Source organism: Rasamsonia emersonii, assembly GCF_000968595.1.
Source record: "Rasamsonia emersonii CBS 393.64 chromosome Unknown ctg1118621760019, whole genome shotgun sequence".
In the NCBI taxonomy this organism is placed as follows: Eukaryota; Fungi; Ascomycota; class Eurotiomycetes; order Eurotiales; family Trichocomaceae; genus Rasamsonia; species Rasamsonia emersonii.
Genome location: NW_013563268.1, coordinates 1 through 66,613, shown reverse-complemented (window position 1 = coordinate 66,613; position 66,613 = coordinate 1). Strand labels below are relative to the sequence as shown.

The window sequence follows — 66,613 nt, the reverse complement described above, 5'->3', positions numbered from 1 at the left end:
CTCTGCTTTCTCGGCTGAGCCCTCTGGAAGACACTCGTTCACGATAGAACCTGCAAGCTTCGCCGCTGCTGAGACACACAATCCGGACGTGATAGGCAGCGCCTTGTGCGGCTGGCCGGTGGAGATGGCACGGACGACGACGTCCACGGAATCTGGGTCGAGCGTTTCCCCAGACAGAAGCCTGTGTGACGAGGGCTTGGAGACAAAACAGATCTTGGGTATGGAGGGAGGAACATCTTCTGCTGTCTGGGCCATTCCCATGGCAATGGTGGCTTTCTTGCGGAGGGACTCTAGCGATCCCAGCAGGTCAGGACGGGCATCCGTGTCATGAGGCAGTATCGTCCCATCTACTCCAAGATCCTCCGCCTTCACAAAGACACAGGGATTGCCGGCGTCGATGCATGTCACTCTGATCCCATCGATGACATCCACCACGTTGCCAGTTGGCAAAAGCTTCCCTGTCTTGGACCCTGCCGGGTCGATGAAGTCGAGCTGGATCTTGGCCCCTGTGCCGGCTACGCCATCAATAGCAAAATCCCCGTCAGCGACAGCCTCCTTACCGTCTTCGGAAACAGGAAAGGTGGCATGGATGATCTTGTCCGTGTTGGTATTGTACAAGCGCACGGTCACAGATGAAGAACCTTCTCCAGGGTCGATCAGTCCGGAGTCAACAGCAAACGGCCCGATGGCACTCGACATGTTGCCGCAATTGCCCGAGTAGTCGATCCGGCTATCCTTGACGCCAACCTGGACAAAAGTGAAGTCGATCTGGGCGTCATCGCGTTGAGATGGCGCCACGACACAGATCTTGGACAGGCTGGAGATGCCGCCGCCCATGCCATCGAGCTGTCTGCCATTGGGGTCGGGCGAGCCGATGGTCCCAAGGAAGATGGGGGCCCAATCTGCGCGGTTGGGAGGGAGGTCTCTGGCATGGAAGATCAAGGCGCGAGACGTTCCGCCGCGGTAGTAGGCCGCAGGGATACTGTGTTGCTTAGTTGTGTAGCGTGCCATGGTGGAAAATGCTCTCGAGCAGGCGTGCTTGAACTAGGCATTAGCGGGTCTATCCATGCAGAGATAATTATTGGTATGACACTTACATAGGAAGACATTTCGGCAATATATACTATATCAAATTCTACCCCTAAGTGTCATCAGGTCTTGCATTTATGTGCGTGACATTGAATTCAATGTCCAGTACAATGATTCTCTTCTGTCATACAAAATCAGAAATGGATTATGTACCCAGCTGGCTCTTCGTCGTTGTTTATGCGCGAGTGAACCTCCGGTCTGTCTTGTCTGGTTGTTGGACTTCCTTTCCCCGGCGAGAATTCCGGAGTAAATGGATCCGGAGAGTTTAAGTATTACCCCGCGGGGATATCACGTGATGATTTGTGGAATAAGACTATAAAAATAGGAGATTCTTATAAATTATAATCTTAAGTAGAACTTAATATGGTGTGTTTATGTCGAATTTCAATCTATCTATATAAATACTTTTCTATGAAGGAAGGCGTGAATACAGTATCTGTTTCGTGTTCTCTGGTTTCTTTGTTCAATCAATAGGCATATACAATCCGGAGTCTGAAGACTTAATTAAAGACAAAGACCATTATCAAGTATCAATTTCTTTTTCTTTCTTCTTCCCTTTTCCTAAAAAAAAAGGAGAGAGAGAGAGAGAAACGGGAAATTTCCATATCCGGAGTCCCTGACTAATAATGACTTTCCCAGTAGGTATATATATTCTTACATTAGAATTTGTGCTCTGTCCTTTTTCTTTCATCGAGCATAGGTCTTAACGTTCAGGAAGACTACATTCTGTGTGTATGTACATATCCAGTGCTTTTAAGATACAGATTTTTATGTGTTTTGAACAATGCAAGAGAGAAGTGAAAGAGACAGAGAGACATTGTCTCTCTAAGTAATGTACATTTTTTTTTCTTTGTTTTGTTTTTATCTTCTCTGCACGACGGTATCAGTATTTCCTCAGTGAAGATAACAAGATAATAATGAGACAAATTAGAAAGTTTGTATTCATTAACCCATATAAATATATATGTCTCCCCAGAATGACAACCATGCTTCATACTCCTTACTCATCCTACTGACTCCTCTTTATCTATCTTCCGTCATATTCGACATTCCTTTCGCGGAACCCTGGCTAGATACACTACCATATCGACTTCTCGTCCAGCTATCTTCATCAGAATAGTATCGTATCATATCACATCAAATCACACCATGCCACAGCGCTGCTCCACACCCTCTGCACACTACACAGCTTCCTCCTCGGACATTGGTCTCGGACTGGCCCGCCATACCCGACTCGGTGTGTGTCTCGTCCCGAAGGAACTACACCTGCAGAATCAATCAGACGAAGAGCATTGGGATGATGGCGACGACTCAGAGGAAGAAATCATACTGAAGATCACGCGACTTCCGTACGGAGCACGGAATATGGGTTTGACAGACGAAGAGGACGAGGACGAGGAATGGGAATGGCAATGCCAGGGCCCATCCCTTGGTAAATGCGAGAGGATATACCCAGGAGAGTATTCGGAGGGATATCAAGATGAAGAGGATGGCTCAGAAGAAGACACTGATTTCTGGAATGCCGAACCCCCATCGTTCAGAACGGATATTTTCGACAATGTCAAGACCAACGTCATCGAGAGCAAGTCCAATACAAGCTTGATATCAAGCCCTATCAGTCCCAAGACGATACCAAAACACGCATACCTCGACAGCGAGGATTTAATCTGTCTTAGTCCCGTGGAAGAAAATGACAACAGTATCGACATGAACATTAACACGATGCCTGGACTCCAACGAAAACGAAAATACGAACATTTCTCAGCAGAGACAGCAACAGGGAAGGAAACACAGACACAGACACAGACACAGGAGAATGCGGGTCAGCCGTGCTTCTATCCTAAGTATCCTCCGAATCCTTATTCCTGTTCTCGTAATCACTATTACTATCCCTATCCCTATCGCGACAACGGTATGATTCAGGACGAAGAAGGCTACGAAGCCGATAATGAGGATTCTTATTTCGATGACGATTCTGACTCTGACCCTGATTATGACGATTACGATGACGATGATAACGACCCCATACCGGAAGAATATCGGTGTTGCTGTTGTTAGCATTGTTAGTTAAGGCACTATATTCTACAGGTACATATCATACATCATGAAGAGAGAATGTCAGATAGAGAGATAGATAGGCGTTCGAATATTCGAATACTAGAATTATATATGCACGACATAACACAACAATATAATACACAAATACAAAATCAGTATTTCCCGTAAGGACCCTATTCACGATTCTTCTTTCTGAGCGGAATGAGCTCTCACAGTGTTAAAAAGCATGTAGTTACACACTTATGCTAGGTTTTTTTCTTTTTTTATTTTTGTCTAGATGCATTACATTTCAGCGGCATATTATATGATATGTTCTGATCTCTCTTTCCGGCTCTACCCAAAAGGAAAATAAAAATGAGAGAGCATCCTGCCATATAATCCTCCCCCCCTCGACATATCTAGCATGTACGACCATAGGGTGTGGAAAACAGGGCTTCCGGTTCGCTCAGCCGTACTTCAGCCACACGCCAGCTGGTTAGTACCTAGCTAGTTGGTTGGGTGACCACCAGCAAATCCCAGCTGTTGCATGTTGCTGCTCAGAAGCCAAAAGGCGAGTCAACCCGATTACAGCAAGCCGGAACGGGTCTGTATTGCCGATGCGAACGCATTGCTCAGCCGCACTCCTGTTTCGTCGCCTTGCATTTCGAGGCTTTCTTCGAGCTATGACAGAGGCTGGCTGAGTGCCACGTTGTCCGGCGCCATTATTTAAGTACGTGCCTGCCGTAGGTAGTTCGATGGCCTCCTTTCGCTGCTGACGTGCCTGCCTTACTTAGTATATACCTATGGATCCGTTTACCGCGATCGGTCTCGCATCGGCTATCGTCCTGTTCGTTGACTTTGGCACAAAACTCCTTGGTGGCGCCCGGGAGATCTATTTTTCTACGACTGGATCCACAGCCCAGAATGCAACTCTGGAAATCGTCGTCACTGAGATCAGGGCCTGGGCTTCCAGACTCACACTGCCAGGTCTTCCTTGCGTCCAGAGCGACGAGGAGAGGGCGATTTGCAGTCTTGCGAAGGAATGCCAGAGATTATCGAAGCGGATACTAGAACTGATTGAAAAAAACGAAACCAAAGAAGCAGAAATCTAAGACGGAAGCCTTTTTCACCGCAGTCAGGGACAAGTGGCATGAAAACGATAAGCTTCGCCTGCAGGAAGGACTAGAGAATTGCCGGCGGCAATTAACCATACAACTGGAGACTCTGGATAGGTTTATATCCCTCAAGCTTTACTTCAGTTTACCTTCATCAGGTGAAGACTGACGATTGGCGACAGATCGAAGATAAAAAACAGTCTCCAAGAGCTGATCAACTTGGCGAAATCTAATGCCGCTGAATTGACTTCGCTTCAGACGAAGATCAAGGAGCTCAAAGCAGGACTCAATTTTTCATCCATCGGCCTAGATTGTCAACAATTGCTTCGAAACCTCCTGGATGTCCCTGACCGGACGATTTCAGAACTCCTTATCCTGCAGAGTCTGGCCTTTGAAAACATGCATTGGAGATTTGACCAAATCAATGATGCCCATTTTGATACTTTTCAATGGATTTTCGAAGACAAGTCTTTTCAATGGAATATCGAAGACGGGTCGCAAGTTATTGCATACAGTGACCAACCGAATAGAGTCCTGTTCGTTACCTGGCTGGCAAATGGAACTGGAATTTTTCACATTGCTGGCAAACTGGGATCGGGAAAGTCTACCTTGATGAAATACCTGTGCGAGCACGATCGCACAACCGAGCTGTTGCAAAAGTGGGCAGGGAACAAGGAGCTTGTATTTGCACAATTTTTCTTCTGGAGGGCTGGTGGGGATTATGAAAAATCGCTGAGCGGTCTGCTTCGTTCTCTCCTCCATGATACTCTAGAACAATGTCCGGATCTGATCCCTTCTGTGCTTCCACGGCAGTGGCAGAAGATGATGTCGCTGGACTGGCGAGCTAGGTCGAAGCTGCACCTCTCCAAAAAGGAGATCCGAGATGCGTTTGAACGACTCATCCAAATCAACAGTTGTACGAGAAACACAGACTATGCATTTCCATGGACGGATTGGACGAATACGAAGAGACTTGTCAGGAAGATTATAGGGATCTGGTTGAGCTGCTTTTCAGTTGGACCAGGGCCGCACCGGCAGACGTGAAGCTCTGCGTTTCAAGCAGGGAATATGAAGTCTTTCGCAACGCTTTCAGTGACGACAAGAGACTCCGGCTACAGGATCTCACTCGCAAGGATATCGAAAGTGTCGTCCGACACCGATTGAACGGCTTCGAGATATCCGAAACGAATGGCGTGAGTGCAGACAATAATAAAGAACCCTTGGTGACAGAAATAATCGACAGAGCCGACGGGGTCTTCCTGTGGGTCGCTTTGGTCCTCAAGTCAGTCAGGGAAGGGTTGCAGTACGATAATCGACTTTCTAGCCTCATTCAAAAGGTTCGACACATGCCTCAGGATATGGAACCCCTGTTTCACCATCTTCTCGACTCGATTAGCCCATCCGACCGGAGAGCAGCCTATCGCACGTTTGCCGTTGTCCTGGAGCTGCAAAAGTCCGAGTGTCTGGAGATGTCTCTACTGCGATACAGTTTCCTTGAAGACTACGATACCGACGGTAATTTTGCTATGGATAGGGATTTCAAGGATTCTAGTTCGAACAACGATGAAATAACTTCCAGAATGGAACGGGCGCAACGCAGACTCAATGGTCAATGCAAGGGCCTTCTTGAAGTACGACATGACGAAGTCGAATGGAGAAAGCCTGTTTGCTCACAGTCTGTCACTTTCACCCACCGCTCTGTCTTCGACTTTGTGTCCGGAAACAGCATTCAGGCCCGCATGGCATATTATTGTAAGGGATATGATGTTGTCGACGCAATCTGTCAGACATTCCTCGCAGAATTGAAGTTTTCTTCTGGCCAGGAATCCGATCCAGATTATGGACCGTGGCTAGCCTTTGAAGTTCAACAAATTCTTCGCCTTCGACAACTACACGCAAAGGATGTAGACCCTTTCCTTTTTCTTGAATGTCTCCAAACCTAGCTTCTTCATTTCCAAGGGATTTCGTCGGACGAGATCGAGAAGGTGAACTTGATTTTGATTGTCAAGAGAGATGAGCTCCAGGATGAATTTGGAGTGGCGTTTGTATGTGTTTTGTACACAGCGGCATGTCTACAACATGTGGACTACATCTCGTGGAAGATTACCGAAGATCCCACCCTTCTTAGCGATGAAGTCAAATTTGGTAGACTTTTTAGCTCCATCATGAGAGGTGTTTATGACTCAGGCAATCTTACAGCATTACGATTCCTGATATCACGTTTGAGGGACGGTCTTCCCCTGAACCCCCGTCTCCTCGGCCATTGGAAAAACAGTGTGTCTCCGCTTACTATCTGGGAATGGACTATCATTACAGCAGTGACTCGTCTCTCTGACTATGAGCAGGCAGATAGGCGGATGTTTGGCGAACTTCTGGAGATGTTTTTGAAATCCGGTGCGGATCAGAGTTTGCAACTATACTATACTGATTACGATGGCCGTGAATTTTCGTTCATGACTTCGCGCGAATTTTGGACCATGACTTCGGAAGAATGGACTGATGAAATAATGCTTGCTATCACTAACAAAAAAATGAATACATTTCTCAGAAAATATGGAGGAGCCACGCTTCATGAGCTCGTCGATTTCTGGCAGCTGGAAAACGCGGCAGAACTGAAGGAACTCCTCAGTCCTAAACCAAAAAGAAGGCTAGAGAAGGCGTTGGATCGGAAGATAAATCCAATTGATGTGATGATGAGGCGGAGGAGGAAGAAGCAGAAGCAATCGCAGGCGAAGCTGAAACTTCAAAAGTTCCATTGACTACGCCTGCAATACCCGAATCGTCGTCAAAGGAAGAGACCGAATCGCAAGTAATGACCGAAGTCAGAATAGCAGATACTTTTCGCCAGAGGCTTGACTCGATTACAAGAAGCCCGCTGGCTACATTCTTTGTTGGTCAGTATTGCTGCTCGATACATAATCCAGCTGTTGTAGTTTTCTGACTTTACTACTGCCTAGGCATTTTCTTTGCTCTGATTTTAACACGACTGGGGGGGTATAATTCTTGATCGAGTAGTGTGAGAACTGTACATACAAGTGATAACGTGCTTGGACCCGGTTGCGAAGGCTCAGTATGTAGCTATGCTGGTTGCCAGTCAAAAAGTTTCTACTGTATATCTGATTAATTTAGGTTATCAATCTGGCGCCTGGTCTCTTTATATTAAATATGCTACTGCAACTCATAAACCGTTTTCTTGCTGCTGTCTGGCACGTACGACCATAGGGTGTGGAAAACAGGGCTTCCCGTCCGCTCAGCCGTACTTAAGCCACACGCCGGCTGGTTAGTAGTTGGGTGGGTGACCACCAGCGAATCCCAGCTGTTGTACGTTTTTATTTTTAGTTAAATTCACTCCTATTTTCTTGATTCTTTGTGTGGTAGAATTTCACTACTTTCTCTCTTTCATAATGAAATTGGGTAGTACAGTACTCTCTTTATATGTATGTACTCTATTTTATTTACATCGCGTGATGACTGAGACTGAGGGCCCGAGGTATAGTACAGCATTATGGTGTTACGAACCAACAGAACGGAGCGCTGTCCAACACAGCAACACAGGATGAAACACTACCCCGCAAGATTGACAGGATTAGGCATACAAGGTCACGTGATTTAGGAAGGTCCATTGATAAGATAAGCAGAGGAGTCCAACAAGGACCGTGGAAGGGAGGTCCAGTATGGACCATGAGAAGAAGGTCCAACAAGGACCGACAGAAGGAAGGAGATGGAGGACCAAAACAGAAGTTAAAAAAGGGGGCTCAATCTCATGTATCTAGTCTTTCCTTACTCGCGCTCAATTCAATCCATTCAACCTGAGTTACTAAGATACTTGCTTTGGGGTCAGTAAGACTTCTTACTACTAGTGGTATACTTCGGTATAGCTCTAGTAGGCGTTGCCTCTGACCTAGTCGTTGTCATCTGTCCATCTGAAGAACCCTTATCGTGCACCTTTGCGAGACCCCTTTGCTTGTGAGAGGTCGTTCGAGGAAGAGCCCTTCGCCAGGTAGGCCGTTGTCTCGAAGAAGGAGACCCGGATCGGTTAGATCGTCGCGTGCTCGTGAACGACATAGAGTCAGGAAGACTCCTTGATCCTTCCCTAACCACCATCGTTAAGTATCGACGACTACGGTTGGACCCAGCGCGTAACATATGGACACACAAATCTAATTAATTCTAGTCAGCTATTACAACACCAGTAAAATCAGTTGATCTGGATCATTGCCCAAGGGCTCAGTTACGAAGAAGCACAGGAAAAGTCCCCTTGGTAGATACAATGTTTACCAATAAAGGAATGAACATTGATTAAAAAAAACAAAAAAAAGGCAGTATACCCAAGGCAAATAGAGTCAAAATCATGGCAAATTGCACTGCTGCCAATAGTGGCAGAGTAGAGTACCTAAGGTTTCTATGAGCTCTATTGTCAATGACATATATGACTATATACTATACTACGCTTAACTAAGGTCACATATGTTAGCTGGAAAAACGACTGCTTTAGAAGTCACATAACCCATTTTAAGTTGCTACATTGGTAGCATATCTCTAGACAAAGCTTAGATTTCATATTCCCTTGTCTCAATTAATTAATTGAGAGGTCTTTTGGTATCCAGGATGGACCATTTTTATCCCCTTTTCTGAAGTCTGGGTTCACCATCGTTAAACCGCAGAAGCGCCTTTTCTTTCATTCATACTCCTAGAACCCCAGCACCAGGAGAGATCGAGAAATTAGCATCGTCTCCTTCTAGCACAGTAGTACCATCACCATGCTCTGTGGCTACACAAACGGACTATCCATTGCCTATCTTGGTGGTTCCGTGGACAACTTGCGAGGTAACACCGCAGGACCTTGCATTGGATACTCAATTCTTCACGGTAGTGCCAATATATATATTAGCTTCCACCAGTCCCTCTCAACCACAATTCAGGAGTGTTACCCTCTTCTCCTCACTCACACCAATGGACCATCACCAGCAGTACAGTAGCCTATTGACTCTTATTCCCATTCCCATTCTCATTCTTCCTGTTAACCCTCCTTGACGATTTAACAACCTTACTCCCCACTACCACTCTCACAACCACCATCACTACCACCACGATGAGAGGAGAGGATCATACTCTATGTCTAATCTCAGTTCTTAAATAGAGCTGTGGACAAACCAGTGAGTGAGTACTTTGCACTAAATTGAAGCACATTTCTCCAGTGCCTCAAAAAAAAAAACATACCACCAAGTAGGTAGAAAGTACTGTATGTAAGGAGGATTGTTTCCCCTTCCTCTAGCATATTATGATTTCCCCCCCTTTCCCTCATTTTGAATCTAACTTGAAACAGAAATAACTATGAATGTGCCATACCAGACGAGGGGAGTTAAAAAAAATAACAGTTAGTTGACAGTTTCTTGACATTTTTTTATAAAGAAGATTAATGTTATATAAAAGCCCTACATACCTGCCAGTTATTAACAAAATAATGTTAACAAAAAATAATTAACCATTAGCAAGAAAAAAAATTAACACGTTCCTATTTTACATTTCTAACCTCCTTTATGACTCAGAAGGCTTTATTTATTTTTTTTACTATCGAGTGTATAACTTGAACTACTGTACATACAGTACAGTACAATCATGATCTACTAAGCTAAGCTATATCATGTGATTATATTTTACGAAGAAGATGAGGCTTTCAATTTCTATCTAATCTAATCTAACCACAAGACTATCTAAATTCCAAACCATCTAAATCTTGAGGTTGTAGAAAGGAGCTACAGCTTACATATACGAAGTAATGGCAATATATTTTTTTTAAAAAAACCATTCCTAAAAATTAAATGTTCCCTCTAAGTAATATCTCTTCAAAAGAAAAAAAGATTACTTAAGTACTAACAGTATAATAACCATTCTAACTATAAAAAAATAACTGTCGCAGTAAATACAAGGACCTATGTACAGTACCTTGACGGACCAAGACAGAGTGTTCCAGGACGGTCGGTCCAACTCAACCTCGTCACATGGATGATGTGACCCTTTCCTATCTCTCCATCTATCACATGTAAGGATTTGTCCATCATGATTCATGTATGTATGTAAGGTACCTACCTAGTTGGAGGACAGAAGGGACCCTGAAATTTCATGTGTTTCCTCCACCAAGCTTAGGATAGGACCCTTAGGACCTAGGTAAACTCAATTCAATGGGATCCAATTCTCTCCATTTAGCCTCCCCTCTTCCTCCCCTCTTCCTCCTGATCTGATCTGATATGATCTGTTGCGGTGAACCCCCAAATATCATTATCATTATTATGCCAGCTTGAAATTCAAGCTTGCAAGTTGCAATCAAAATCAAGGGCATGCATAAAAATCACAAAAAAAAGAGATACAAAAAAAAAGAAAAAAAGAAATAAATAAATAAATAAAAGAAAAGAAAAAGAAAAAAGAAAAAGAAAAAGAAAAAGAAAAGCAGTACTCCCTCCCTCCCTGAGCACTCACTCACTCACCAAAGTGGAAAAAAGTGGAAAAAAGAGAAAAAAAAGGGAAAGATCCCAAATAAACCCAATGGAGGGCACAAATACCTACCTAAGTTGCTATCTGTATATGTATTTATTTTTATTTATTTATTTTATTTACAGGGTAACATACCATACCATACATCATTGCTGATGGATAGAGAGTCCATATGGTGGTATCCCTAATTTCTGTCAGCCTCTCCACCGGTTCACTTCAAAAGAGAAGAAAAGAGAAGAGCAGAGAAGCGAAGCAAAAAAAAAATTGTTTTCATATTTCGTAACACTTTCCATTCATTCATTCATGCAATACAATAAGACAATAAGACAAGAAATTAATAAAACCAAAAAATAAAACCAACAGGACCCGGAATCAAAAAAAAAGCAAAAACGCCATGCAAGTCAGACAGTCGGTCATACACAACATACAAACATCAAAACAGAATACAACGTAATACACGCATGCCTCGCCACGCCAAGCGATAGCTTATGATATGATCATAACCCGAGAAGGAAAGCAAAGCATTGCTCTTTTGGTAGAACGGGGATAGTTCTACGCCGAAAAGAAACGATTCGTTTTATTGTTTGTTCGTCATCATGCACATTTCCTCTTTCTTATTTTTCTTTCTGTCATTCGATCCTCGGCGGACTACTCGTAGATTGCTTCTCTGACGGACTCGTGCTAGACCTATCAGTTAGTACAAAGTCATGTCACAGCAAGAGTGTCTGACGTACGATCTTCGTCTGGCACCCTCTTTCCTGAACCCCTCAATAATCTTGAGGATTTCTTTCCGCCCGGCGCTCGCATCAACCTTCCGCCCGCCCAGACTCATGCTGATCTTCTCGTTCGAGTTGGCCATCAGCAGCCGCTTCAGCAGCAGATGTCGCATGTTCAGACACACAAACACCCCGCAGTCGTTGCTGTTCTCCTGCACGGGGGCGTCGTCCAGATGCACGAACCGGATTGGCCGGTTGAGCAGCGCGCCCAGCTTCATCGTCACCTGGTACGCCTCCATGCGGTTGCCTGGCGGGAGCGAGTCGTAGTGGAACGCAACCCGGTCGATGATGGAGACCAGAAGCAACGACCAGTGCGTGCCGCCTTCGGCTTCGGCGACGTTCCGGCAGTCGTTGATGGGGAGGAACACGTGTGTGGTGCCGGTGAAGTTGGGCAGGGCGTCGCGGACGGTGCGCGGGTCGGGGGTTTGTAGGAGCATGAAAGACATGCTGGGGCGGAGGAGGACGATATTCGAGTGTTTGAATTTCGACAGAAACTCGCGTTCGAGGTATCTAGACGAGTCAGCTGGGTTATACCCGATGCTGGAACGGCACTGCACTCACTCTTCCCAGAAGGAAATGATCTGTCAAGTCAGCAAACAATCCCGACAATGGCGACAGACGACAACACACTCACATTATCCGTAATCCAGTCATTCTTCAACGTCTGGACATCGCCTCGCGTTACTGTCGCGATCAGCTGGAGAACGGACAGACGTGCACGGTAGAAACCTACATCGGATATCATAATCTAAAACCAGTTCGAATCAGTCGCTGAGCAGAGAAAAACCCACGAACTTCAAAGGAATGGACTCACAGCTGAGATATGCATCGTCAGGATGCAACTGCAAGGTAGCCCGTCACGTCAGCTTGAGCATCGACGTCGGCCAGACAGCTAGCAACCTACCGATTCCCCCAGTTTCCCCATCATCCTTCGCTGCAGCCTTCCAAAGCTGCTCCCTTCACGCATGCTTATCCGAGCTTCCACTTGCAGTGCTGACTGATGACTTCAACTCCGTGTCTGAAACGCGACTGTCGCTGGTCAAGGTCAACACGATGAGCGGAGATTATGACTGTCGACGTGACTCCCTTGTGACTCGTCTGACTCGTCTCGGTGCGCGCAACGATTCACAATACAATATGGAAAAAGCGCAGGGGCGGTAGAATGGAAGTGCAGACGTACTGTACAAAAAAAAAAGTCTGCTAGAATATCACTGATCAAACAATGCAATCAATCCTGTTTTTTTTCCCAAGGGTTAACTAGACAACTGCCCCGCGTCTGCGCTCCCTGCGTTCGTTTGTCGCGGCCGTCTTGTCTTCCGCGCAGGATTGAGGAATGTGACAAAACAACCTTCCGGATCCAAAGGAGTCCAAGAATAGATGAAAGACGAAGACCAGACTCAGCTTCGGTTTAGGTCTGCTATCACCAGCAAAGCAGCTGGTCACCGGGTTTTGATTTGATTCTGCACGCCACGTCCACGTCCACGTCGTCTCGATGTCTGTCTTGTCTGTCTGTCTGGTGGTGCCAATCAATCCACGCGCGCCACTCACTCACTGATTCACTGCGAACGGAAGAGCAGTCGCTTGTGATGTTGTCAAGGGAGGAAGAGGCAGGATTAAATTAAGCAGGCCAGGCCAGCCCAACCCAAAGCGTCAAGTTAACCAAGTCGGGGCCGCGGAAGTGTGCGGGAAGCAGGGAGTGACGATGGCAAATAATGGACGTGTCTTTCGTCTCGAGTTGCGGGGCACGAAACGCCGAGAGAAGGAGCAGGTAGAACTCCGTACGAGATGAGACGATAACAACCCCAGGCCAGGCTAAGTAAGAACTGCCCCACGATACGATACGATCGCAGGACAGATTTACACTAGGTAATTAGCTAGCTAGCTACAACTGCCTTGCGGCAAATGCGTTTCGCATCGCTTGCCCGCCGACGTCACCAGTGGCGGCGCTGCGGCGCAGCTGGCCCACCGCCCGCTGTGGCTGGTGCGTCACGTGGGCAGACAGTAGATATGGACTCAAATCGCAAATAATGATTCTATATACTTTTCGAACTACTCGAGCAGGTCCATCTTAATGAAACAGTTCCACAAGCTTCATTGACTTCTTCGGGCGTAGATGATATGGGTATCTACAGGACATACATACATCCCAGGTCGATCGCGGAACTGGGTAGAACAAACGATAATCGTCAAATCAACCTTGCCTGGCCAGATATATAGGCTGGGCAAGATGTCGAAGAAGAAGAAAGAAGAAAAGAACAAAAAAAAGAAAAGAAAAGAAAAGAAAGACTGACGTGGATAACGATCCACATAACAGTGAAGATTGATCGACAGAAAGGGATAAAAAAAACAATAACACCGCAACCCTCGATCGTCAGACACCTTCCATAATCACATGGGGAGTTAATCACATAGGGTAAGTCATCAAAGAAGAAAAAAACAAATAGTCCATCAAGGTACGAATAAATAACAAACAAACAAACAATGGAAATGTGAACAGAGGAAATCAACTCATAAAACACTCAGTAACCGGGTCATTAGTTGCGCTCATCATAATCCGTGTCATGCGCCTATAAATGCTGAAAGAAAAAAAAAGAAAAATCACAAACGCTCGTGTTGTTGTCGCTGTTGTACAGCAAACTGGAAACGTCAGTATTCACGGTAATCAATAACGCCGCTGTCGGTTGCCCGTCGCAATGTGAACGGAAAAAATCAATCGTTTACGAGGACAGTTTGGCGAAATGCTTCGTCCAGATCCATCCAACCTGCCGGTTCGGATCGTCCTGGTTCCGAGCAAGCCACAGTTCGCCCTTTTCGCCAATGACATCGAAGATCTCCCCCGCCGCATAGGTGAGATATGGGTATCCGGCCTCTTGTCGCGGTCGGTCAATGTTGAACTCGTACAGGCTGGCGGCCAGGAACAACACTTTGGGGTCCTTCGATTGTTCTGGCTCGGGAGGGGTTTCTTGACGCGGAGAGTCAGACATGGGCATGGCAGATGAGAAGAATCCAGAATAGCGGCCGTTCGGAGATGCCGTAGTCTCGTCCATAGTCGCTTCAAAGTGCTCAGGATCATTCAGCAGTGGGTCGTTCATGAACGGCATGTCGAGGCTCAGTCTGGGGAGAGACGGGAAGGGCTCCGTGCGAGTGGTATCCGTACTTGGCCGAGCAGATGCTACCTGTGACGTTGTCCCCGAATTCACCTGTCCGTTCGCCATCTCGGAGGCCGCGCGAGCGACGGCAGACATGGACGAGTTAGTCCGGCGCCGCCCATGCTGAGACTGCCCATCGGTTTGACTCGAGCTACCAGCGTTACTGAAATCGTAGGACACTTTCGGGGAGTTTTCCATGGTTCCGGATCCAGTACGCACACTCGAATTCGTGACAGTCGACGGTCGTCGTGGAGAAGAAGCCCCTGCCTCAGTCGAAGGAGTGTTGAAATTGACCAGATTGACCGCATCAGACAGAAGCGCGCCGTTGCAGAGGCTGAGTGACAGGATCTGCGCATCAGCAAAGGCAAAGTCGGCCGACCAGTCGCTGACGATGCTCTCAATATCGCTCGGAAATTGGTCGATCAGGAAGGACAGCTTCTTCTGGAACATGCTGAACCACCGGACCTGGATTTCCACGAAGTTGTTCAGGCAGGCCTCCATCAATTTGGCTGTGAGGGAGAAGAGCTTGGGCAGCTCATCCTTCAGCGCGTCGTTCAGGATCGTGAACTGCTCTCCCTGCTCGGCCGTTTTCTTGTCTGGCTTGTCACCGCGATCCTTGATGGCTTTGAACCGCGCGTAATCGATCAAACGCTTATTACGCTTGTGCATCACTTTCTGCGGCCCATCATAGAGCTTGAGGAGCGTGATCATCGGGTCGATGACGCTCTTGCGGACAGTTGCGATCTGCGTCTCGTTAGAATGCGGCCAACGGTTGGGGCAAAATTGCTACTTACATGCTCCGGCAAGGCAACGGTGACGATATCGCGTACTGCCATTCTCAACCGGTGCCACTTGCTCTCAACTTCCGTGTAGTTGGACTGGGCCACGTCAATGCACCCTTCGATCGCAGTGACGTACTCGTGAAACCGATCCATGCCCGACTGGATTTCTCGGGTGTACATCTCCACGTCGCGCATGACGACCTGAAGCTGGAAGAAGCTGTCGTTGAACTGCTGCGAGAGCGCATCGTACTGCTTGTCCTCAAACATCTCCGACAGACCAACCTGCTGCTTGAGTTTCTCCGTGCGCCGCCCAAACGCCTTGGACAGACCGGCGCGGACATCCGACTCCTTGCGCTTCCGGCTGCTGACCACTTGGCCAACAAGATCGGCGCGCTTCTTCAACTCGTTGATCCGCACAGAAATATTAGTGACCCCTTCGAGAGCGCTGACTAGCGCCGCGCGATCAGGATGGTCATTGGGGGTCGCCTCAATGAGTTGCGTCAAGAGGAGAGGATATTTCAGGATGCGCTGGACAGGCTTGACGAGCAGAGAGTCGAGATCCCACGCCGTTGTCAAATCCGAGGCCCAGTCGCGGCACTCCTTGAGCCAGATCGCAACCTTTGGGTTCCGCTGGAGCACCTGGAGTTTCTTGTTGGCGGCATCGTGGTTCTTCAAGTAGTCCGTGTAGACCTTCTCCATCTGAGCCATGTTCTCCATGAAGACTTGGCCGATAAATGTCTGGTTGTCTTGCTCCACACTCGGCGTGTCTGCGTTGGTCGTCGAGGACTGCGCATCGGGCTGCGGGCTGGCCTGGTCGCTTCTAGTGCCACGCTTACTTCTCCAGCGTTGAGACTTGGGCATCACGTAGACACTCCTTGCCGCCTGCTTAAGTGCATCTTGGAAATTCATCGAGAATTGCACCACTTGATCCGAGTTTCCAAACAGGGTCCTCACATCCTCCGCCGAGAGGTCCAGGCACGAACTCGAAGTGCCCTTGTAGATGTCGTCGACCACCTTCATGTCTTGACCAAAAGTATACTCCGTATCCACCAACTCCTTGATAACATTCCGGCGCTTCTTCAGCCGTGCTTGTTCGGCAGTAGATAAACTCTCCTGGACTTCAGCGCTGGATGCAGCGGCACTGGCTTGATGTTGGGACGTGGCAGAAGACGCCGCCGTCTCAGGAGATGGGGTGAACCCCGCTTGGGCGAAGGATGACTCCTCACTGCTTCTCACTGGCTGATCGTCCTCAGCGGACCCGAAAGGAGCACTCGGAGGGATGCTAGATGGAGGTTCGCTTGCATAGATGCTGGGCGAGACCATGTGCGGCGGAGGTGGTTGAGACGAGGCATCTTCGACCTTGTCCGGGATAGGAGGCGGTGGAGGACTATGATCAGGGACCGGAGGCGTGGGCGCGATTCGCACCGGCTCTGCAGGAGGCTGCACATGAATCGCGAGACCAAGACCATCCCAAGATTCCTCTGGTTTCGAAGGTGCTGGATCAGAAGTCGGTGCCACCGGAGTGGGTGCCTCGTCCCGAGCGACCGAATCGCCCTCCTCGTCCTTGGGTGGTGGCGGGGGCGGAGGCAAGTCCCCCGCAGCTACCTGCATCCAGTCCGCGATGGATGGAGAGGCACTTTCCCAGTCGTCTCGTAAGCTCAGACTCGGCCGGTGGGAAACCGTCAAGTCGTCCGCGCGCGGGACGAGGACAGGATCATCCGTCAGACTATCCGCCTTAGACGCTACCTCTGCTTCTCCATCTGGCTGAGCGAGCTCCCATGATCTCTCCGTCAATCTAAAGGACAGGGATCCTCGAGATCTCCCCCGCGTAAGTTCTTCCAGATACAGCTGTGTTACCCGCTTCGAGTCCCAGCCGCCTTGGCGGATCAGATTCGGCGGGACATCGTCGCGGTGGGAGCGCTGGTTCCGGTCACCGCTGGAGTCCATGGTGGGCCTGTCATGCAGAGAGTCATTAGATGACGGATACCGATCCAACGTCGACCAGTGTTGTGTGAACTGATTGCTGTCTCGACCGGAAACGAACAGCTCCGGGCTGCTCTGATCGGCCGAAGGTAGAGCGTCCTCGTTCTGGTCGGCGTGACTCTCGGGCAAAGATTGCTGGTCTCGGAAAGAAGAAGACGGCCAGGAGGCCATGCTCCATCTCTTCAGCTGCTCGTCAGCTACACGCTCGTGTTCGTCATTTAGCTCTCCGTTATGGCTATCGCCACTATCTACGGAATCAAAGTAGAAGGTAGACGAAGCAGACGGTTCCAACATAATCTGAATGGACTCCTTGTCGTCGTCATTTGAATCCTCATCGCATTCACTGCTGGAGCTCGATTCTCGTAATTGCATGATGCGACTGAGGATGGTCCGGTGCGAGGCCCCTGGCAGCGGCATGTCCACCTGGGGCTCCGGGTCGAAGTGCGTAGTATCTGTATCATTGGTCTCTGCAGTCACGGCAGAAGACGGCGGTAGAGCTGAATCATCAGCATCTGATCGTGACGTATTCCGGACACCATCTGTTTGGGCATGTTGGCCCAAGGTGGGAGAATCACCGAGGTCCAGGCGAGACTGCTCCTGAACCGCATCCGGCTCCCTCTCCACTGAGGGAGCGGTCGTATCGATGGTCAGGTGTGGCGTTGTTGGAGTGACCTGCTCGTCCGGCGAGATGGGGGTGTCGAGCTCCTTATTATTCTCCGCCGCGGAGTCATCGCGGGGACCATCTGCATTGTTGTCCGATGTCGCCTTCTCAGGGGATGATGCACTGGATGACTCCATCTTGTCACTCTCCTTGGCTGGCTCCGTCTTATTGAGCTCCTTGGCCGACTCCATCTTACGGAGCGACCTGGCTGACTCCATTTTCCGAAGCTCCCCTTCGCGCAGAAGCCTTGATCTCATCTCCTCATCTCTCCTGAACCTGGCCAATCGTCGGCGTTCGGCCGCTTCCTCCTGCTTTTTGGCGTTCTCCTCGAGAGACTTGTTGAACGCTTGCTGGATCTTCTGCCGGCGGGCTGCGAAATCAACATTCCCCAGCTCGGGAAGCCGTCGGGTCGTTGGTCGAGAACTCCGGCTATCGCTGTCGTTATGGCTCGAAGATTGGAAATGAGACACCCGGTCCACCACTTTTGCGCGAGATGCTGTGGTTGTCGCTGAGGACACCGGTTGACGAGGTCTGGAACTGCGCAAGGGCGGCGATTTCTTGGGCGGTGGTGCCGTGATGTATGCTTTAAGGGATCCCTTCTCAGAGAGGTGACCGGGAGTGCCATGGCCACGGCCCGTTTCCCGTCGCGTTGGCGACTTCACAGCGGGAGGGACACGTAGACTTTGGCTAGGACTCGTGGGTGACTTGGGCTTGGGGAGCCGGCTACTGCCTTTTGGGGCAAGAGGTACCTGATTGGCGTTTGCATTGCAGTAGAGGCCCGTGGCCGAATTGGCCCGGGTAGACGGCGAGGAATTCCCCGAATCGGAGGAGGCAGTGCTGAGGCGCTGGGATGAGACTGGAATGCGAGATTTGGAATGTGAGCCGCCCGGGCTGACGGTGGACGAAGGGGCCGGAGGCGAAGCCACTGTCATGTGGGTATTTAAGTCGCTCGTCACGGCGGGCTTACAGGTGGTCCACGAGGCGTCACTCCTTGACCTTCGATGGCTGCGACCGGTATTGATGGCTTCTAGCGACGGCGTATAGCCCAAATACCACGCAGTCGGAGAGGACGGTGACACGGCCGGGTCTCCGTCGGCTCGCGCCTCGAGGAAGAAGGGGTTCGGGCTGGGAACGCTGCTGTCAGAACCTCTACGGCGGACGTGGGACGGTATCCCATATCCCGGGTTGTTCACTGTGGTGTCGATCGTGAGGAGCTCTCCGAACAGCGGCCGCCGTGACTCACTCCCGCCGTCCTTTGCCTGTGCGACCGAGTGACTCGGAGGATCTGGACTCTGATGGGACGCTGAGTCGGCTTGCGACGTCCGGCTCGGGGACGGCTTTCGAGAGGCAGAGGAAGGATCTCGCTCCGATCGACGACTTCCACTTAGGCTTCTGGTTGGACTGACGGCTGTGCGAGGGGTTCGCAATGGCACGGGAGGAACCTCGTCGACCGTCTGGTTGAAACGATCCACCAGCTCCTTGAGCGAGGATTGCCGGATTCGTGCCCCGGTGGACAGAACCGGTTGTGTTCGCGGAGGGGTGTCACCAGAATAGATGCTGGATCCTCCGGAGGCAGAACGAAATTGATAGGGACGGCCCTGCGAACTGCGTGGCCACTGGGATGGATCTGACTGCACCGACGACAGCGTGTACACTCTCCGGGGAGAGGTCACCGTGGTCATCCCGTTCTCGATCTCTGGTGGCAGGATGCTACCTAGGCGCGGAGGAGTCTTGGACGCATCGTCAGCAGTATCTGCGGTATAAGAACGGTAAAAGTCGCGGGGATCGGGAGACGGGGGCTCGTCGGGATGAGTCTGGCGATGATTTGCGACTGAGCTGTCGACGGCGAGTGACTGTTGTGTTTGTTGTTGTTGTTGCTGGTGTAGATGTTGTTGCTGTTGTTGCGGTGACTGCGGGGCGTAAGTGGTTGCCGGGAGGAGGATGGCGGGGGAAGGAGGAGAAGAAGAGGGCACGGTCGAGGCGTGGTCGAGGGGGCTCTCAGCAGCAGCGAGGACGTTCTGGTGGGACTGCTGGGAAGAAGGTCGTTCAGAGAAGGGGTGAGACTGTTGTTGAACAGAGGAAACAGAGCAGCAATCGTCATCGACGTCAGGCATCTTGTCCAAGACAGAGACGGCCGGCCGAGCTCAGGTCGGCTCGCCAGGCCAGGGCGGGATGGCAGGTTCCACCACGGCAGAGGTCAGACGGGATGTCGATGCGTTGTTCAGCAGCCAGGGCCGCAAGAAACACTCCCCAGGGGGAGGCAAAAGGGAGAGCGAGGTGTCGCAGATTGGTCAAGTTTGGCTACCAGGCGGGCATGACGTTGGCGCCTGGGTTGACCGGCATATTCGAAGCTAGCTCGCCAGCTCCGAAGCACAGCAATCGGCCACCCACGCCTGACGTCGTACTGGTAGTCGACTAGGCTTTCGGGACGTCCGCAGAGACGCGCTATGCCTGACTATTCTCGTCAGAGTGTTTCTTCTGGGGGAGGCAGAGGGCGAGCCTGAGGAAACACCAGCAGCGGGCACGGCGGGCGATAGGGTTCTGGGGCTGGGGTCGATAGGCGATACGGCGATACGTCGACACGGCTAATAGACGTGGTGCTCTGGATTCCGTTTTGTCCCACGGCAAGCTTCTTTGTCGAGGCGGTTGGCAGGCGGTGGGCGAGAGCGGTTCTGGCTGTGGCCGGAACAGCAGCCCGTTGGACAGCGACGCAGCCTGGCAGCGAGCGAGCGACGTGGTAGGCGGGTTGATAGATCGCACGCTGTCGCTGCTGAGTTGGCGTGGCCAGCGACTAGCTAACTAGTGACGCAGCGACATTAGCCCATCGGGGATTTGGTAAATTGCGGATTCCTCACAGAGATAAGAGCGGTGGAGCAGCAACGGCCTGAGGCAGGAAGATTCTGGCCTTGCGGGCAGCAGCCAATCCGCGTTCGAGGCTGCCCCAGGTGAAGGAATCGAAGATTCTGCAGCGTGGACACTAATTAGCACCTGGCTATTTTTTATTGCTATTTTTTATTCTCTCAACGAGAAAAAAAATTCAGCAGAAAATTCGGTGTGGTGCGTAGTTCTGTCGAGAGAAGGCTGGGCACTCCTAGCGCGCCCACTGTCTAGAGATCGCCGTGCTGGGATAAAAATAACACATCACCCGCAGATTGCGATGAGATGGATGGCTATCGCAGCGACTCTTCAGTCTTCAAAGGCACAAGTGGGGATGCTAAGCTCGATCTGCGATGATCCTCTGACGGGAGGAGTTTCGCACCATTCTAAGCACTGACCATGATCCAGAGATGGTGCACCAGACAAGAGACTGGTCAAGAAAAAAGATCTTCAAGGAACCAGCTACTAACTAGTACAGAGGACGGACAGCAGATGGATGGCCCGTGGCTTACTCCGTAGATCTATGGACGAGATAGGTTTGTAGACCAAGATAGCGTTTCTGATATATACCAGAGTCCATCAGTTCTTTTCTCTGTAAAATCTTTTTTTTTATCGAGCCAGCATTCCGGAATGGATTCCGGGACGCTGTTTCAAATCACCGCTTCCGTATAGTCAATAGTTCACCATTGCTTTTTTCCCGTCTGATCCGTCAGCGACACGGCTGTCGCCACCATCCTATGTGTCAGCTGCATACAATCCTTTAGACGATGCTATTCCTCTGAGAAAATTAAAAATCTCTGACTCCAAACGTTAGCCCCTGCATCCGACGCCATTCTCCACCCAACAGTGATCCAGAATGGGGCCGGATGGCTCCAACAAGCCACATGGAGTGCGGTTCCTGGCGTAACTCAGATCATGTGTCATCATGACGTCCTCTGAACCCCCGTTCCTGGGAAGTTCCTGAATGTTCCCAGGAACTAACTCAAAGCCAAATGTGGCTGCCATGAGTCCATGACGCAGGGTCCCGCGGACGTCCCGCGCGGAAGGATTTCCCATTTGGACTCCTCGAGGCTGTGTGCATCAAGACTTGCGTTAATCTCTCGGTCTCTCGCTTTCGATGTAGACGCACAGGACCCGGACAGCTGGGACTGGACTTCACAGCAAAGTGAATAAGCATGGAGAATGAGATCTGAAGAGACGATGCGGAGGATGGAGTACGGAGTAGAGTACTTAGCTTCGGAACGCCTTCCCGTGTCTGTGCGCCGGAGTCGTCGCGTAAATTGGAATTGTAATTCGGCCATCACATTAATAATATGAATATAATAGTGATATTGTCATGATGACGTGAACCATTGGAAATGAACGGATGGCTGGATTGCGACCCTGGTGATGTGTTTGCTGAGCGTTGGTGTCTTTGATGGTTGCCATTGCCGACGCGTGCGCGACTCCAGACGCGTCCCGCAAGCACCACGCGAATCGAGATCCTTGTTGACTGCACTTCCCAGACAATTCAATTGCACTGTCCAGTCACTCTGGCAACTGCTGCAAGCTGGTCTGGCTACTTCTTTTCCTCCACGCCTAACCATGGCGTTTTTCACTCCACCCCAGGCTGACCCTTGACCAAGGTTCGCGATGGGGAAGAAACGAAAGCGTCCTGGCAAGGAGAACCGTGGTCTGCCGCAGTCTCCTGCCAAACGACCCAGGATTCACGGTGCTCCCTCAGCTCCAGGGTGCTACCAGCATCCAGTCTTGTCGCGATACTATCCACGCGTGGTGACCCTCCGGCAGTATCTGCTCGAGCAGCTGCCCTCTTCTTCCAGGGCCCGACGCCGGAGGATCGCGTCGCTGGGACGCCAGCAGACCAGCACCGTCAAGGCGCCATTCACTGACGAGGGTCTAGACAAGCAGGACCATGGCAGCGACGACAACAGCGCCCTCGTCGACCTGCTGGACTCGACCCTGGTAGGCGTCTTGAAGGAACCCAATCAGGATATTACCCAGGCCCGACAACGGGACTTTGCAGCATTCACGCAGTCTGAAGAACGATCCCTCCTCTGCACAGATACTGGACCAACCTCCCTGCAAGATGATGTAGGTATCTCTTGTTGTATCTAGAGATGTATCCTGGCAGATATGTAAAGATGAGATGATCGCTCCCACCAATGTCTAGCCAAATAATAGCTTTATCCATTCTCATTCTTGTTGCGAAACAACTAGCTGATCAGACCAGATAGTGGACTTTGTCATAGCAACCCTGTTCAACCGCACTGGTCTGTCCTATCAGAAGCCTCAACATCTCCTGGCTCATGGCTTTCAACGCGCGACGGCCCGACAGTTCATGGACCGCAATATCGGAGCCATGGCCTGCAGCATCCCCGGAGTAGTGTTCCAATACCCCAATCACCATGTCTCCACCCTCAAAAAGGCTCCGTGGACCGATGTTCTGGCTTTGCTGGGGAAGAGCAGAGATGAGATTATGATCAGGTTGCTGTTGGACTGTGGCATTTTCTGTTGTCTGGACCGTAATAAGGGCACGTACTATCAACTCAGCGGTACGTGTAGAATGAAGACCAAGGCAAACCACGTTATGCTGAGAAATCGTTCCAGGAATTCCTCTCTCAGAACTAGAGCCAGTGGATAAGTCACCGCCGACTCCTGAAAGCAACCAGAAGGTATCGACATCAGATGGCAAAGCCTCTACCAAACCCAAGTCCAATAAAGTCGATAAGTCTACAGATGTCCTGCATAAGCCAAATAGCATCATCTTCGTCAGGCGGCGTATGTTGTATGCTCGTCCAGTGTTGAATGCGCGAGGAGAGGTCCGTTTCGGATTGAGGCATATTCGTACGTAACTTCAGGGTTTTCTTCATCGCACCAACGAGTGCTTGTGGCTAACAGGAGCAGACGTGCTGAACCGCTTCCCGTCGTCGACGGATCTATCGCATTCAGTGCATGTCATGAAGTACATATTCCCGCGGCAATTTGGCTTGCATAATGTCTTCACGTCTGCAGTAGACAGTCGTGAAACGACCCAGCCATTCAAGGACTACACCCTGCGAGAGGATGAAATCGCTCGTAGGGAAAGTACCAAACTGCCGAAACGACTTCGCGGCAAGGCATTGGCACTGGTCCAGCAGCTGCAAAAACGTCACCAACGCTGTTCTTACACTGAGCTACTGAGGCATTACTGTCCGATCGAAGTGAGTTGCGTGATGACTGCGTTTGTTTTCTTTGACTAACCGCTGGTAGGAAATCGGACCTGCCAGACTAGGCCCTGAACCATCGCAAACAGAGCTATCGAGCTTGATGGGCTCTGATTCAGAGCAGTTTATTACCCAGCTCAGACTTTCTGGCCATTCAGGCCCTCAGGCACAATCTCAACAGACCGAGGCCACCGCGGTGCCATCTAGCATGAAGCCCTGCTTGACAGATTATGCCACCCCAGCTTCCTCCGTTTCTGCTTTTTGCCGCGCAGTCCTGCGAAGGCTGATCCCCCGCGCCTTTTTCGGCATTGGCGAGGGAGGGGAGTCGAATCAGCGGATCGTGATGAAGCATGTCGACCGATTTGTGCGGATGAGCAGATACGAGAGTCTCAGCCTGCACGAGGTCTGTAAGGGACTGAAGGTTCGCTCTCCAATCTGCCATTCATGAACGTGAATGGAGTGCTAAGCTAGCTAGGTTACCTGCATTCCGTGGCTGGAGTCTCCAAATGCACCATCCCAGGCTACCAGTCCAGACGGCCATAAGCTTTCGTTGTCTGACTTGCGCAAGCGCATCGAGCTTCTTCATGAGTTCATCTACTATATCTTTGACTCTCTCCTCATCCCGCTCATCCGCTCCAATTTTTACGTGACTGAGTCACAAGTCCACCGCAACCGCCTGTTCTACTTTCGACACGATGTGTGGCGTCAACTGACGGAAAAGCCGCTGGCCGACATCAAGTCGTCCCTCTTCGAAGAGATCAAACGCGACAAAGCCCACCGCATTTTGGCTCGGAGGTCTCTGGGCTACAGCCCTTTGAGGCTGCTGCCCAAAGCTTCTGGCGCACGCCCGATCATCAATCTCCGGAGACGGGTGATGAAAACCTCTGCGGGCAGCTTTCAGGGTTGCAAGAAAGCCTTCCTGGGTCCCAGCATCAATTCCTTGGTGACGCCCGTCTTTAATATGCTCAGCTACGAGAAGACGCGAAAGCCGGAGCTGCTGGGGTCATCCATGCAGTCAGTGAGCGACATGTATCCTCGGCTGAAGGCATTCAAGGAGAGGATTATTAATCGCGCGGGGGGAGGTAAACCGCAGCTGTACTTTGTCAAGTTGGATATTCAGTCCTGCTTCGACACGATTCCGCAGCCCAGGTTACTGGCGCTGATCGAGAAGGTCGTCTGTGAAGCCACTTACCACGTCACGAAGCATGTTGAGGTCCGGCCGCCAGATGGATACAATAACAGTCTGTGGCCAGGGGAGGAGAGTCGACATGGCAAACCGATCCGGAAGTTTGTGAGCAAGGCAGTGGCCGCAAACGACATCCTCAGCACGCCTGACGCGGCCAGCGGAAAGCGAAATACGGTGTTTGTCGACACGGCCGTAGCAAAGAGACACGACGCAGACGACCTGCTGGATCTGCTAGAGGAGCATGTGCGCAACAACCTGGTGAAGATTGGGAAGAAATATTTCCGACAGCGCAACGGGATTCCGCAGGGTTCAGTGCTGTCGGCGCTGCTGTGCAATTTCTTCTACGGGGAGCTGGAGCGAGAAGTGCTGGGGTTTCTGAGCTGCGACGATGCTCTGCTGCTGAGGCTGGTCGACGACTTTCTGCTGATCACGTCGCGGGCGGACCTGGCACGGCGGTTCCTGCAGGCGATGATGGACGGACAGCCGGCGTACGGGATCTCGGTCAACGCGAGCAAAAGCCTGGTCAACTTTGAAGTGACGGTGAACGGGACGAAGATCCCGCGCCTGCTGGGGTCATGGTTTCCGTACTGCGGGAATCTGATCGAGACGCACACTCTGGACATTCGCAAGGACCGCGAGCACGGCAACGGCGCGGCGCAGGTGTCTGACATGCTGACGGTGGAGGCGAACCGCGTGCCTGGACGGACATTCCACCGGAAGGTGCTTGCGTCGTTCCGACTGCAGACGCATGCCATGTTCCTGGACACGGAGCACAACGCGACGAGGGTGGTGTTGTCGGGGATCTATACGAACTTCGTCGAGACAGCAATCAAGATGTACCGATATATCAAGACGCTGCGGCCGCGGGCTCGTCCGTCGCCGGGGCTCGTGGTAAGCACGATCCGCGACCTGATCCAGTTCGCGACGAACCTGATCCAGTCGAAGCGGCGAGAGAAGTCGGCGGCAGAAATACGGTTCCAGTGCACGATCACTCCTCCGCAGATCCATTACCTCGGCGCGGGAGCGTTCTGCCACATCCTGGCACGGAAGCAGACGCAGTTTGGAGCAGTTTTGCGGTTTCTGGCGCAGCTGCAGAGGGCGAACAGGCCCAGGACGGACCGCGAGGCGCTGCTGTTGAAGAGGGTGATGCGCGAGGGGAATGCTGTTTTTGATGGGTGGAGGTACTAGCAGGGAAAATACAGGTCGAACATAAATATTCTGTAGGTAGGCAGTTGATATGTAGTCGAATTGACTGAAGTCTGCAATCAACACATGCATTTGCAATACTGATGAATACAGTAACACCGTCATCAGATATATTCAGACCTGTTTGCTACTTACGTATATACATCACACAATCAACATTCACAGTAGATACTGGCATCCTACTGCTCATCCATCATAAACTCCTGCAACCACTTATTCCTCCCGATCCAGCTACGGATCCTCTTCCCAAACACCCAGAGCGGGATGGTCAATGCACAGACAAACAGGAACAACGCGCCCAGAACACTAAACACAAGCAAAACGCCGTCGCGGGCGAGCCAGTCATTGACAAAATACGTCAGGCCGAAAGTGAGCAGATTGCGGGCATTGATAGCGACAAAGATCTCCTCGCTGAGGGCCGGGTAGCAATCAACGACATAGCCAAAGACGCAAGTGGAGACGAAAGCCATGGACATATTGGCCAGGCCGAAAGTGAGCACAGGGCCAGACCAATGCGTCTGGAAGTGCACCGAGGCGCCAAAGCCAAAGAACCCGATAGCGCCAAGCACAGCAACGAAGATCATGAGCGGCAGCCGGAACTCAGGCTCATAGATCCCCCTATTCCTTTTCGTCAAGCTCACGCAGATCCAGTCGTTCAGTGGCCCCGAGATCACCTCCCCGATTATGGTCAGGACGAACGGGCTCAGACTGATCAGCCCCGTCTGCGCGATGGAGAAGTTGTACGGCGGCGCGACGAAAATCACCCCGTTGACGACGGAGAAGACGACGATCCAGGTGATGGTTGTCCCGAAGCAGAGGAAGCCCCAGAAGACGGCCGGGTAGAAGAAGAGGACGAAAGGGCGAGCGAAGATTTTGAATGCTGAGGCGTTTGTGTACCGGCCGGTGAAGATGCGGAGGGTCGAGATATAGGACGGAGGAGATGTTGACTGGGCGTTTTCGACTTGGAAAGATTCTGGTTTCTCCGGGTCTGAATTCTGAGAATGTTTCTCGTCTTCTTCTTGCCTAGGGATGTACGGCGGCGCACGTCGATACGTCGTCTCCGGGACAAGAAAAACGATACCAAACAAGAAGACACCAAACAAGATCGCGCAGACCCAGAACGTCCAGCGAAACCCCAGATTCTGGATGATATATCCCGAGATAAACGACCCACCGGCGATACCGCACATGAGGAACAGATTCCAAGCCGCAATGCGAGTACCGCGTTCATGAACGAAATACAGATCCTTGATCGTCGCAAGGACGAGGATCTCATACGGCGCCATACCGATACCGCCGATGATACGACTAGCCAGGAAAGACGAGTAGGACCTCGACGCCGCAGCCCAGACGCTGCTCGCGAAAAGACACGCGATGGCGACGATATAGATGGGCCGTTTCCCGTAGAGTTTCGCCAGCGGATTGATGATGAACACGCACAGGCCCAGCGTCAGGATCAACCACGCCGTTGCCTGCGAGAGCGTGTTGACGCTGATGGCCAACTCGGCGGAGATCTGGACGAAGCCGGGCGAGAGCATGGGACCGAAAGCGCCGACGACGCCGGCCGAGAGGCCGATGATGAGTAGGACGAGGTCTTTCCTCCATTGCGGCCACTGCGTTGTCAACACAGTCAGCACACATACACAGTATTATACCCTGACAGGTCTGGTCTGGGTTTGTACATTCAGCGGATCACCCGGATCGTCCGATGGCTGCGGCACGAGCACGATATGTGCAAACTTCCCCCGGCCATGCTTGAGCAGCTCCCGGGGAATATGCGCGTATTCGGGCGGAAGGTCGATGCTGTCTTTGTCGGCCATGATGGCTGTTGAAGTCAGCATACATACTGTACTGTACAGTACATATAGAGTAGTTGTAGAGGGGAGGGTGGTACACACCCGTGCCCGGCACGAGCTCCATTTTCTTGTCGTCGAGGATGCCGAAGGGCATGGTGGAATATTATCATCAGTCGATGATCGAAGTGACTGGTCAGTCAGTCAGCAGTCAGTCAGTCAATCAGTCAATCTGTGTAGTAGGTGGAGGAGGAGTATTGATATGATTCGCCAGCCCCAATGAAGGAACATCAGGACTATGATTAGGTATTCTGCATATGCTGTGCAACCTCATGCGAAGGGACACGAGTCAGTCAGTCGTACTAACCAGTCGAGTAACCAAATATACGTCCTGACAATCGAGATCTGGGCGATAGTGGTAGGTAGGTAGATATATAGCTAGATATATACCTATTTTGAATTGGCCAGTCAACCAGAAGAATAACAACACAATGCTAGACCAGAGGAAGAGATAATAGGTAATAATTAATAATATGAGGCAGCGGTGCAGGGGATACAGCTCTAATAGCAGAACGGGGATCCGCTAGCTCCTAGCTGTTTCTGTATGTACAGTAAGTATAGAGTATCAGAGTATCGGCAGAGGAGGTACCTGTACGTATCAGAACCATCCACTTGGATAATGATAATTATTTATAATATATATCCCTGTTTAAAAAAAAAAGAAAGAAAAAAAAAGGAATAATTCTAGATACGCCCCATCCATGCCCCATAAGAGTGATTAATACAATACCTACTTTCCTCCATCCTAGATACCGCACTGTACTGTACTGTGCTGTACTGTACATACAGTACAGTCCATACTCCATATTCCGTGAAGAAACCGGGATAACCCCATCCCATCCCTGATGGACATCCATGGCATAGCTTCGAGGTAGTAAGAGAAGTAATACTGCGTATGCAGATATGCGATTATCGGAAATTGCCTGTAATACTGCTATGAGTAATCTCCATGCGGGGCCCCGGACTTAAGCAGGTGGAGTGGAGCCGTTCTGTTTCGCCGCGGGGAAACTGGGGAACGGAATTGGGGAATGGATTATGGGACTGGGGTTGACCTGCCTGTTTGGGTAGGGAGCTCCATCTGCGTATCATCCATACAGTAAGTGCGGAGTATTATTACTGTGGGATATGAATGCATGGAATATGGAGGACAGGTTAGTATAGGTGTGGTAACAGTGCTGCATTTTAGTTCTCTTTTATTGCTCTTTTATTGCTGGTTGATGTTCTTTCGTTTATTATTTTTGTTTTTTGTTGGTCTCTCTCTCTCTTTCTTTTTTTTTTTGAATTTGTGATTGCTGTTGGTTTTACATGGACTTTTCTCTGCCAGGTTATTGTTATTATTGCCGGTAATTTTATTGTGTTGATGGTTTTCTTTTGTTTCTGATTTTGTAGAGACTCTGATGACTACGTGTCTCTTCTATCTCTTCTATTGTAGATTGAGACTTGTTTACCAATTGCTTCGTAGAATGGATTCATATATTCTTCATCTTCTGTCTCATTATATTTATTGTATTGAATGGAGGAAATTATGGACGGAATGGGTTATATGTAGATGTGTATATTCTATAGAAGAACTATTCAATCAATCTAGAATGCTGGATACTGTCATAACTTGGCCTGCTTCTGTTTCTCCTGCTCCTGCTCCCTCCGCAGCTCCTCCACCACCTTATCATACACCTCATATGCATGCTTCTCCGAGTCGAAATCCAGCAGCCACCGCTCGCGCTTCAGCTTCAGCACTTCCGGATTGCGCTTGACCTCCTCCCAATCCGCCTTGTGCCATCGATCGCGCGTCGTCTCGCCCGTCTTCTGCGCCTTGAGCACGCGCTCGTATCGAATCCGCTCGTACGCCCGCAGCGCCTCCTGCACCTTCGCCCGGCCGCTCTTCTCCAGACACACGGCCAGCGTCACCCCGTCCTCCATCGACTGGCTCGCGCCCTGGATCGACGTCGGCAGGAACGGGTGCGCTGCGTCCCCGATCAGCGCGATCCGCTGCTTCGGACTGATCCACGTCGGCAGCGGGTCGCGGTAGACCAGCTTCCAGTCGACCAGATACTCTGGCGGTGTTGCTTTGACGATCTCCTGCACGACTGGGTCCCAGCCTTCGACCACCTTCAGGCAGTCTTCAATCCGGCCGGGCGTGGACCACGAGTCTTCGATGTCGGCTTCGTCCTGCCAGAGTCAGTATGGGAGTGCGAGATATTTGTATGATTCGACTACCTTATGCGTGCACACCCAGCTAAAGTCCTTGCCATTCTTCAGCGACGCAGCCAGAAAATGCACATCCGGCCCAATCCACGCCCAGTGCGAGTCGCCGTTCTTCCACAGATGGTCCGTCAGCGGACTCTTCAGCCGCGAGGAATCGAACCAGGTGCGATACACCGCGTAGCCGCTCGACTTGGGCTTGTCGTCGTAGCCCAGCACGATCTTGCGACCCGTGGACCGGACGCCCTCAGCTGCGAAGACCACGTCGGCGGTGAAGGTGACCCTCTCGCCATTCTCCTTCTGCGCGACAACGCCCGCCTCGGTGTCGGTCTCGAAGTAGTCGACGACGCGATGGCCGAGCCGGATATCGATGCCCCTCGCGCGCGCATGGTTGAAGACAATCTCGTGGATTTCGCCGCGGTGGCCGTTGAACTTCTTGCCCCAGGGCTCCTCGTCGTGCCAGTACTGCGTGAACAGGTACTCGCCGCGGTACGACACGAAGTGCACGCCGTCCGACTTGTGGCAAATGGGGTCCAGCTGCGCCTCGACGCCCTCCCATTTCTGGAAGATGCGCCCGCTGTTGGGGCCGAACGAGATGATGTCGCCCAGGATCTTCAGCTCGGGGAAGGCCTCCAGGAGCAGCACGTCGTGGCCCTTGCGATCGCATTCGATGGCGGCGGTCAGTCCGGCAAAGCCGGCGCCGACGATGAGCACTTTGATGCCAGTGGGTGGTTTGCGGAAGAATTCTGGCATGGCAACAGCAGGGAATTGTATGGACAGTCTCTATAGAAAGGAGAAGTCTGCCGGAAGTATCGCCAGGCCCAGCCATTTGTACTCCCGCAGCTGCTAGCTAATCCATACAGCTAATTAACTTATTCCGGGGAAATAGTGCATCAACTAGTTCATGCACCGGCATTACCCCACGGTGAGTGGGGGATGCATCAGAGAGAGACAAAGAAGAGATGAATGGCTGTGGGGCCTGTGGAGTGTCAATGTTGTACAGAGTATACGAGTGTCTTGTATACAAGTGAGCTGTGATAACTGTCTCTCCTTCACTCAGGATACATCTCCCAAAATACATCTTGCCGGCAGAGTAATGGCCACCACCATGACTCCGTTTCAACTGTCTATATTCCAGTGGTATGCAGTGCCTGGAATACTCCTGCTGGCCCTCGTCGGCCTGCTGCTCCACGACTACATCCTCGTCCTGCGCATGCCCCCCGGCCCCCGGCCGCTGCCCTTCATCGGCAACAAGCTGATCATCCCCAAGTCAAAGCCCTGGATCCAGTTCGAAAAATGGTCAAAGATCTACGGGCCCATCTTCACCCTCTGGATCGGCCGCCGGCCAACGGTCGTCATCTCCGACCCGCACGTCGCCGTCGACCTGCTCGAGAAGCGCAGCAACAAGTACAGCTCGCGCCCGCGCTTCGTCGTCATGGGCGAGCTGTACTGGGACAACGCCAGCATCCTGGTGCAGCCCTACGGCAAGCAGTGGCAGGTCCGGCGTCGCCTGCTGCACCAGGCCCTCAACCCGTCTGCTCTGCGTCTGTACAAGCCCGTGCAGCAGGCCGAGGCCTCGCGGCTGTGCCATGCGCTGCTCGCCCAGCCGGAGCGCTACGAGGCCCTGATCGACCGCTTCACGTCGAGCGTCGTCTTCAGCATCGCCTACGGCCACCGCGTCGACTCCATGGACGCGAAGATCATCCGCCAGCGCCTCGAGTTCATGCAGTACGCCGCCTCGCTCAATGTGCCGGGGCGATATCTGGCCGAAAGCCTGCCCTTTCTCAAATACGTGCCCAACTTCCTCGCCCCGTGGAAGGCCGAAGTGCAGCGTCGAGGCCGTGTCGAGGCCGCCGTCAACATGGCGCTCGTGCGCCAGGTGCAGGACGAGATGAAGACGAGGAAGAACGTGCCCGACTCGCTGACCAAGCTGCTGCTGCAAGCCCGCGAGAACGACCCCGAGGCGTTTGCCGTGCTGAGCGAGCGCGACTTTTCCTTTGTGCCAGCCTCGCTGTTCGGCGCTGGCAGCGATACGACAGCCAGCACGCTGTGCAGCGGCATCTTGATGCTCGTCACGCATCCTGTCACCCTGCAGGCGGCGCACGCCGAGCTGGACGCCGTCATCGGGCCTGATCGATCTCCAACCTTCGACGACGAGAAGAACCTGCCGTACATCAACGCCCTGTGCAGCGAGATCCTGCGCATCCGGCCCGTGGCCGTGCTGGGGGGCACGCCGCACGCCAACTCCGAGGCGGACGTGTATCAAGGATACTACATTCCCAGGGGCACGACCATCCTGGCCAACTCGTGGGCCATCAACCTGAACGAGCGCTACTACCCGAATCCGCACCACTTCAACCCTCTGCGCTTCCTGCCGGACGACGTGTCGCCGGCGTCGCTTTCCTATCTGCCTAAGGACTACGTGGCGACGACGCCGCAGGAGAAAGGCGAGGCTCAGCACCCGTCCAAAGACGGCCAGAGCTCGTTCGGCTGGGGGAGACGCATCTGTCCGGGAGCAGGTCTCGCGCGGAATTCCCTCTTCATCGCCGTCGCCAAGCTGCTCTGGGCGTTTGACATCCTGCCTGTACGTGAGCCGGACGGGTCGGTGCGGCAGTACGACACGTTTGCGTATACCGAGGGCTTCAATGTGCGGCCTATGCCGTTCGAGTGTGTGATTCGCGTGCGCAGCGAGCGTCATCGGGCGGTGCTGGAGAGGGAGATGGCTGAGGCGGAGAGGGTGTTGGAAAAGTTTACGGCGTTTGAGTAGCTGCTTGACGATCTGGACTGGGTATAGACGCATGGGAAGGTACAGGTACTATACAGATTGCATGGAATCAAATCTATCTCTTTTTCTCTTGATGAGAGTATCACATCTGCTACTGCAAGTTACATGCCTTGCCTTTATAGTATAGAAATATCAGGATTAAGTCTTCTGTCCTCGCCCTTTATAAGATGTAAATATTCGTACCTTATAGACAAGCTTAAAGAAACGGAAGGAACGGAGCATATCCTCATACAGCAGTTGTCCTGACGCATAATGTCACAGTTAAGGACTTGAAGAAGCACCCTGAAGTAGGAGGAATAGGTAGGTTTTTTTTTTAGGGGCAAGAAAAAAAAACGCAACTTGACATCTTGTCCTGTACCTAGACTATGGTAAGAAAGTACTACTAAATTGATAACATATATAATGTACTACAAGAATTTAAAAAATAAAAAAAACCAGCAAGAATACGTCTTCTGCTGCGCACTTTTTATAACATAACGGCTAGGCTGTAATAAATATTTTTGTAAGATAAATCTCTAAAATAGACTAGACAAGACAAGATAAGTAAAAACAAAGGTAATTAATTAAAGTATATACTGATAAGATAGTTATTTATCCCTTGTTATTAATATTGTTTGTTATAGTTAAGGGCATTAAAGTGATTTTAGAAGAAGCTGAATTAGGAGGGATAGGTAAGTAAAAGAAAACGCGCAAAAAGAAAAGCAATTCAGGATTTTATTTGAACAAGAAAGCCTTCCTGTCATTTACCAGCCTTAAATAAATAATACCTTTCTCTGCAGGGTAGGTAATCCATTCCAATCTGTTTAAATCAAAGTACAGCGAAGCTAGGACATCTAGATACAGATATTAACATAGAATCTGCCATAAGTCAAGATAACAGCACTGTATGTATGTCACATCAACATTCTTTCACTTTGTATATAGGTACAGTACAACTGCAGATGCTACAGCCCAGCATCCTCCTTGATCAAATCCGCCGCCCTCTCCGCCACCGCATACACACTCGTCTGGATCGTCCCCCTAGGGATCAGCGGCAGGACACTCGAGTCGACGACGCGCAGCCGTCTCGCGCCGTAGACACGCAACCGCTCGTCGACCACGCCGCCCTGGCCGCGCGGCAGCATGGGACACGAACAGGCGGGATGGTTGTTGGACAGCGCCGTCGTGCGGACGTATTCCTTTGCGCTCTCGACGTCCTTCACCTGGAACACAGACTCGTGGTTCCGCTGTCCGTCCTTCTTGATGAACGATGCCAATGGCTGCGTCTCTGCCACTTTCTGCATGAACAGCAGCTGCCGCGCCATGACTTCCACGTCTGCCGGGTGCGAGAAGTACCGCGGGTCGATGCGCGGCGAGACCGATGGGTCTGCAGACGTGATATGCACCGATCCCCGCGAGAAGGGCAGCAGGAGGGAGATGCCCAGGCTGAGGAAGTTGCCTGGCAGAAGCTCCTGCGTGAAGTCCGCGGCCGGGGAGTGCAGGTTGACTTGGGCTGCGAACATGAAGACGGAACCGCTGGGCTCGCGAGGCAGGGTGTAAATATCACGGAGGACGGCATGCTGATCCTTGTATTTCTCGTAATCGCCATCGACATCGCCGTCCTTGCTGTCCAGGACGTTTCCTAGCTCGCTGGACTCGGGAACGGCCACCAGGGCGTACGACCCCAACCCTCCCGAGCAGAGCGGCCCCGTGCGATGCTCCTGGTACATCTGCGTCACGGCCTGGACCATCTCTGGCTCCTGGCGCAGGAGCGGATCGCCCGTCATGACGCCCTCGTTCACCTCGTAGCTGATGCCCGTCATCAGGTGGTCCTGCAGGTTCTCGCCGACGCCCGGGTTGTCAATCACCGGCGTGATGCCGAGCGAGGAGAGGAGGCTCGCGTTGCCGATGCCAGACAGCTCGAGGATCTTGGGCGACTGCAGCGCGCCTGCAGCCAGGATCACCTCCTTCGTCGCCGTGACATCGTGGATCGATCCATCGGCGAGCTGGACTCTCACTCCGGTGGCCACCACCTCGTCGTCTTGTTTCTCCAAAAGAATCCGATGGACCAGGGCGCCCGTGACGACGGAGAGGTTCGGTCTGCTGCTCGCGGGGAGGAAGTATGCATTGGCCGCATAGCTGCGGGCCTTGGTGACGGGGTCCACACTGATCGGATTGCTGAAGGCGCCGGACGTGCTGCCGGAGAAGGGATCGTTGGTGAGCGCATGCCCGAGTTGCTGGAACGTCCGCGTCCAGGCGTGGGAGAGCGGATCCTGCACCATGCCCTGGAACGAGGCCTGCACCGGCCCCTGCGACGGCTCGGGCAGCCAGTGCAGGTCCAGATGCTCTGCCAGGTCCTTGTCCGGGGCGTTCAGCGTGTGGAATCGCCGGTAGTACGGCCGCAGCGTCTCCCAGTCCCAGCCGGAATTCCCCAGCTTGGCCCAGGCATCGACACCAGCTTTGGCCGCGGGGATGAAGACTTCTGCGTTGATGGCGCTCGAACCGCCGAGCACTTTGCCCTGAGGCTGTCGAATGACGCGTCCTTTCAAGCCGGGCTGTTGCGAGCAGTCAGGATGATGTGCAGAGAAAGAGTTGAATTTGAAGCAGACGACCAACCTGAGGCACCGTCGCAAAGTTCCAGTCGAGCTCCGACCCGCGCAGGGCATTCCACCCGGCGGGGATGTTGACGCGGGGGTCTTCCAGCCCGTTTGCTCCGGCCTCGAGGACCAGCACCGAGACGTTGGGATTCTCCGTGAGACGGTTGGCGACGACCAGGCCGGCAGTGCCGCCGCCGATGATGACAAAGTCGTGCTGCTTTGCGGGGAGCTGGGTGGACGTGGAGGAGGCCATGATGAAGTCAGTCAGTGTTGGAGACAGTCGAGTGAGATGGCAGAGTAGAGATCGGGGTTGTCGTAGTCTTATTTATACAGACGTCGCCATGGAGGGGTTGAATATTTTATCTTCCAGACAGGGGTTGTAAGACTCTATTCTTTCATCATTCGTTCCCCTCTTGCTATTCCCTGTCTTGTTGCTTGTTACCCCTGATTATTCTCCTCTCTCGACACCAACATTGGGCCATTCGCATATCGACCAGCCCCCACGAGGGGCTGTCCGGGCTGACAGCTGCAAGGGCCAGCAGTTTCTCTGTGATAATCCGCCCCGCCGGCTCTCGGTGTGCTTTTCGTGAGCTTTGGCCGGTGTTTATCGCATGCTCGCTAATCAGCGCCGATCCCTGCGCTAGCCACCTGCTGTCCTTGCAACCCTGCAAACTTCGATCTGCAGTCTCGTTGTGGCCCCCACGTTGACTCTGCAGAGAGGAGACAGCCATGGCCGACTTAACCATCTTATTACTGTCCTCGTCTTCTCGACGTTAGATCGTGAATCGTCAACAGTCAACATCTCTGCTATCTTGAATTGTTGCTGCGTTGCTGTCGAGGTGGCGCTCTTGGGAGAAAATGTCAGCTTCTTCACCACCGACTTCACTGCCACCGGCACCCCCAAACACCATCGCTCCCAAAGGAGTCACTCTCATAAGCGTCACCGTCATCTTCTTCTTTCTGGCCACCATCTTCGTGGGATTACGCATTCAGGCACGATGGCTGCAGCGGGTGAAGCTGACGCTGAATGACTACATGTGCTTTGCCGCGCTGGTAAGAAACAGTCCTGCTTCTGTGTTGGTTTTACATGCATGCTAAGTGTCTATGGTATAGCTCTTCCAGGCTGGCGAAGGAACTGTTATTATAGTGGGCACCGTCCTGGGCGGAGTTGGCTATCATACCACACAGCTTTCTATGAAGCAGCTGACGAGACTCGCAAAGGTCCGCTTGTCGTGCCCTTATAATTATTGATTTACTTCATCGGTCTGACTGATTGCAGGCATACGTCGCTGCTGAACCCCTCTGGATATCCGCCAACTGCTGCGCCAAAATCTCCATGCTGCACCTCTACATCACGCTCTTCTAGACCAGGGAATTCCGCCTGGTCGCCTACGCCGTGATCGGGCTCGTGGCGGCGTACTGGTTCGCCACCATCGTGCGCATGTTCTGCCTGTGCACCCCGTTCCAATATCTCTGGGACAAGACGATTCCGGGCACCTGCATCAACCTCCCCGCGGCGTGGCTCAGCGTGTCGATCATCAACATGATTCTAGACCTGATCATCATCGCCCTGCCGATGCCCATGCTGTGGAACTTACGCATGCCCGTGAGCAAGAAGATAGCCGTGTCAGGCATCTTCTCACTGGGCTTCATCATCTGCATCATCACCATCATCCGCATCGTCGCCGTGCGGCAGCTCGACGTCAACGACCTGTCCTACACCGTGGTGGGCGACGGCATCTGGAGCGCTGTCGAGCCCTGCCTCAGCATCATCAACGCGTGTCTCCCCGTGCTGAAGCCCGTGCTGGTCAAGATCTTCGGCTCGCACCTCTTCACGACCAGCCGCAAGACGACCAACAACACGGGCAGCTCGAGCGAGCCCCGCATCGGCCTGCGCATGATGTCGCCGCGGAAACCGACGCCCACCGTGGATGCCAGCAAGCTGGAGACGGGGTCTGATGACGCCCTCGTTTCGAGACAGGATGGCTATGCGAGGGAGGATGGCTACATGCGCATGCCGAATCATCCGGGCGAGATTCGCGTCACGCAGGATTGGGAATTGTCGACGGATGTGGAACAGCCGAGAAGGGCGGTTGTGCGGTAGTTCGACAGTAAAGTGAGGAATGGACTGTACAGTATATTTGCTATTGCAGGTGTATATTTGCTATGCTATTACAGGCTATGTGCAGGCTATGTGTTCTGAGCATACATGATATCCCGTTCAATTAGTTCAAAGAGAGGAATGTATATTTACAGGCTACGTGTTCTGAACCATTTGTATATACAAATTTCAATCAAGTCTGAGCATGATATTCCATTCAACAGTAAAAAAAAAGAGAGAGAAAGGAATGTCTATTTTGCTATTACGGCTATGTGTGAAGAGCATACTCCGGAGTAAATATCCCAGTCAATCGGTAAAATTGTAAAAAAAAAAAAAGACACTTATACCAACACCAACAAGCTACATCAAGCTACATCGAGCTACATCATCACAGAAAACCTATTATGATGCTATCAAAATCAATCGGTTAGAGTTTGCAATTCTCTGAGCAAAAAAAAAAAGGTTCTTTGTAATTAGTTGAGCTAGGTTTCAACCGAGATGCATTATTGTTGGTTTGTTAGTTCGTTAGGTAGCTTCATCTCTATGCTGGAGTGTTGGAAGTATTCGAAAAAACAATAATGTCCTGCAGACAGGCCGATGCCGGACTGCACATACAGAGTACATACACACTTAATTACTCGACGTAGATGGACAAACACAAATCCGGACGACCAAACAGCACTACATGCCCCGTACGGAGATAGTAAGCAACGTGGTCATCGGCAGTGGAAAGCAGTGGAGTACTAATTATCGATTAAAGAGGGGAAGCTGGATCGTCATCATTTGGGGGCCGAATACTACCTACCTACCTGATAAGCTGCCCTGTTCTGTACTAGCGTGTAAACGATGAACAGCGACTATTAAAAATATTGCATGCATGTGCACTGACTAAAAAATGTGGAGGGGAGAGCAGCGTAAATCAAGCGGGTCCCAGTGCAGCATAGAATAGAGGTGTTTAAGAACGCTTAGTTGAGCAATGACAAATCCTCACCCGTAGCCTGATTCGTTTAGTGTGAATTGTACCCTACCTAGGTAGGTAAGTATGTAGCTACCTGATGGATCCTCCTTTGGGGGCCAAAATTAAATATCCACCCTATCAGATAAGCTCCGCCGAGTGGCGTGTACTGTGCAGTCTGTGCTGTACTCCGCACCGATGGAGGATTTTGGAAACGATGAACAACGACTATTAGTTTATTGCATGCGTCGGCTCTGTCTAGTCTAAGAGAGGGGAAGTGGAGGCGCAGATAACGGTGATCTCAATTCTAATTGACAAGCAGATAGTATCATAGTAGATTGATGATCCTTTGCTGCGGAATCAGTCAGTTCAGTTTTTAACTCAACCATGCAGAGTACTATTTTAGCTTCTTTGCTGAAGTCATGCAATAATGTACAGAGTATGTAAGTTAGTTAACCGGGCTTGTATTCGGAGCAGCAACCTAATTTATTCGTTTGGCTTTCGGAGGATCCGCTGCCGTACCAGATATATAGAAATTATAAATAAAATGTGGATTTTCTGTGTTATTTGCCTTGAATGGCTTAGTTTGAGAACAATTCTTCTGACCCCTCCTCTGGGATCGAATAGAATTTCTAGCTGATTGCAAATATTTTAAACTAATTGAAGACTAGGTAGAAGATTGTATTGGTTAGCTTGTAATTGGTATAATCGTTTAGAATCACGTTTAATATTTATGTCAGAATATTCGTAGTAGTAGGGGTAGAAAGTAAGAGAAAATAGTCAAAAATTATTTATTATATTATTAACCCAAGTGTACATCTAAGTAGACACTTTAGCCTATTCTCATGATTTCTGACTAATATCATTAGAAACTGCACTAGTCGGTTATGTACTCGAATGCAAGCCCGTTATGTATGTATGTACGCTCAATCATCCTGCAAGGTAATAACAAGCAGATAACTAGATCATCATTCCTGGCCTGCCAACGGCTCAAACACCAACTTCAACGGCCCCGGATTCGCCGTAAAACAGTCCTTCATCTCCGTCACCACCCGCGACCCGTCATCCCCCTCGGGGAACCGGATCTTGTACCTGGACGCAAACAGCGCGATCATGAAATGCAGCTCTGCCAGCGCCAGGTTCTTGCCTAGGCAGGAATACCGGCCCTGCGCGAACGGAGAGAAGGCGCGTCGGTCTTTCACCATCTCCGGGCGACTGTACCATCGTTCGGGGATGAATTCGTTTGCGCGCTCGAAGCAGGATTCCACTTCATCATCGTCAGCATCAACATCAGCATTAACTTACGTGACATCGACAGGTAGATGCTACTCACGCCTTGCAATGTGGTATTTCGGCGCGACGATCGTCGTATTCCCCGGGATGTATCGCCCTGCGATCGTCAGCCCCTGCGGCGGCGAAATCCGGTATCCCCCCGTCGGAGTCGGCGGGTACAGGCGCAGAATCTCGTTGGTGAACGCGGCCAGATGCTTGAGTTTCTGCAGCGCGGCCGTGTCGTAGATCGACTCGACGGTTTGCAATTCCTGGCGGATCTTGTCCGCGTGCTGGGGGTCTCGGGCGAGGTGATAGAAGGCGAAGACCAAGCTGGGTGCGACAGTGTCACTGTAAGTCGTTAGAAAGTACTGTACTGTACACCCCGAGTAGGATGAAAACAAACCTTCCGGCCACGATCATCGTGATGGAGTCGCCTTGGATCCAGTCCATGTTGCCCGAGAAAATCGTCTTGCTGTCGGCTTTGGAAGCCTCGATTAACCAGGAGGCGATCTACAAAAGTCAGAAGAAGAAGCAAAGTATCTGGAGATGGGTACTGACATCCGGCTTATCGACCGTCATCTTCATCCTCTGTCTCATACACTGCTTGCACCACTCGACCATATCCCGAAAATCGCGAACGATCCATAACCGCGGAATGCTGAAGCCAATCTTCAACAGCCACGGCACAGGACTGAACGGACCCAGCAGCGCCATCCCCCGCTTGAGATTGCGCACTGCCGTCTTCCATTCCTCTGTCCGGGCCATCTCGGGCGTGCGGCCAAAGGCAAAGTCGCCCATGATGTCGAAGCTGAACTCGTACAGCAGTTTCCATGCGTCGACTACTTGCTTCGAGGCCGCGGCTTGGCGGACTTGGGATTCCGCTTCGAGGGCATACTGCACGATGCGTTCTTTGTAGCTGGAGAGAGCTGCATCGTGTTAAGATTTCTATTACAACTTATGTATTGGTCAGGAGCTTTCGTTTATCTTCTCCAATTCATTTTGCTAATTCATCTTGCTAGCAAGTTCGACCAGGGCGAACCCTACGATGCGTCCAGAATAACGACTGGCCGCTTGTCGAGTCTTGTAACGACAGTCTGTGCGACAATCATCCTGGTCGTGGACCATCTGTCGCGGTTGTGTCGAGCGCAACTCACTGATAGGAGGGATAATCCTGGTCGAGAGAAAATAAATGAAACTTGTGGCGAGCTCAGCAGCAAGCATTTGATCTTAGATGATACGACAGGCTTGATCTCGATCTTTTTCTTTCGTGCATGAGATTTAGATTTCAACCGGCATTCATCTACATCCTGTGATTTTGATTGATGATGGCGACTCATTCATCGACTGCGATTTGGCCATTCGTCTATGCAAGAACGGACAGTGTACGTCCATGTATGACATGGAACCATCCAGTTGACGTACTTCATTGCATCAAGTACGCTGTGGCTAGCTGATGCTTTCTCAAGCGTCGCCACATTTTCACTCCTTCAGCTAGAATGTGCACTTTGTGTGCTTGAAGAAAAGTATATATTGGGCTCATTTCCCATCCTCAGTCTATGATTACAACCGCTCATCCTTCACAATCACATATCTGAACAACAGCAAGAAGATCTTACCACCAAGAAAAGGTATTTCTGATCATACTACCACCATGTTCGACTACACCCGCCTCAGAGCCATCGAATTCTTCTACAAGGACCGCAAGTTCATCCGCGTCTACTACCAGGATGGCGACCTGATCAAGCAGTCGTGCTACAACGACGACGACGGCTGGTACACCATGCCCAACGACATTGTCGCCCGCGATGTGCGCGAGGGCAGTCCGATTACGGCGACGAACTAGCATGATGGGACGCAGGTGAGCCTGAAATCAAGCACTCTACTACGCAGGCAGGGCTAACGAAACGATGGAAGACCAGGGTGTATTATCTCGACAAGCAGGGGCAGACCCGTCTGGTACGTTCGATTTTATACTTCCTCTGAATCCTGCTAACTTCCCAGCGCGTCCGGCTCACTTCTGCCGCCGGCGACGAAGGCGAATGGACCGACGCCAAATTCCCCGCCGTCAAGCCGCTGCAAAGCACCCAGCTGACGGCCGCGCGCACCGACGAGGATAACGCCAACATCCACGTCTACTACCAGGACGAGGACCACTCGATCCGCGAGCTCAAATACTCGGCCGACGACGACGCCTGGTACGAGAACGAGACGTGCGTCGCCAACGCGCTGCCGGGGACGGGTCTGTCCATCATCACTGGCGGCGACGGCAACGAGATCCGGCTGTTCCACCAGGATAGCCAGAACCAGATCCGCGAGATCTATTCGGATACGGACACGACTGGAAGAATAGTGCGTCCATAGCCCTTTTTTTCTAGATTCAAGATCAATACACTGACAGTCGTCTGCAGGCAGAATCGAGAAATACACCCTCCTTCCTGGGGCTGGGATCAGCGCCGTGGCCTGGAACTACGGCAAGCGCAACTTCCAGATCCGCGTGTACTCTGTCGGCGCAGACAACAAGATTGTCGCGATGGAGTATCACAAGGAGAAAGGCGGCTGGGAGCGGCACGTCAAGGACACGTCGCAGGTGATCCTGACAGGCGCCTCGTCGGGACAGCTGTCGGACATTGCAGCCGTGCGCATCCCCGAGGACGGCGTCATCAGCGTGTTCTACCAGCCGCAGCGGAAGATCATCGGGCAGTACAGCGTTGCGAGCAGCAGCAACGGGCGCATTCCGCTGGGGATTCCGACCACGGGGCTTACGGGCGTGGACAAGGCCCGTCTGGAGGCGGAGAGGCAGCAGAAACTGGCCGCGGAGAAGCAGCACGAGGAGGAGGAAGAGAGGAAGCGTCAGCAGAAGCTGAAGGATCTGGGCGTGTGTCCGTCCGGGTATGCCTGGGTCAAGGAGGCAGGCGGGTATCGCTGCCAGGGTGGAGGCCATTCTGTCACCAATGCGGAGCTGGGCGTTGCCAATTGATTGATGTGTAGGAAATATGATATTCTGTCGTTACAGAGGTCTTACCATTAGTCGGCTAGCTAGTTTCATTCAGATTTCGGGTTAAAAATATGATTATACTATCCCAACACGAAATAACGATATAGTGTAATACGCAGGATAATCCATGCTCTATTTCGCTCGCTGTAGTTAGTTCGCGATATAGATTATAGATTGAGGACAAACGAAGAAGAAAGAAAGAAATTGATTGATTTAAAATAACCCGTATAGTGTTTTACTCTATTTGAAAACATACAACTTGGTTGAGGATCTATCAATCATGAATGATGCTTATTATATATGCGAAGTACTACGGATTGCAGGACCAGCACTTCAGTAGTAAAGAATCAGCTCGTCTACTATTCATAGGTGGATATTATACTCATCAGACCGGTTATCAGTAGGTATTCCAACCGTCTACTAAGATGTAATTCTATATTTGATCTAAGAATTATATAAACAAGAAATTGTTAGTTTATAGATCGATGACTTTGTTGAAATATCTGGTAAATACTGTAGAGTGCAACCCTCGGAGAATTTTTCCGAGGTACGGAATACGATATACGACATACGAGATAAGGGTAATAATCTGCAAGCATGCACTCGCATTATTAATTCAAATGCAAAAATCAGTATGGACAGTTAGGCCCGATGTTCCGCGAAAGGAATCGTGTGGAGAAGGGCCAGCTATTCCTGTTCCTGATTAATTCTCGTTTAAATTAAAAACTCTCTTGCCCCTCTTTCTCTCCGCCTTTTCTCCGCACCCCATATAAAAATAAATACATAAATACATACGTGTGAACAACAATGGGTTACCCCGACGTTGACTCCAGATCCATGGAGATCCAGGAGCTGCCGTTGCAGCAGGACACAAAGAGCATCGAGCTGCACAATTATAATCGTCCTGCCAAAGACAACGGAAAGAGAGCTGAGGTATATCCCACTGGACTGTCGCACCTGCGTCATGCAAACCAGCATCAGCAGCAGCAGCAGCAGCAGCAGCAACAAGAACACGAACAGCAAGAACAGCTGCACAATGTCGACGACCGCCCGTCTGCCAGCTCCGTCAAACTCAAGCTGATCAGCTGCTGCTTGTCCTTCCTCATCGCTGGTCTCAACGACGGCAGTATCGGGCCGCTGGTCCCGTACTTCATCGAGCAGTACGTCATCACCACGGGGCTGGTCGGAGTCATTTATGGCGCCAGTTTTGCCGGGTGGCTTGCGGCAGCAATCTTGATGTCCTTTGCGACTGTGTACAGCGGGCTGAGGGGCACGCTGTTGGCAGGAGCGGTTTTCTACCTCCTGGCTCAGGTTTTGCGCGTGTGGGTATGTCATCCAGTTGCTGGAATTCTCCAAGCAAATGGCTGAGCTGTCGTAGATCCCTCCCTACCCCCTCTTCGCAATCTCATTCTTCTTCGCCGCCCTCGGCCAGGCCTTCCAGGACAGCCAGGCCAACACGTTCGTCTCGTCCATCGCGTCGTCGCATCTGTGGCTGGGCGTGCTGCATGCCATGTACGGATTAGGTCTGCTGATTGCGCCGCTGATCGCGACGGCCATTGCCTCGCACGACACGCGGCGATGGTCTTTTTACTACCTGCTGCCAATGGGTGTGGGCGTCGTCAATATCGTCTTGCTGCTGGTGTCGTTTTTCTCGCTGCCTTTTCTCCGGACAGATGATCCTGAAGCGGCAGTACCGGCTGCTGCGGCGCCTGCGCATGCAGTTGAACGTCCCCAGACGGGCAAGTTCCGAGCTGCGATCGAGGAGATGAAGGAGACGGTGCGGGTGAAGGAGGTCTGGCTGATCAGTCTTTTCTTCTTCTTCTATCTGGGGGCTGGTCTCACCATTTCTGGTATGTCGATCTGGCCCAAACTGGGATGCATACTGACTGCTGGTCACAGGCTGGCTCGTCGTCTACCTCAACCAAGTCCGCCATCTCCCTCTCTCCAGCGCCGGATACGTGCCCACCGGCTATACGGCCGGCCTGTTCATCGGACGCCTGCTGCTGCCGCATCCGACACACAACTGGCTGGGAGGCGAGCACTACACGCTGACAATCCTCTGCATCGCCTCTCTCGCCCTGCAGCTCCTCGCGTGGCTGGTCCACTCGGGCATCGTGACCGCCGTGGCATGGAGCCTGATGGGGTTCTGCGTCGGGCCCTTCTTCGCGGCCGCCATCCAGGTGGCATCCGAGGTGGTGCCGCGCAAGGTGCGGTCCAGCGGGCTGGGGCTGATCTTTGTCATGGCGCAGCTGGGAGGCAGCATCCTGCCGGCCGTGACGGGGGCCATCGCGACGGAGAAGGGGGTCGAAGTGATGCAGCCGATGGCGCTGGCGCTGATTGCGGCCATGGGGTTGAGCTGGTGGTTTGTGCCGACGTTGAAGCGGTAGTTTTCGTCAGAAGAAACTGTCTACTAAAGCTGCTCACTATTCATGTAATAAAGTAATCTGATGATGCCATTTAATCTACCAACATAAACCTCCCCCAATCCAAGATAACCTAACTACTGGCTGAACCCGTTCTCCATCCCCCTCTCAGAGGTAATAATCACAGATATAATCGAGGGTCTTCTGAATAAACCAACAGTAAATATTCGAATGGTATTTACATCACAGCCTTGCGTATGAAGGCAGAGACTATCATAACAACATAACAAACATGGTGAATGCTGGTGGGGAGTTTTTCGCTTAGAAAAAGCCTACTGTTTTCTTTTGGTTTTCATTCACCCTTTTTTTAAAAAAAATAATTCTCTTATTTCTTTATTTGCTAGTCAAACGTGATAGATAGGAGAACGATCAAGATCCTTCTTCTCCGAGTTAGCATATGCTTATTTCTCATTTAAAATATCTACCCATCGATCTATGGTTTGAGGTCATAGCGGAGAGGGTGATATGTGAAGAGTATATGTACGGTGTCTGTTTGACCAAGTTGCCTATCTAGGTAGTTAAATACGCTGCTGTGTAAATGATTGGCCAGAGATCTGTCATATAATATTATTCTACAAAATTTTTTCATCTAGCTAGTTTCCTGCGTCAGTCTCGTGATAATCGTGACATCAACCGGTATGCAATAACCTTATCAAAGTGAAAAGCAAAAAAAAAAAGTAAACCATCTCCATCTCTCGCTACATTCCCTTATACGCACCAATGGATCTCTGGGAAGCAAAGATCTACTGCCGCGCCTGTGGCACCCTTGTCGAACCGGACGCGCTCAGATCGGTCGTTGGCGAACAGCCCAGGAAATGGGGTGCAAGCAAGATGGTACGGCTGCCTGCCGCCGAGCTAGAAAACATGTATTTCAGTAAAGAACGGGGGTGGATGTGGGTGACTCTTTATCGAGTCTAAAAAGGACGAACTATTGGTTATCAGAGACCCCGGCCATAAGAAACATAATAAAGCAGAGCAGGACAGTAATTGCAATTATCGGCTGTCTGGAATCGCACAGCATACTACCGACATGATGGACACGCAGGAGTTCCTGGTCTTCACCGGCCCATTGGAATGGCGCATGGCGGACTCGTACTGGGCGGCAAGAGCGCCATCTGCCCTGATCTATGAAATCCAGGACCTGCTGGACGATGGCAACGTGATGGTACACTGGGAAGACCTCTGTCTTCGCGCCGAAGAGCTGGTCCAGACGTCGGACGAGTTGCGGAACCGGCGACGGATTATGCGGATCATCGATGGCACGAAGAAGCTTTTCGTTCGGATGATGAGGAACGAGAGTTGGGATAGTTGTGGGGAGGATTATTATCTCGAGAGTGATTGTGACGAGAATGGCTACGACGAGAATTGCATGAAGTCGTATTTATGGGAGTGGAAGCGACAGTAATCATGACCTTAATGACTGCGATGAATGACTATGGTTTGAGACATACTCTAGCTAACTCTATCCAGTTCCCAGTACACTATTTGATAGGTTGCTCAAAACAAAAAAAGAAAAGGAAAGGAAAGGAAAAGAAATAAAACTCAACAGTTTGAACAAGGGAGTATAGCACACTACGATCTTCAATTCTTCTCCTTCTAGACGACATAAGTTGAAAGACAATCGCAGGTCCATGTCACAATCTACAAACCTACCAGTTATCTACAGTAGATAGTCTGAGCACCCACGCAAGATGCGGACAGATAGTACCAAGTCTGTTAGTAGATACATACAGACAGACAGCACCGTGCACCTCTTCGATTACCGACATGTAGCTAATGTCTTATTTTCGAGATGAAAAATAATAATTACAATGATCATCATAATACTGGGCCTGCGTGGAAATAGTAGTCGTGCCAAAGTCAGTTGAAAAGACTGATAACTAACTACCCTTAGTACTTACTGTACGTCATGTGGCAGCTTGTCTGCTTCCTAAAAAAAAAAGAAAAGAAAATTGTCGACTGCGCTCTGAAAATTCTTTTCCCTCCTTGACCTCTATTGATACTCTCTATAATTTCCTGTTCGATGGAACGAACATTTCGAATGAACTCGCTTTCTTACCTACACACTTTACGTCAGCTACTGGCAGCTGTTCTTTGTGCAATGCTCATTCGCCAGCCGGGCTTCCAGGCTTTCTAGGCGTATCGCTATCCCTTGCTCCATATTTCTGGTGTAAACTCTACAAAAAAAAGGTGAAAGCGAAAGGGAAAAAGGCGAAAATTAATATTCTTTCGTCCTATCAAGACTTCTCATCACAGGCAGTTGTCAGGTCCGTGGCAGTCAACGTATCTTCGACTCGCTTGTAGATCAACACCAGCACAAACAGCATCGATCCCGCCAGCAACCCCCAATAGCTGCCGAACATGGCCTGGTAGCTGACCTGGCGGACGTCAAGATTGAAGACGATCGCCGCGCCCATCGCCCCAAACACCTTGTAGAAGGCCGAATAGATGGACAGCACGAGCGGGTCGTTGGACAGCGCCCCCATCACCCACCACGCAAACGTCTGCCAGGCCCCGTCCACCGCGCCGTAGAACATGTACAGCGCGATGTACCCGCCGGCCCGCACGGTGCCGTCGGCCACGTCGATCAGATGCGCCGGTGGCACGCCGCGGTGCGACAGCCGCATCGGGAAGATGCCCCCGATGAAGACGGCGTTGAGCAGGACGAACAGGAACGTCCAGCCGATGAAGGCGCGGCGCCGACGGCTTCGGCCCAGCAGCTTCAGGTCGAGCAGGAATCCCATCAACACGGCCATGAAGAACTGGCCAAAGTCGAACCAGAGACTGCCGAACGCGCGCGTCCGCAGGTCGAAGAAGTACCCGTTGAAGTCGTTGCTCTGGTACGGGATGTACCACAGCCCCGCGAAGCTGTACGGGAAGAAGAGCATGATGAGCGGCTCGCGCTTGACGGCCAGCACGACGTTCTTCAGTTCCTGCACAAACGTCGTCTGGCGCGGGACCAGCACGCGCGTGCCGTCCGCCCGCATGATCTTCGACGGGCTGGAGATGCAGCACGCGACAACGCTGCCCATCACCATTAGGATGAACAGCGCGATGTACGTGCCGTCGTTGACGCTGCCGGCCGTCGTCACACCCCAGTTCTCGACCGTCGGGATGATGGCGCCGATGACGGTGCCGAAGAACGACAGCCCGTAGAAGATGCTGATGTATTTGCCTTTGTCTTTTTCTAGGGGGAGGGACATGATCAGCGATCCTTCGGCGGTCCTGCAGTAGTCTGTCAGCTCGCTGACATACTCATCTAACGGTGATCTTGGTGGAGTTCGACATGACTAACCAGAGAAACGCCGCCGCAACGCCGCACATGGCGCCGCCAAAGTACACAAACCCCTGGTTCTTGTTGTGGTTATAGCTCCAGAACGACGCCGACAGCAGCGAGTAGCCAATGCCACCGGCCGCCAGGGTGACTTTGGGCCCAAGAAAATTGCACACGGATCCGGACATCAGGGAGAAGATGCAGAACAAGCTGTACAGGATGGTGTTGGCGTTGTTACTCGTCGTGGGATCGACCTGGCCGCCGCCGCCCAGGGCGGACAGCACGTTGAACATGCCCACGACGAGGAGATGCACGAACGAGATGATGAGCGTCTGCACGATCGGGGATCGATACGCTGGAATTGTGAGCCCGCCGATCCGGTATCCTTTGGGCGGGTCATACAGGGTGTCGACGACAGTGTCAGGCTCGTCGACTGCTTTCGGATGGATCGTCTCCTGTTTTGTGTCGTCCATATCGTCGACGGTCGACAAGTTCTTCTCAAGATCTGCGGCGCCCATTGCTGGCGATTCTGGCAATTACTGCTGAAACAGCTGAAAGAACGACGAGAAACACGAGTGACCGCTCCATGGCGATCGACCCCTTTTATTAACAACCACGATAGGCAGTACGAGGTCGGAGCACTCTGTCCTCCGGACGACCAGCTGCTCTCGCCAGCTTATCTTGATATGACACCGTCCACAGGGGCTCGAGCAGGCGTCTATCTCCACCAGAGTGCGGGGGGCGAATCAGCGAGCTGGCCCAGAGCAACTAGACGCATGCCAATCTGCACCGTTGCGCTGCGTCTCCATCGTTATCGACGATCCACTGCTGTCGCCTTCCCCAGCAGGCAGTCCGGCGGATGTCTTGCGCGGGATGGATATCGGGATTTCGTGCGTGGGATGCGCATCGGCGTTTGTCACTGGTGGAGCCGGGCGAACGCCGTGCTGTGCGGGCATCTCTGCTCGTATCTGAATTCCACATCTTCTCAACTGGACCCGGAGATGATTCAGATGGGGGATCGATTACTTTAAGTCGCAGCCTGCTGTAGGCATTCTGGTCGGCAATTGCCGGCAGGCCACGATATTTCTGTCTGTTCCTTCCTCTGGATAGTTCAATTGGCAGCAACCAGTTAAAGTCCATTCGATTGAAGCAGAAGGGAAGGTGAATAAGAATATATGAACGGCGTGACCAGTCATTGCCAACTGCCATCTCATTGAGACTCTCGTTCCAAGCAAGCAGGAAATACTTAGCTGATCGCTCGATCGATAGTCGATATGGATATTCTCAAAACCTCATGGAGCTTCAAAGACGGTCGAAAGGTCGACCCCAACCAACCGCCCATCAAGATCGCCTTCCTTGGCACCAGGCATCCCCATGTGATGTACCGGTTCGCTGTACTCGACAAGATGGGCGGGTTCGAGTTCGCTGGGTTCTACGAAGAGGTTGACGAGATCGCGACCAAACTGGCCGAGAGACTGCCTCGTCTGCCGCGCTTCGACTCGCCGAAAGCGCTGCTCGACACGAACCCGGACGTGGTGATGATCCATGCCTTAGATCCAGATGTGCCGCGATGGGCCCGGTTTGCTATTGACCATCCGGCGCCCTTCAAGGGGCTGTTCCTGGAGAAGCCTGGGGCGGCCATCCCAGAAGACTTTTATAAACTCGCTGAGGAGATCCAGACGAAGAGGCCAGATCTGGCGGTCGAACTAGGGTATGAGATGCACTATTCAGAGGCACTGGACTTTGCCCGCCAGGTTATTCGCGAAGGCGTGTTAGGCGACATCACAACCGCCCGGTTCCACGGCGGCTGTCCGTGCGGCGCGGGGATGGACCTGTGGCAGTCGATCCCCGAAGACCTGGGCGGTATCATGCAGACAGAAGGCTGTCACACGCTTGAGAACGTGATCGACTTGTTTGGGCCGCCAGAGCGCGTTGTCTCGTCGATTCGCAAACTGCCACCGCGGCCGCCACACAAGGTGGTGGGCTGGATTCCGGATCTGTTCACGGGGACCGTCACGACGGGCGAGTTTGGCGTGGGGACATTGTTATATGAGGATGTCTGCTCCGGGATTATGGAATATCCCGACAAGACGATCGTGCTGGACATGACGGCGTGGGAGCCGACGGAGTGGTGCAACGAATGGGCGATCGACATCTACGGGACAAACGGGTCTCTGCACGCGGTGCCAGACTATCCTGTCGCGACGCTGTATCTGCGCGAGGCAAGGGGAAGTTTTGCTGCTGGCGAGACGAAGATGCCGACAGAGTTGCCGTACGGGACGTCGAATGCACCGGCCTGCTACCGGAAGCAGTTCGAGTCGCTGTTCGCTCGAGTACGGGGTGCAAAGACTCTTGAGCACGGCTGTTGCGATCTGCAGACCAATGTCAAGATCCTGAAAGTGATTGATGCGTTCTATAAGTCGGCTGCGTCGAGACAGTGGGTTGATATCGAGTGACGATAGACTAGAGAATAGATAGAGATGATAATGAGCATACAGATACCAGATGATGAACTTCGATAGAATGCTAGTCCGGTTAATCGAAGCGAACTCATCCACGCTATGCAGGTCTGTTAGCACGTATATCAGCTGTCAGACGGCAGTAATGTATGTACATACTCTTCTAATCACACGTATGCTTCTGTCTATACTCTGCATAGTTTGCTTTAACGACAACAGGATCCAAAACACAGGAAGAAGGATCACAAGGATGCTGGTATAAAATAGCAGAGGAGACAATTCGACTCTCTACAAAACGTAATCACATGATTCCCTCGTCACATGTCCGCAGCGAAGGTCACCTGCCTGACCAGGGAGATGGCTAGGGTTAGGGCCTAGGGCTTAGGGCGGGCTGGCGATGCGTGATCTCGCACCTGCATCTTCTCCTTTCTACTCACCTGAGATGGCCATTCTGCTTCACTGTCCCATTTCTGGACGAAAGCAGGATACAGCTACTTCGATTGCCCATTACATGCAGCTATTGACGACGCTACTCGCCTTAAACCGCCTCTGTCACCTCCGATATCGCCACCAGATTGCGGCAGCTGTCGCTGTTGCCAGCAATGCTCCGCCCCCAAACACCGACCAATTCTTGATAATCTGCTCCCAACTCTTTCTTTCTCTCTCCTATCCAACAAATCCGCATCTCGCGATGGCAGAGGGACAAAATCCAGCCAGGGCGCGTCCTTCGCAAATCGAAGATACTGTCCTGCCTTGGCCTGGTCGGAGATAAACCAGGGAGAGATGTACCGGGCATGGAACCTGAGGAACCATGTCTCCTGCGCTTCTGTCTGAGTCGTTTTGGCTGAGATCGTCCGGGCAACCTCCGCTCGAGAGCGGTGGACCCTGTCAAACTGTTCGAAGAGAGAGCTTAGGTCTGACAGCGACGGCGAAGGTTTCTCTTTCAGTAGCGCGACAAGACCATTGGTGAACTGAGTGACAGCTTCGAGGGCGAGGTTGCCGCCGAGACCAGCGTTGATTGTGACCTGCATTGCACCATGAACCAGACGATCATTCACTGTTGAATTGTCAAGGACGTACCTTATGTGCAGAGTCACCGAGCAAAAGAACCCGTCCATGACTCCACTGCTTGACTATCCCGTCCTCCATCGGCACCAGCGTCGCTCGAATTCGGGTATCCCACAGCTCTCGGAGTGTATGATTCTTCCCCAGGGCGGTGCGACCATACCGGTCGATGACAGCCTGGGCATCCTCATCTGTATAGCGAGGGGTCTTATGATCCTGAGTCCTGCCCGTCTTGATGAAGAGAAACCAGAACACGAGGTCTGGTGGGCTGGTGGTCACGATGGCTGAGTAATTGTCGCCGTACACGTTATACACGGTATGCCCATCGGGCAGAAAGGAGTCAGAGGCGCTAGGATCGCGGCGCGAGATGCCGAACAGGGCTTGGTATGATGTTGTGAATGCTGGGTGAGTTAATCAGCAGTGATGATATAATCATGGATTACAACGAACTGGAGAATGCTATCTCACCCTGGTCAATCTCCGTGCTAAGTGCGTGGTTTATCCTACTAATTCGCTCCGACATGACGGCTCTCACGATGCTGTGGATGCCGTCCGCCCCGACGAGGACGTCGCCTCTGAACGAACGGCCGTCGCTGGTAGTCACAACGACACCATCGTCATGTTCTTCGTATGAAACGACGGCGGTATGATCATGCACTTTGCTCTTGTCCCGGATATGCTTATACAAGACTTGGAGCAGTCTTCGCCGTTCGATGAAGAAGAACGGCCAGCGGAGGCTACAGACCATCAGTTACACGCACTCATGCATCTAGATAGATATGATATCGCATACGTACACCCGAGATATCTCCCTCAATTGGAACGACTCCTCGAAGACGCGACCATCGTTGGCGTCCAACCGGCGTACCTTCTCTAACTGCGTGACCGTCGGCTCAATATCTTTCCAAACCCCAAGCTGTTCCAATATACGGACGGATTGCGAGTGTAGGGCAATCGATGCGCCAAGCTGCGGTCCTATCTCGCCCTTTTCAAACACCTCGAAATTGATCCCCGCGCGCTCGAGCGCCAGCGCGAGGGTCAGGCCGACGAGGCTCCCGCCAGAGATGAGAACTTTGAATGGGGGCATCAGCGCTGCCAGCAGGGAACGGCGATTAATTCACTGGCTGACTGGCCGACTGATTGGGTAGTTTTGTTTCAAATTAATTGAGGTGCGTGTTACAATGTCATTTATTCCTTTTTGGCCGGGTTTGAAACATTTTTATCGCTTATCGCCAAGGTGATGGCGATGGCGATGGCGAAAGCGGACCCATCGGTGTCGCAATCGTCGGCCAACTAATACAACCAATATTTATTACAGGACTGACTGATTGACAGTTAGCACACAGAACAGTCTTACATGGCTCTCTTCGATGCACTGATTTGAGGGGAAATACTTGATCTTGCGAAGGACCTTCTACTATATATTCTTTTATTTAATTCCCAGGTGGGCTTCCCACGTTTAATCCCTATCATATTCCCGTCATCGGCATCTTTATTATCTACTCTTTGGGCGATTTTCTAACAATAATTCCTTGATGCATAGTTTTATTCACTGCAATTGGTGCCATGAATTGCTAAGATGCAGTATGCAACAACGCAGTCAATGAGATAGATTCTAGCTGCTCCGCACAACTAGCTCTTCCTGCCGGATAAAGACCGGCATGCTCTCAATCGGACAGTCGACCTCGACAGTCTGCGGCCCGTCGTACGATACAGACGGTTTGTTGTCCGCAGCAGCAATACTTCCATCGGGGAAGAAAGTCCACTTTCCAGCTGGCAGGTAGACGCTGCGCTTCTTCTGCCCTGGATAGAGCACCGGCGCGCAGAGATACTTCGCCCCGAACATGTACTGATCTTCCACAGACCAGGCGTGCTCATCGTCCGGGAAATCGTAAAACAGCGGTCGGATGACCGGAGTGCCCTTCTCGTGCGCGTCCTTCATCAGTCCACGGGTGTAATCGCGCAGCTGCTCGCGGATCCGCAGGTACTTCACGCAGATGTCGTACACTTTCTCGCCATACGACCACACCTCGTTCGGCGCTCCAGACCGACAGGCGGCGCCTCCCGTCGTCCCATGCTGCGGTTGTCGCGGCTCGCGGTCACCGTGCAGACGCATCACCGGACAGAAGGCGCCCCATTGGAACCAGCGCACGAAAAGCTCGCGAAAACCCTCGTCCCGTGGATCGCCGCCGTGGAAGCCGCCGATGTCTGTCGTCCACCACGGAATCCCTGCCAGCCCCATGTTCAGCCCTGCCGCCAGCTGGCAGCGGAACGACTCCCAGGACGACGCGATGTCGCCGCTCCAGACGAGCGCGCCGTACCGCTGAGAGCCCGCCCAGGCGCAGCGCAGCAGATTGACCACATTCTTCTGGCCAGCCTGCGTCATGCCCTCGTAGAAGGCTCGCGCATACTCGACCGGGTAGATGTTGCCGATGCTCAGATTCGACCCGAGGTAGTAGCGGTAGTTGTCGAAGTCGTACGCATTGTACTCCGGCTCGGCCTCGTCCAGCCAGAACACGCGCACGCCCTTGTCGTAGTAGTTCTTCTTGGCCTTGTTCCAGACATAGTCTCGGGCGCCTGGGTTCGTGGCGTCAAAATGCACTGTCTCGCCCTGGAAGTTCATCGCCGTGCGGATGCCGCGGTCCATGCGGATCAGGTAGCCCTTCTCCACCATCTCGTCGTAGTTTTCGGAGCGTTTGTCGACGGTCGGCCAGATGGAGACCATCAGCTCGATGTTCATGTCGCGGAGTTCACGGATCATTGCATCTGGAGTGTTCAGTTAGCAACATAACCAGTTTCCAACGGCATCATCTCTCTGTCTGAGGTTAAGGGGAATACCTGGATCCGGCCAGTACGTGGGATCAAACTTCCACTCACCCTGCAGCGGCCAGTGGAAGAAGTCAATGACAATGAGATCAATCGGCAGATTGCGGCGCTTGTACTCGCGCGCTACTTCCAGCAGCTCCTCCTGCGTCTGATACCGCAGCTTGCACTGCCAGAAGCCCAGGCCATACTCGGGCATCATGGGCACCGTGCCGGTGACAGAGGCATACGTCTCGACGAGCGCGCTGGGAGTATCGCCTGCAACAACCCAGTAGTCCATGACTTTCGTCGAATACGCCTCGAACGACATGACATTCTTCCCGAACACCGCCCTGCCGACACCGGGGTTGTTCCACAGGAACCCGTACCCCCGCGACGAGATGGCGAACGGCACGCTGGCCTGCGAGTTGCGCTGCGCCAGCTCCAGGTCTAGCCCCTTCAGGTCCAGGTACGGCTGCTGGTACTGGCCCATGCCGAAGATCTTCTCGTGGCGGTCGAGCGACTCGAAGCGGACGGTGAGATGGTAGTCGTCGGTGCCGGGGATGGGGCGGAACTCGCGCGCCTCGACCTGGAGGGCGCTGCACTTGGGGTCCGACACATCGTTCCGGTTGCGCATGTACTCCTCCAGCAGCAGTTTCCCCGACAGGGCGTTGTAGATCATGAGTTTGCCGCGCGCGCTGATGACGGCCTTGATAGCGCCGTTGGTGAGCGTTCCTTCGCGCTCGGTCACGCTGATGGATGGCTTCACGGGCGCTGTTGGGTCGATCTGCAGCGCCCAGTTCTCGCCTGGCATCTGGGCCTGCTTGGTAGCCCGCACGCGAAGGGCGTTTGGACCCCAGGGCTCGATCCAGAGCGTTTCGCCATCGTAGCAGTAGATGAGGCGGTTGTTGTCTGAAAGGAGCATGTCTATTTACTACACTGGTACGCTGAATAGTCAGGATGATAGGCAGCTGACAACGTCAGATATGTACTGTACACGAGGGTATACTGTAAGAAGGATAAGATTGATATGGATACTATGACACCCAATGCGGGTAGCTGGAGTAAGCCGTTGTCTTGCTGTGGGTGGAAGGCATGTGAACTGCATGCATGACATGCAACAGTTCGGAGAATTATGTCCGTTCTAGATGGTAACCTAGTCAAGCTAATAATGGAAATATAAATAGTACAATATTTAACCAAATCCTAATGACCGTTGCAGCACTTCTAGCAAGTCCAACCCTGATAGAATATGACGTGTAGAAGCTAAGGGAAGAAATTCATCCGGAATTAAAAAAAATAAAAATAAAAAATACAGTGAATGCTGCACATCCATCTTTCTACCTTGACAAGTAGACAGCTAACTTCCTAGCCCCGCACTGTACATATATGTACTCTGTACACTTGGCCGGTGGTGACCCCGAATTTCCTTTGCGGGTATAGCGAGCCTGTATGGGAATTTGGCAAAGGTGCTGTGATTTTCCATGGCTATCAGATGCCCAATTTCTTTGCATATATTTATGGGTTAATAGATAAAGCGGCTTTTCCTCACGATTTATCAACTTCTTGTCCATTGCTGTAATTTTTTTCTTTCCCTTTGGGTCATCTTCCCGTGCTCCTTTTTCTCTTTTCCCTTGTATTTTAATAAGTAAATAGCGTTCTACTCTATTATAATGGAAATATCTTTTTTTTTTGTTGCTGAGAATTTGGCTTAATAAGCAGTTTCAGTGTTGTTTCTATATGCCTCCCTAGCAGCAAGTCACTAGTTTCAAGGCTCGTTCGTTGTTAGACTAAGACGCATACATGTTCTTGCGGTTCTCCTCGTCTTTAAGTACAATGTTTATACCAGAGTACGAATATTTGTAGATGGACCTGGATTTTTCCGAGAACTCTATTTCCTGTCTTTAAAGCAGCAGGCCAAGATGGATGTTGCTGTCTTTTATTTTTCCTTCTGCCCCAACCACTTGTCACTTATCATAAAGCGGACGATTATCACACTGACCGATCCTCTATGCATTTCTCTCGCATTTCGGTACCGCAGAAACAGCTTTCATTGGGCTGTTCATCTGACGAGCTACAAAGTCATATATCTTCCTTGGATCATTTTGAGTGGCCTTTACTGGTTAAATACTTACTAAGAATATTCTCTTATTTATTTGAATAATGGATTAGCGGCATCGGCCGGCAAAAAGGGCACACACACAAAAGAAAGAAAGAAAGAGAGAGGGAGAGAGAGAGAGAAAGAGAGAGAAATACTTATCCACATCCTGGATTTCGAGAATTAGAATACGATAGCTGTATGTATGGATTTAGACAACCGGACAACGACGAGTATCTGGCACACATGCCTTCCTGTGACCTACGATTAAGAACCAAAGGTTGCTATCCATCCCCGACATAATTCATTTCTTCTTAATCTTGGCCTTCTCATTTTTGGGACTCTCTTTCTTAAGTTTCTTCAGATCCTGCGGTTTCCCCTTTATCCATCGCATCGCCTTTTGCTTATACTCCGCATACATGGTCGTGTGGGGCGTCTTGTGGACGACGCCTTGGTGGATGCGGTAATAATCCCTGCCTAAGTAGGTAAATAAATAAAAATAATCCACCAATCATGTCCCACAACAGACTGATCTACCTATCTTTAGAAACGGGCTCCTCCGAATTCGAGTTAGGGTTAGGGCTAGGGCTGGCTTTACCCCGCATTACTCTGACAGACAGCTGTCCGACTCCACTGCTGACGTGAATCTCCTCCACAAGCTCCATCCTGTGGATCATTTGCATGTTATGGCGTGCGTGTAGTTGAAAGTTGCCATTTCAAATGCCTGCAATGGCTGACCGCCTTGCACACCGCTTCCCAGGTTGACAGGGGCTGCAAGGCATCTCGAGCTCAACATGAAGATGATACTTCCATCCTCTTTCGCGAACAATAGGCCTTGTTCTATCACTGTAATGAGAGGGAGAGTCTTTTACATGGCTTCAATTTGATATTCATCCACGAAAGTTCGTGTTTACCCCTCAGTACAGCTCCGATGAACAACATACCATGTTGAGGGTCCCTCGGTTCCAGTCCTTTGCATGGCAAGGACTGCGCTCACTAGGCTGTGCCTCTGGTATCTATAGGAGTTTCTCCTACTCAACTTTCAGGAACAGCCACCAATTCAGCCAGATCCCTTCGCAGAGTCCCGACCATCAATCTCAATATGAGCGCTTCTTCCGCTACAGCAGCGGCTGCTGGCTCTGGGACGAGGAAGAACAGATGCGTCTGCGCTACGCGCCCTTCGACGTGCAACGACTCCAGCATCTGGCCGCTGCCGCCGTCGGGGCGCGCACATGTATCGCCATGGCCAAGACGGCCGAGGGCGACTACAGCAAGAGCTTCCGTCTGACCATGGACAATGGCGCGACGGTCATCGCAAAGATATCGCGTCCATTCGAGGCGCCAGAATACTACACGACGGCGTCGGAAGTAGCCACTATGGACTTTGTATGCTTTTGCTGCTGCTTGAGCATTCCATGTGGATATATGGATTCTGACGAATTCTAGGTACGGTCCGTGCTGAACATCCCTACTCCGCACGTCTATGCCTGGAGTGCGGACAGCGCGAATTCCGTCGGGGTGGAATATATCCTCATGGCGGAGCTCGAAGGGTCGCCACTGGAAGAGATTTGGGACCAGCTGCCGCTGGAGGAAAGGATTCCCATTCTCGATGACCTTGTCGCTGTGGAGAAAAAGTTATCTTCGGTGTTCTTCAACCGGTACTTGTTCTTAATCCAGGATTCTGCTTGTATATATTGACCTGAGAGATAGATACGGGAGTATATACTTTGCCAGCGATAATGTTCCCGGAGCAGTACCTGCTGAGATCACCGGTGACGTGCCGGCAGAAGCCAAAGACCAATTCATGCAGCGATATTCCATCGGCCCAGTTACTGACACGGATTTCTGGCGGAAAGAACGCGCTGCCATGGAGACGGATCGTGGGCCATGTATGTCCACCCACATTCTGGGCGTACTGTACGTTCTGATCGTCACAGGGAAACATCCCCTCGAATACCTTCTCGCACTAGCCTCGTGCCAGGAGCAATGGATAGTACGTCATGCGAGCGCAAACACCCCCAGCAATGTGTGCGCATATTCCGCCGCGCAGTATTCCCCCGCTGCTCATCTTTCTCTGCTGCAAAAGTTCCGCCCATACCTTCTCCCGGATGAACCCGCCACTACTACTGCGCCCATGATCTGGCACACAGGCATCCACCCAGGCAACTTTTTCGTCAAAGACGGCCGCATCACCGGCATCACAAACTGGCACGAAGTGTGGGCGCGGCCATTGATCCTGCAGTCATCCACCCCGCGTGGTGCAGTTCTACGGGGAGAGGATCTCCGAACTGCCGCCTAACTTCCACGAACTGGATGCGGATGAGCAGAAAGAGCTGCGGAGCCGAATGACGGATTCGATCCTGCGCGAGCACTACGACAGACAGACTGCAGCGGTCAATCCGGCGAGCAAGGTGTGGAACTCAGAGTATCGTCTTGTCCGATGCTATCCGATCTGGTCTCTCAGCGACGCGTGGGATGAGGACATTATTCGGTTTCGGGAATCACTTTTTAAAATCGTGAGGTTTGTCACATTTCCCCTTCTGCGTACGCACTGTGGTTGAGATGATTCCTGCTTACTTCGTGTCTTCCAGGCGATGGAAAAAAGTGGGCTATGCTCCCCCCCGCCCGATCAATTTCACCGACGAGGAAATCCGTGTCCACGAACGCGAAGGCCAGGGCTGGAATGAGGTGCAGGAATTCTGGGATGCGGTCGACCACATGGTGACCTGGCAGGGATGGACGACTCCGGACCGGTACGAGGAGGTGGTGGCGTTGTTGACGATGCTCCGAGAGGAGGGGTATATTTCGTTTGAGGGGGAGGATTGGAAGAGAGTCAGAGTAGCTGTCTGATAGCAAACTACGTGCGTGTATCTATGCATCTCCTTCTTTCTCCTCTCCTTCCTCCAGATGGGCTGGACACGTGATCGGAGGATGGACTCCCGCTGGACATTATAGAATACTCGTAAAGTAGTTTCAAGACAAACGATATCTCCTCTCGACGTTCTTCATTCTGTCAATTCCGACATGGAATATCTCTTTCTCACTGCTAGCACTAATCGTCTTGCGATACAAGCACGGAGCAGAACATCCGAATCCGCCTAAACGCGGAGGACGTCCTCCGTGTCCGACGGAAGATCGACGCACACAGTCTTTCGTCTGGAGAATACTCCGGAGTAGACTCCGGAGTGCTTCTACCGAGTAACTAATACTACACCTGTCCCATTCGCTGTTCGCTGTGGGGAAACGGTCCCCATGGGGATTAACCCCGGATTCGCAAGCTGCAGTTCAGTACCGACTACTGACATATAAAATGTCGCCATCCCACGGCATCGCTCGTCGTACGTGATTTCAGGACGGTATGATATGCACAGACTTACGCGTAACGACAATGTCTCCCAAACCGGAAGTATACCATGACGAGAGCCTGGTTAGCAGCCAGCGCGAGTCCCGCATGCAGGCCGCCCTGCTGGAGGATAATCCCCGGCCGTTGAGGAAGAGCTTTCTCAAGCTGTACCTGTGCATCTTTGTCGGGTATTTGTGCTCTGCGACCAATGGCTTCGACTCTAACACTTTCGGTGAGTAATATCATTCCTTGCAAACCTCGCTACCGCTAATATTAGCATGCAGGCGGCCTCACGGCCATCTCCTCCTTCACCGACTATTTCGGCATCGACACCAACAACCAAGGCCTGGTCGCTGCGCTGTATGTCATCGGGAACATCGCCGGCTCGTTCGTCGCCGGCCCCTGCGCCGATACGTACGGCCGGAAGGTCGGCATGGCGCTGGGTTCGGCCGTCTGCATCGTCGGCGCGATTCTGCAGGCCGCGGGCCAGAATCTGCACATGCTGATGGCCGGACGCGTCATTCTCGGTGCGGGCGTTGCCGTCGTCCAGGCTGCTGGCCCCAGCTACGTCGTCGAGATGTCCTATCCCAAATACCGCGGCCAGCTGACGGGCGGCTTCCAGGCGTGCTTCTTCCTCGGCACGATCGTGTCGACGTTTCTGGAATACGGGCTCAGCTTCGCGAAGGATGCTGGTTCGCTGGTCTGGCGTCTGCCGCTGGCAGTGCAGGGGTTACCGTCTGTTATTGTCCTGCTGTTTGTCTGGTTGATTCCGGAGAGTCCGCGGTGGTATGTAATTAGCAGTGCAAGAATTCCGAAGAAAAAAGAAAAGAAAAGAAAAAGAACGATCACTAAGATGTTGCCTCAGGTACGTCGCTCAAGGACAGATCGACAAAGCCCGAGATATCTTGATCCGGTACCACGGCGACGGCGATCCCAGCTCCAAGGTCGCCGAACTCGAACTCGAGGAGATGCAAGAGGTCATCAGCCTGGAGGGCTCCGACAAACGCTTCTGGGATTTCCGGGAGCTGTTCAACTCGCGCGAGGCGCGGCATCGCACGTTTCTCGTCACCTGCATTGCCTGGTTCGGCCAGCTGGATCTTCCGCCGACCAGCTACTACTTTCCGCTGATGGGTGAGCTTACATCCTTCCCTCTGCTGGATTTGATGGATTTCTCCTAATGCTGGACAAGTCAAAACGGCTGGCATTAGCGACAGCCAAACACAGCTGCTGCTCAATGCCATCCAGACGCCTATTATGATGGCCGCCGCGCTATGTGGCTTGCGGTTCATCCACCGTTTCGGCCGTCGCAAGCTGCTGATGTCGTCGAGCGCCGGCATGACCATGTGCGTTATTATCATCACTGCCTGCACGGCCAACCAGGCGGGCAAGCCTGTCGTGGGGGGAACGAGCATCGCCTTTCTCTACGTTTTCCTCGTCGTGTTTGCATTCGCGTGGGTACGTGCACTCACCATTCATCTTCATGAATAGACAGGAATCTCTGTCTTCTCACTAACTGACATGATTGATCTCTGGTAGACCCCCATGCAAGCCCTCTACCCCAGCGAAGTCCTCGCCTACAACAGCCGCGCCAAAGGCCTCGCATACACGAACCTGATGCTCAACGCCGTCAACGTGATTAACACGTACGTGCCGCCGATCGCAATCGCGCATTCCGGCTGGCGGTACTACATCCTGTACATCGTGTGGGACGCCTTCGGGGTGCTGGTCATTTACTTGACGTTCGTCGAGACGAAAGGGTGGAGTCTGGAGGAGATTGATCACCTGTTTCGGTCGAAGCATCCGGTGAGGGAGAGTCTGAAGGGGAGGCGAGATGAGCGGCCTCAGATGGGGGTTGATGGGGGCAAGGCTGTATAGTCAAGTACGATATGTTGGTAACTACAACCCCAATAGTCTTGGGTCATGTATGCTGATAGGAGTGTTCATATTACCAGATAATTGATATCAGGGAAAATTATTAGCCATCTAGCAGAAATTATTCAGGGTTATTATAGAGCACGGGTCTAGTAATAGTATTATCATAAGCTATATATAAGATCTCTGCGTAAATTGGGGCATTTATTATGGCAAGATGAAATACGTAGTGCGAATGGTACTATGCAGTCAGTCAGCTGAATAGACATGCATTGACAGAAGTAATGACTAATCCATTGTCTTGTTTACATATCCAATCTAGATCTTCACCTATTTAGTAACACAATTCTCCTGTTATGATGGATAAAGCTGGTCCAGCAATTTCTTCCCTCCGAGTTTGTTGACTGGCACTCCCTCCTTGGCCAGGCGTTCTAGCTCCTTCCGCTTCATCTCTTCTTGTTTCTAAAGATCCAGTCAGCAAGTACAGAGTACATGTTTATCTCACAGATCAGGTCTACTCACCTTCACACGCAGCGGCACAAGCCTCTCCCTAGGCGCAGTAATCTTCCACTCCGGCAGCCCCTCCGGCCTCCCCAGATCCCTGAGCGTCTTCTGCTCGACGAGGCTGTACTCACTCGGGTCGCTGCGGTTGTAGTTGAACGGCTCCTTGAGCGCAACTGGCGGATTCGTGATGATCCGCGGGTTGCGCAGCAGATTCTTCGATGCCGAATGCAGCATGAACGGGTGCAGCAGGTACACGTCGCCGACTTCGCCCGTCGCTTCGAAAAAGGTCTCTCGCGCGTCAGTTCGGGGTTCTGGATCCAGCTGTTCCAGTACTTGCGCCGCTCGGGCCCTTGGATGTCTGGTGTGCCGCGCGGTGCGAGGAATGGCGTTACGCCGTCGGGATGGTCGTACTAGATAGACATTGTCAGCAGGTTGACTACTCCTGTAGATGTATATTTTTTTGATGACTCACCAAATGCTTCGCAACCAACTTGATGCCATCAGTGCAGATGACCGTACCTCCCCCCTTGGGCATGATATCCGTGAACAGGGGAATCACCAGCAGCGCCTGCTCCGGACTATCCAGAAAATGGACGAACCAGTCGCCGTCATTATGCCAGTTGTCCAAGGTACGATAGTCCAGCGGATCATCCGGCTTGTATTCGGGCTTGCCCAGGTTCACGATGAACCCGTCCTTCCACTCCTTGCACCAGTCCGCTATGCGGTCCTCGCCCCCGACGAGCTCGCACATGGTCGCGTAGGCCTTGGGCGCGAATTCCTTGACCGACACGGTGACGTGGCCCGGCATGTTGAGCTTCTCGGTCGGCCAGGTCGATTTGTCAGTTGGCGAGGCGCCGAGGCGCACCCATATCGACGAGGTGAAGGCCTCGGCGGCCTCGCGGCTGAAGCATTTGGGGATCTTGAGGAAGCCGTGCTCGAGCCAGAATTGCTTCTGCTCGTCGGTGAGGGAGTAGTCTTCGGTGGCGGAGGGCATGGTTGAATCGTTTAGAAAGGAGTTATTCTAGTGCTATGCTGTTCCTGACTTTCGACTATGATCTCGATAGATATCCTCTGATTCCTGCAAATGCATCTGAACTCATCGAGTTGATCCATCGCGATATAAATATCTATCCATGCATACAGTACAGCGGGGTTATCTCCGATCCCCCACGTTTCTTTTTGCTTGTTATTTCAATTTAGCCTGACTGGAGACGAGTATGACGCAGTAATCTCCAGATTTCCCGTCAATTTATCCGTAGGAATCTTCTATCCCAAAACGGCTGTCTGTTTCCGTGACGGTCGACAATTGGATGATTGGAGACGGCGTTCGCCTCGGGCTGTATCTCGGGGAGAATGCCTTGTCTCCTCTTATTCATCCTTGTATCGGCCGAAAAGATAGTTTTCGTTACGGAAATATCCAGATGGTCGTGTCTTGGGGTCGATAATATTAATGTTTGCGGAGAAATAGGCTGCGGAATTTACGGATAATCGCGCATGTTGGAATAGTTGTTACTGCCATTCAACCTCTTTTTGGACTATCCCGATAATTAACAGGATAGAAGGCAAATTGAGTAGCTTGCTATGCTAATCATGCGTTGTATATTGAGGTTGAGAGTACTGGTAGGAATATGAATAACCCTAACTTATCCGAGCACGACAGACAGTAGCAGCCATGCTACGTCTCGTAACAGACTTCGCTCGTCCAGTGGTATATCCTGACAAACAGGATTGCCTGAGACTACTTTAACATTCTTCCTCCTCCTCCCTCTTTGTCTGCACCTCTCTCCCAACGATGGCATCCTCTCCGTCAAACAAGCGCGCAATCTCCTCGAGCGTAGGAAACAGGAACCAAATCGCGATGCATTCGAAGACCAGGATAGCGATGTACACGAAGTAGAACTTCCAGGAGAGATTCTCTAGACCGATTGGGTTGACTGGTAGTCATCAAGTTAGCAGATGCAATCAGATCGATATGAATTTCCGTCACAACCCACCGTATTGATTGAATATCGACGCGAGAGCCTTGCAGGCATACAGAATGGCCAGACCCTTCGCTCTGATATTGTACGGCAGGATCTCGACCGGATACGCCACCGTCAGCCCCGGCCAGGCCAGGCCCGCCGCGCTGAGGAACAGCGGCCGTCGGCCGACTTTGTCCACAAACAGCGCCGACGTGATCCCGATGAGAAACGACCAGATCGTCAGGCCGCCGTTGATGAGCGACTGCTTGTACGAGCTGCTGATGCCGATCGAGTCGAGGATGCTGTGCAGGTAGTACGACACGAGGCCGTTGCCGGAGCATTGCGAGAAGAACGCCGTCAGGACGATCAGCAGGAGACGCTTTCTGTTGCCGGGCGTCTTGAGCAGGGTCTGCCATCCGTTTGTCGAATTCAGCTTCTCGAGACGGATCGTTTCCTGGATTTCGTGGAACTCGGACATGACGAAACGGTCGTTGGCGTCGCCGGCGGCGTGGTACTACCACTATTTAACTAGATGGTCATATATATGGTCGCGTGCTGTCAACCTACCTTCACCAAAACAGGCAGCGCTTCGTCCGCACGGTCCTTCGAACACAGCCATCTAGGGCTTTCCGGAAGTAGAAAAACGAGCAGCAGCTGCAGCCCCGGCATCAGGACCTGCAGGGACTGCGGAATCCGCCATCCGGCGTCAGTCGTGTACTTGACAGTGCCGAAGGCGATGATGGCGCCGATGTTCTTCAGCCAGCTATATCAGTGGATTAGATCAAAAGCAGTGCAGAACATAGCTACACTCACATATACGACGTTGTACCTGTCCGAACATTAGCGAAAGCTAGATGATAAAAATATCAGGGTTGGTAGCATACATCGTCGTAATCCTCCCCCGGTGCTGTGGATGAGCGAGCTCGACGACCAAGACGGGAGCAGAACCCTGCGAGATATTCGATCTGCCATAATCAGCAAGCTGCCTTTACTACCTACCCAGGTAGATAATCTCTCATTGTATGAACACACCCCAACCCAATCAGAAACCTCCCTCCGATAAACACAGCATCATGGTTCGTAGCTGGGACAACTGTACCCCAAGTTAGTGGATCAGCACATTTTTGTCGTGTGTTTGGTATTCTCTACCCTGCACGAATAAAAGTGAGAATCACACCGATACAGATCCCGACTCGTCGGCCCAGAATATCAGCCGCGTATTATTATTATTATTATTATTCAAGTTTAACGTCCATACCGAGCCTTTCGGCTATGACACGACCCCGAATCGTGGGCGACGCCCCTATCTAGTCTCTAATTCCCCTCTTTGACCATTCTGGACCTTTTCCTCGCCCCAAACCGCCTTATTGCGCAGGGCTTTTGGGCATTATGTATGCCCTCCTTGGTGTTATCACTGAATGGGTGTCACCTGCCTGCTGCAGGCCACCCTCCCCTATTATCCCTCCCCCTCTCGTTCTGCCTCCTCCAAGGCCTCCAGCCCCCATTCATCATCCCTA

The 66,613-nt window shown here is 51.8% G+C and overlaps 23 protein-coding genes across 23 annotated transcripts in view; 12 read left to right on the top strand and 11 right to left on the bottom strand.

Annotated features, from left to right (window-relative positions):
* Nucleotides 1–1,109, bottom strand: part of T310_2289 (DUF453 domain-containing protein) — a gene marked incomplete at both ends in the record, with an annotated part of 1,238 nt that extends 129 nt beyond the window's left edge. The window contains 2 exons of the mRNA XM_013474856.1: nt 1–1,038; nt 1,098–1,109. The exon at nt 1–1,038 is cut by the window's left edge and continues 129 nt beyond it. Of these exons, the coding sequence (XP_013330310.1) occupies nt 1–1,038; nt 1,098–1,109 (1,050 nt within the window). The remainder of the gene's footprint in view (nt 1,039–1,097) is intronic.
* Nucleotides 1,110–2,238: 1,129 nt separating this feature from the next.
* On the top strand, nt 2,239–3,223 carry T310_2288 (uncharacterized protein; the record flags this gene model as incomplete). Its single annotated transcript, XM_013474855.1, has 2 exons — nt 2,239–3,131; nt 3,178–3,223. The coding sequence occupies 2 exons, from the start codon at nt 2,239–2,241 to the stop codon at nt 3,221–3,223; spliced, it is 939 nt and encodes a 312-aa protein (XP_013330309.1).
* Nucleotides 3,224–4,640: 1,417 nt separating this feature from the next.
* T310_2287 (uncharacterized protein) lies at nt 4,641–7,000 on the top strand (the record flags this gene model as incomplete). Its single annotated transcript, XM_013474854.1, has 3 exons — nt 4,641–5,128; nt 5,173–5,993; nt 6,201–7,000. 3 exons carry the CDS (start codon nt 4,641–4,643, stop codon nt 6,998–7,000), a joined length of 2,109 nt encoding a protein of 702 aa, XP_013330308.1.
* Nucleotides 7,001–11,362: 4,362 nt separating this feature from the next.
* Nucleotides 11,363–12,476, bottom strand: T310_2286 (Ulp1 protease family protein; the record flags this gene model as incomplete). Its single annotated transcript, XM_013474853.1, has 5 exons — nt 11,363–11,414; nt 11,468–12,019; nt 12,071–12,090; nt 12,144–12,257; nt 12,414–12,476. 5 exons carry the CDS (start codon nt 12,474–12,476, stop codon nt 11,363–11,365), a joined length of 801 nt encoding a protein of 266 aa, XP_013330307.1.
* Nucleotides 12,477–14,226: 1,750 nt separating this feature from the next.
* Nucleotides 14,227–20,198, bottom strand: T310_2285 (Rho guanyl nucleotide exchange factor; the record flags this gene model as incomplete). Its single annotated transcript, XM_013474852.1, has 2 exons — nt 14,227–15,402; nt 15,453–20,198. The coding sequence occupies 2 exons, from the start codon at nt 20,196–20,198 to the stop codon at nt 14,227–14,229; spliced, it is 5,922 nt and encodes a 1,973-aa protein (XP_013330306.1).
* A 2,395-nt stretch (nt 20,199–22,593) lies between these two features.
* T310_2284 (Telomerase reverse transcriptase) lies at nt 22,594–27,440 on the top strand (the record flags this gene model as incomplete). Its single annotated transcript, XM_013474851.1, has 8 exons — nt 22,594–23,052; nt 23,192–23,513; nt 23,569–23,805; nt 23,866–24,161; nt 24,211–24,567; nt 24,640–26,105; nt 26,177–26,493; nt 26,650–27,440. 8 exons carry the CDS (start codon nt 22,594–22,596, stop codon nt 27,438–27,440), a joined length of 4,245 nt encoding a protein of 1,414 aa, XP_013330305.1.
* Nucleotides 27,441–27,785: 345 nt separating this feature from the next.
* T310_2283 (uncharacterized protein) lies at nt 27,786–29,121 on the top strand (the record flags this gene model as incomplete). Its single annotated transcript, XM_013474850.1, has 5 exons — nt 27,786–28,138; nt 28,416–28,544; nt 28,656–28,767; nt 28,971–29,000; nt 29,098–29,121. The coding sequence occupies 5 exons, from the start codon at nt 27,786–27,788 to the stop codon at nt 29,119–29,121; spliced, it is 648 nt and encodes a 215-aa protein (XP_013330304.1).
* An 890-nt stretch (nt 29,122–30,011) lies between these two features.
* T310_2282 (monooxygenase) lies at nt 30,012–31,364 on the bottom strand (the record flags this gene model as incomplete). Its single annotated transcript, XM_013474849.1, has 2 exons — nt 30,012–30,578; nt 30,642–31,364. The coding sequence occupies 2 exons, from the start codon at nt 31,362–31,364 to the stop codon at nt 30,012–30,014; spliced, it is 1,290 nt and encodes a 429-aa protein (XP_013330303.1).
* A 355-nt stretch (nt 31,365–31,719) lies between these two features.
* Nucleotides 31,720–33,378, top strand: T310_2281 (Cytochrome P450; the record flags this gene model as incomplete). Its single annotated transcript, XM_013474848.1, has 1 exon — nt 31,720–33,378. One exon carries the CDS (start codon nt 31,720–31,722, stop codon nt 33,376–33,378), a length of 1,659 nt encoding a protein of 552 aa, XP_013330302.1.
* Nucleotides 33,379–34,340: 962 nt separating this feature from the next.
* Nucleotides 34,341–36,225, bottom strand: T310_2280 (Glucose-methanol-choline oxidoreductase; the record flags this gene model as incomplete). The annotated part of the gene is made up of 2 exons (XM_013474847.1): nt 34,341–35,930; nt 35,992–36,225. The coding sequence occupies 2 exons, from the start codon at nt 36,223–36,225 to the stop codon at nt 34,341–34,343; spliced, it is 1,824 nt and encodes a 607-aa protein (XP_013330301.1).
* Nucleotides 36,226–37,515: 1,290 nt separating this feature from the next.
* On the top strand, nt 37,516–38,175 carry T310_2279 (Integral membrane protein; the record flags this gene model as incomplete). Its single annotated transcript, XM_013474846.1, has 2 exons — nt 37,516–38,072; nt 38,151–38,175. The coding sequence occupies 2 exons, from the start codon at nt 37,516–37,518 to the stop codon at nt 38,173–38,175; spliced, it is 582 nt and encodes a 193-aa protein (XP_013330300.1).
* Nucleotides 38,176–39,996: 1,821 nt separating this feature from the next.
* Nucleotides 39,997–41,098, bottom strand: T310_2278 (uncharacterized protein; the record flags this gene model as incomplete). The annotated part of the gene is made up of 4 exons (XM_013474845.1): nt 39,997–40,295; nt 40,362–40,648; nt 40,704–40,810; nt 40,859–41,098. 4 exons carry the CDS (start codon nt 41,096–41,098, stop codon nt 39,997–39,999), a joined length of 933 nt encoding a protein of 310 aa, XP_013330299.1.
* An 853-nt stretch (nt 41,099–41,951) lies between these two features.
* T310_2277 (uncharacterized protein) lies at nt 41,952–43,277 on the top strand (the record flags this gene model as incomplete). Its single annotated transcript, XM_013474844.1, has 4 exons — nt 41,952–42,120; nt 42,159–42,256; nt 42,302–42,649; nt 42,699–43,277. The coding sequence occupies 4 exons, from the start codon at nt 41,952–41,954 to the stop codon at nt 43,275–43,277; spliced, it is 1,194 nt and encodes a 397-aa protein (XP_013330298.1).
* An 825-nt stretch (nt 43,278–44,102) lies between these two features.
* T310_2276 (MFS transporter) lies at nt 44,103–45,682 on the top strand (the record flags this gene model as incomplete). Its single annotated transcript, XM_013474843.1, has 3 exons — nt 44,103–44,621; nt 44,674–45,145; nt 45,195–45,682. The coding sequence occupies 3 exons, from the start codon at nt 44,103–44,105 to the stop codon at nt 45,680–45,682; spliced, it is 1,479 nt and encodes a 492-aa protein (XP_013330297.1).
* Nucleotides 45,683–46,438: 756 nt separating this feature from the next.
* On the top strand, nt 46,439–47,123 carry T310_2275 (uncharacterized protein; the record flags this gene model as incomplete). Its single annotated transcript, XM_013474842.1, has 2 exons — nt 46,439–46,611; nt 46,661–47,123. 2 exons carry the CDS (start codon nt 46,439–46,441, stop codon nt 47,121–47,123), a joined length of 636 nt encoding a protein of 211 aa, XP_013330296.1.
* An 832-nt stretch (nt 47,124–47,955) lies between these two features.
* On the bottom strand, nt 47,956–49,510 carry T310_2274 (uncharacterized protein; the record flags this gene model as incomplete). Its single annotated transcript, XM_013474841.1, has 2 exons — nt 47,956–48,943; nt 49,014–49,510. The coding sequence occupies 2 exons, from the start codon at nt 49,508–49,510 to the stop codon at nt 47,956–47,958; spliced, it is 1,485 nt and encodes a 494-aa protein (XP_013330295.1).
* A 756-nt stretch (nt 49,511–50,266) lies between these two features.
* On the top strand, nt 50,267–51,661 carry T310_2273 (Oxidoreductase; the record flags this gene model as incomplete). Its single annotated transcript, XM_013474840.1, has 3 exons — nt 50,267–51,429; nt 51,491–51,598; nt 51,652–51,661. 3 exons carry the CDS (start codon nt 50,267–50,269, stop codon nt 51,659–51,661), a joined length of 1,281 nt encoding a protein of 426 aa, XP_013330294.1.
* A 281-nt stretch (nt 51,662–51,942) lies between these two features.
* On the bottom strand, nt 51,943–53,603 carry T310_2272 (uncharacterized protein; the record flags this gene model as incomplete). The annotated part of the gene is made up of 4 exons (XM_013474839.1): nt 51,943–52,476; nt 52,532–52,917; nt 52,985–53,253; nt 53,314–53,603. The coding sequence occupies 4 exons, from the start codon at nt 53,601–53,603 to the stop codon at nt 51,943–51,945; spliced, it is 1,479 nt and encodes a 492-aa protein (XP_013330293.1).
* A 528-nt stretch (nt 53,604–54,131) lies between these two features.
* On the bottom strand, nt 54,132–56,243 carry T310_2271 (Glycosyl hydrolase; the record flags this gene model as incomplete). The annotated part of the gene is made up of 2 exons (XM_013474838.1): nt 54,132–55,282; nt 55,355–56,243. The coding sequence occupies 2 exons, from the start codon at nt 56,241–56,243 to the stop codon at nt 54,132–54,134; spliced, it is 2,040 nt and encodes a 679-aa protein (XP_013330292.1).
* A 2,118-nt stretch (nt 56,244–58,361) lies between these two features.
* On the top strand, nt 58,362–59,715 carry T310_2270 (uncharacterized protein; the record flags this gene model as incomplete). The annotated part of the gene is made up of 4 exons (XM_013474837.1): nt 58,362–58,802; nt 58,863–59,074; nt 59,127–59,305; nt 59,354–59,715. 4 exons carry the CDS (start codon nt 58,362–58,364, stop codon nt 59,713–59,715), a joined length of 1,194 nt encoding a protein of 397 aa, XP_013330291.1.
* Nucleotides 59,716–60,804: 1,089 nt separating this feature from the next.
* Nucleotides 60,805–62,634, top strand: T310_2269 (uncharacterized protein; the record flags this gene model as incomplete). Its single annotated transcript, XM_013474836.1, has 6 exons — nt 60,805–60,991; nt 61,044–61,545; nt 61,625–61,890; nt 62,005–62,102; nt 62,140–62,214; nt 62,296–62,634. The coding sequence occupies 6 exons, from the start codon at nt 60,805–60,807 to the stop codon at nt 62,632–62,634; spliced, it is 1,467 nt and encodes a 488-aa protein (XP_013330290.1).
* Nucleotides 62,635–62,985: 351 nt separating this feature from the next.
* T310_2268 (Uncharacterized protein) lies at nt 62,986–64,129 on the bottom strand (the record flags this gene model as incomplete). Its single annotated transcript, XM_013474835.1, has 3 exons — nt 62,986–63,093; nt 63,154–63,545; nt 63,655–64,129. 3 exons carry the CDS (start codon nt 64,127–64,129, stop codon nt 62,986–62,988), a joined length of 975 nt encoding a protein of 324 aa, XP_013330289.1.
* A 749-nt stretch (nt 64,130–64,878) lies between these two features.
* On the bottom strand, nt 64,879–66,190 carry T310_2267 (putative transporter; the record flags this gene model as incomplete). Its single annotated transcript, XM_013474834.1, has 6 exons — nt 64,879–65,069; nt 65,130–65,610; nt 65,664–65,849; nt 65,910–65,925; nt 65,981–66,061; nt 66,096–66,190. Coding segments are annotated over 6 exons (1,050 nt in total), but the record flags the coding sequence as incomplete, so codon positions are not given.
* Nucleotides 66,191–66,613: the final 423 nt, after the last annotated feature.